Below are 61,078 nucleotides of genomic sequence, written 5' to 3' on the forward strand. Positions count from 1 at the left end.
GGTACAAATGCAGGCGTCCCTCAACCTGCAGAAGGACGATATGAGGGCTAATAGTGAGCAAATGAGGGCTGATAGTGAGCGATTGGAGGGCCAAATGGGGGTAATGAGGGATGAAGCGAGGGCTCAGAGTGAGCAATTGGGGGTAATGAGGGACGAAGCGAGGGGTACCGGTGAGGGATTAGACAAGAAATTAGAGGGGTTAGACAATGGGATAGAAGGGGTGAAACATGGCTTAATGGGGGTGGAAAATAGAATGGCTGCCCAGGAGAATCAGATAGAGGGAGTGAAAAGTGGGTTAGAGGGGTTAGAAAACAGTATGGAAGGCAAATTGAGGGACATGAGGGACCAAGCGGAAAGGGAAGTTTAAAAAATGGGGCAGCAGATAGAGGGGGTCAGAATGGGGGTAGAAACTAAATTGGATGCTCACAGGGAGGAAATGGAGCAGATGAGGGTGGCATCTGGGCAGGAGATGCAAGTGATGGGAGAAGAGATCAGAAGAGGTGTGAGTGAGGAGGTCGGAGGAGTGCGCGAGGAGGTGAGGCACTGTAAGGAGCGCATGGAGAAGGAGGTGAGAAAGGGGACTGTAAAATTGCAAGGTGGTATAGAGGAGTTGACGCTGGGAGTAGAACAACTGACAGTGGGACAAAAGGAGTTGGGGGACCAGGTAAAGAAGAACACAGCGGTAATAGAGGGTTTAAAATCGACACAGAAGGAGATGAAAAAGGACGTAGGGGTAATTAAAAAAGAGTGTCAGACGGTACATGAGGACCTGACGAGGAAAATGAACAAGGTGGTAGAGGTGATGGAGGTTAAAGAGCGGGAGGTGCGGGAGCACATAGAAAAAAATAAGGTGGAGTTAGAGGAAGAACTTAAGGGGGCGCACGAGGAGATGAAGGAGGTGAAGCAGAAATTAGAAGAAGTGGAAGAAGGGGTGAGCGAAATTAAGAAGCAACGGAGAGAGGATAAGAAAGAGATAAAGGAGGAAGTAAAAGAATTGGTCCAAAGTCTGTGTTCGGATCGTGATGATGTGCTCATTAACCGGATGAGGGATTCGCAGGTTGTTACATTTATGGGAATGTATGTGAATTACTATTCAGGTCTTTGCTTATCAATGTGTAGTCGATTAAGGGTTGTTGTGGTTGGAGGGTCAGGAGCCCTTCTGGAAAAAGAGACCGGAAACGGAAGAAGAAAGACACGAGGTCGAGAGAAGCGACGAGGATTCTTCTTCTTCCTCGCCCCGCTCCGACGAGAGGTGGGATCGATATTGAGCCGTGTGGACAAGCGGCGTTCCCAAGCCCGTCTGGCGAGAGGAGTTACCGGGACGGGTACCTACCCGGTGGACCCGTCAAGCTGCCGTGGGGCCGTGCACCGCCGACCCAGCGTCTGGCACCGTTCGCGGCACCGTCTACAAAGACGCGTACGGGTCGCACGTTGGGGCCTAACACGCGTTGCAAGCGGCGTGTGGCTTTTGCCTGCTTTACAGTACCCGCTTCGCGTGGCCAGGAGGGGGCTGCATCCGTTGTTCCCGGTACGATACATGCCCAGTGGAAAAACGTCCACCCGGGGTTCGTTCAACCGCCCGAGTGCGGCGAAGCCGACCATCATCTTGGTCAGGAGGGGCCCAGAGACATTGTGAGGGACAGAGACCAAAGGGGGTCGTGAGTACAAAAGGGGACACACGTATGTAAGATGGCCATCTTAATCATCTAGGGGATTGATTGTTGAGTGTGAATTGTGGATGGTGGATTGCTCGGGGAATATATCCTTGATTGTATCATTGAAATTGTATGGTATCATTACCCTTGAAATATATCATTGAAAATCAGTTTTCTCTTGGGTGGAATTCATAGGGATTGCGTTGCGAAAGCGCATATATATAATACCACTTTCTGGCGAAGTTCCTCTCCCGGTCCGGGGGTCACCGAGACCAAGTAGTCACCGAGGGTACCACGTAACAGAATTGGGGGCTCGTCCAAATTACGATTTGCGGATTCGCAATTGGGTCTACGTCCGGGATCTAAAATTGTATAAAATAATAAAATAATATTTTGATTAATTAAAATTTATTAATTAAGTATTAATTGGTAAATTTTTGGGGAAATTGGGGGTAAAGTATTGGGTGAAGGTTAACAGGGGTTAACGATAGGCACCATGGCGTTTGTGGCACAGAACTTTGCGGTAACCCCGAGTGAGGCACAGTTCCGAGCGTTACTAAAGTCGGACCTCTTGAAATTGGCCAAACATTTTAACTTGGAGGTCCGAACTAATTTGAGGAAGGCAGAGTTGCAGGCCACGGTGATACAATCTATGGGGGGATTAGGAACATGGGACGAGTTAGCCTGGGAGTGGCTACCCGAAGAATCAGAAGACGTTGAGCTCCGGAAACTGGAGTTGCAATTACGGAGCCAGGAACGGATCAAAGAAGAAGAAAGGAAAGCAGAAGAGAGGAGAGAAGAGAAACAAGCACAGGAAAGGAGAGTGGAACGAGAACTCCAGGAAAGGTTAAAAGAAGAAGAAAGGAAAGCAGAAAAGGAAAGAGCAGAAGAAGAAAGGAAAGCAGAAAAGGAAAGAGCAGAAGAAGAAAGGAAAGCAGAAAAGGAAAGAGCAGAAGAAGAAAGGAAAGCAGAGGAGAGGAGAGAAGAGAAACAAGCAGAGGAGAGGAGAGCTGCAAGGGAACTCGAAGCAGAGGAGAGAAAAGCAGAAAGGGAATTAAAGGAACGTGACATGGAGCTTCGGCAGGAAATTAAATTCAAGGAGCTGGAGTTAATGAGAGAACGGGGAGAGGCACCACCCTTGCTGACGGGGTCGACACCTAACCAGAAAACCTGGGATGTGGGCAGACATGTGAGGCTGGTTCCACCGTTCAGTGAAAAGGAAGTCGCGAAATTTTTTCCACAATTTGAGAAAGTGGCTCGACAATTAAACTGGCCGGAGGAGGCCTGGACCATACTAGTGCAAAGTGTGCTGGTGGGAAAAGCTCAAGAGATTTATTCGGCGCTACCAATGGACCAATGTGCAGATTATGAGGTACTGAAGAAGCACATCCTCAAAGCCTATGAGTTGGTTCCGGAAGCTTACAGGCAAAAATTCAGGAATGCCAATAAGAGGGAGAGTGAGACCCATGTGGAGTTTGCCAGAGTGAAAGAAAACATGTTTGATCGGTGGTGTGAGTCAAAAGGAGTCGGGAAAGACTTCGAAACATTGCGTGACTTGATCCTGGTGGAGGAATTTCAGCAGTGTGTCCACGAGGACATCAAAGTGTACCTGCAGGAAAAGAAAGTACCAAAGTTGTGGGACGCAGGCACCATGGCAGATGAGTATGCCTTAACCCACCGAATAGGGGTCCACAAACCTAACTCCTCGCCTAGACTTCAGCAGGGGAGTTATGGAACACCCGGTGCGGAGAACGACCTTACATGGCGGCGGCCTCGAGATGATTATGGGGACAACTATGATACCCCAACTGTTAGAAATCAGAGGGATACGGGCCCAAGACAAACTTATTTTCCGGGGGGCCCGAGGCAGGCCACGAGTTTTTCCTCCGGGCCTACTTGCGCTTTTTGCAAGAAACCTGGACATGTGATGTCCCAATGTTATGCCCTGAAAAAGGAAAATCAGGAGCGGAGTTCGACTAGTACGACTCCAAATGCAATGGCCATTGTGAGAAATCGCCATCAAAAGGGTTACCAACCATTTATTTCAGAGGGGTTTGTGTCACTGGATGGAGCCTCGACTAACCGGAGACCGGTTAGGATATTGAGGGACACAGGAGCACATCAATCTTTAATGCTTGAAGGCATTTTGCCATGGTCCGAGGAGACGGCAACGGGGGATAGTGTTCGTTTACAGGGGATCGGGGGCGGTGTTAGTGCTCCACTTCATGTCATCCATTTGGAGTCCGATTTGGTGTCAGGACCGGTCACCGTCGGTTTACAAGCCACACTTCCTGTAGAGGGTGTATCTGTGGTTATCGGGAATGATTTGGCCGGGGGTCAAGTTTATGGTAACCTGAGGGTTGGTAAAGAGCCCAGCAGGGAAAATAACACCACACCAGCTCGGGATGGCGACAAAAGTACCAAGTTATTTGTAGGGGGACTGAACTTCAAAACAGAGGAAGAAGTTCTGACCTCTGTCTTCAACAGATATGGGCCGCTGGTGGAAGTGCGGTTGGTAAGAGACAGGGAAACGCAACAGTCAAGAGGGTTCGGCTTTGTCACGTTTGCAAGCACAAAAGACGCCAGAGAGGCAGAGAAGAATTGGAATGGCAAGGATTTGGAGGGTCGGACCATAACAGTAGGGAAGGCATTTCGTAGGCGTCGAGAGGTCTACAGGAGAGTACAACTGGGCGGTAGTTTTGGTGGTGGCCGCAATCAATATTATTATGGAGGCTCCCTGAGTTACGGCAGCTCCCGAAGGAAGGATTGTCAAAGTAGTGGCCGAGAAGGAGACCGCTATTCATGGGACTACAGTGACAAGCGGTCCCACCATAATTATTAGGGAAGTTCTGAAAAGCTGAAGCACTGAATGCGGCGGAGCCGCCGAGCCAAGATTCCTACACGGATTAACCGTGAACGCCACGTTCCTAAAGGCGTCCATGTAGTGAACTTTCCTGCACGGACTAACCGTGAACTCCACGTTCCTAAAGGCATCCATGTAGTGAATACTCGGCTTGGCCTCCCGGAAAAAGTGCTATCGAGTTGCTTAACTTTGGATCTTTGATCAACCCCTTAACCTTCATTCACAAGAAACTGACAGTCAAAGTCAGAGGGTCATGAGATGGAGTTTGGCTTGGCAGGAGTCCAACGGGAAATTGAACATGTAAAGGGCAGGGACAATGTCGTTGCTGGTGCTTTGTCCAGAGTGAATTACCTTTGAAAATCTCTGGGGGTTTTGTGAAATTTTGTTGCCTTATTTCTGAGTTGTGATAATTGTTGCCCAGGGGAACTGATGATTTGGGGGTTGAGTTATCTGGTTTGTTTATCCAAGTTGGCCGGCAAAGAAAGTTTTCGCTGGGTTCAAACTTTCTTTCTTGAAGGGGGGGAGTGTTACATTTATGGGAATGTATGTGAATTACTATTCAGGTCTTTGCTTATCAATGTGTAGTCGATTAAGGGTTGTTGTGGTTGGAGGGTCAGGAGCCCTTCTGGAAAAAGAGACCGGAAACGGAAGAAGAAAGACACGAGGTCGAGAGAAGCGACGAGGATTCTTCTTCTTCCTCGCCCCGCTCCGACGAGAGGTGGGATCGATATTGAGCCGTGTGGACAAGCGGCGTTCCCAAGCCCGTCTGGCGAGAGGAGTTACCGGGACGGGTACCTACCCGGTGGACCCGTCAAGCTGCCGTGGGGCCGTGCACCGACCCAGCGTCTGGCACCGTTCGCGGCACCGTCTACAAAGACGCGTACGGGTCGCACGTTGGGGCCTAACACGCGTTGCAAGCGGCGTGTGGCTTTTGCCTGCTTTACAGTACCCGCTTCGCGTGGCCAGGAGGGGGCTGCATCCGTTGTTCCCGGTACGATACATGCCCAGTGGAAAAACGTCCACCCGGGGTTCGTTCAACCGCCCGAGTGCGGCGAAGCCGACCATCATCTTGGTCAGGAGGGGCCCAGAGACATTGTGAGGGACAGAGACCAAAGGGGGTCGTGAGTACAAAAGGGGACACACGTATGTAAGATGGCCATCTTAATCATCTAGGGGATTGATTGTTGAGTGTGAATTGTGGATGGTGGATTGCTCGGGGAATATATCCTTGATTGTATCATTGAAATTGTATGGTATCATTACCCTTGAAATATATCATTGAAAATCAGTTTTCTCTTGGGTGGAATTCATAGGGATTGCGTTGCGAAAGCGCATATATATAATACCACTTTCTGGCGAAGTTCCTCTCCCGGTCCGGGGGTCACCGAGACCAAGTAGTCACCGAGGGGACCACGTAACAAGGTGATGGAGGAGAAGCGAAGAGAAAGAGGACCCGGTGTAAGTGGTGACCAATATGGTCGTGCGTATGATGCGCCAGGTGATTTAATAAGCTTGGGGGTCGAGATGGACCCGGGTGTTCGGGAGAGGCCGTTGGTGAAGTGTGCGACAGGTCTGGTGTGTGAAAAAGGAGGTGTGCGAGAAAGTCCGACTCTGGGGTGCATGAGGAAAGAGTGCGCTGTCGAGAGTAAGGGTGAGTGCGCTGTCAAGAGTGGAGGTGAGAGTAGTAAGAGTGACACGGAGCGTGAGTTGGTTGTGACAGGTGAGCGAGGATGTACACCTGGAATGGAAGGATGCACACCTGGAATGGTAGAGCGTGTGTGGGAATGCACACTTGAGTTGGTCGTGAGGCACGTGGTTGGGTGTGCGAGTGAAAGCACACCTGTGATTGTCACAGAGGAGGTGACCGAGGAAGGGGCGCGAAGAGGTGTGTTGGTGAGGTGTGCGACCAACGAATGTGTGCCAAAGTGTTCGGTGGTCAGGTGTGTGACCAAGGCTGTGAGTGGAATGAGTGTACCTGGGTGTGTTAGAGAAGGTACGACGAGGAGCATGGGAACAGCTGGATGTATGGGCAAGAAAGGGGTAGCGTATGCGTGTGAGCATGCAGGTGAGGCATCGACGGTAACCGGGTTAGCGGTTAGAGCGACTTTTAGCCGAATCGGGCCCTCGGTGCGTGCAGGGCTTCGCGTGCCGCGAGAACCAGCGGGGATCCGAGCCACGGTGGGTTCGAAAGGACCGCCGTACGCGATCCACGCTGGGCCTCGCTTTGAACGGCCGCGTCCGTGCTCCACTAGGCGGAGCGGGCAGCCCGATAGGAAGGGTCGTCATGGCGACCACTTTTTGTTGAGACGTGCCGGCAGGTCGAGATCGGGACATTGGATGGCTCCCCGCCGGGGTGGTGCGTGGGATCTCGGCCCGGGTAAGCCCCCGTCCCTGCACCGAGTGCCGGACGCAGCCAGCCGCTGGCACAAAACAACCCGCATTCATTGCTCGGCTGTACGAAGCCAAGCTTTAGACGTGAATTGGCGCACCGAGAGGCATTAGTAAGTAGACTGTAATGACGAGGATAGTGTTTTGGCCCCGAAATTAGAAAAACAAAATTTGATGATTGGCAAAGGATTGGCAGTAATGATTGGCAGATGATGGGTAGTGATTGGCAAATTTTTGATTTGTTGAAATTTGATGTGCAAAATTGGTAGTGGGAGATGCCCGATGTGGTGGGATGGCAACTCTGTCATCCCTCACCAACAGGGGGCAAAGGAGCTATAGATGATGGGGTGTATGGCAGTGAAAACTAGCCTGGGTGGGTTAGGATATTGTGTGTAGGGATCTAGCGAAGATGACATTAGGTAACGTTAAGGTTTAGATAGTGACTGATACCTGTAGAGGGGACGCAGGTAGATTAGAGTGGATGATAATGACGAGGGAGCACAATAGTTTAAAGGGACGACTGGGAAGCGCAAGTTTCAGAGGGGAGTAGTTAGATGAGATGATGCTGTGTGAGAACTGGACGGGTGTGTGGAGCAGTGTATGAGTAGTGAGTGTTGTGGATCAGCGCGAATGCGCTTGGGGGAGAGAAGGGTGCAGGCGGCACCAAGTATGAGAGCACAGGTGTGCAAGTACAGGTGTGTGCAATACAAGGAGTATTGGAATGAGTGGTGTGGAGAGAGTTGGAGTAAGTGGTACGGAGTGGTGTGCATGGTGCGAAGGTGTGGATGGGGGAAGAGTGGACCCCTTTCACGAGTACCCGGGGCGGGTAGTGTAAGTGTTAGGTAGAGGGTATAGGTAAATTGTGGTTGGATATTGGCATTTGTGGTGCGGTTGCAGAATGGTATTGTGGATGGGTGCATTAGTGTTGTGGAAATGGCTGGGCGTGTAGCCTGTTAGTGTGTGTAGTTGGTTTGGGCACTCCACCACTGTGAGGATGTCGGCCAGGTGAGGCCGCAGGTGGGCTCTGGGAGCCGTTAGTGTCAGTGGGTGCCTGAGGATCCCGGGTGTGGATCGGGCAGCCCGTGCCAGAGAGGGCACTGAGGGGGTGAGAGTGCGAGAGGGCCTTCCCCAGTTAGTTAGGTTAGGGTGAGGAGCAGGTAAGCTCGGGTGGCAACTACAGTGGTGGAGGTGTGCAGGTGGGTAGACCTGCTGGGAGAGCTACACGTCACAGCCCAGAAATTGTGCGAGGGCACCGGGAGATGAATCGGGGGAGTGAGACCCCAAGTTGAGAAGCACCACAGTTTGGTCAATGGGAATTGGTTTTTAGAACCCATAGTGTAAGTTGGCCAATGGATTGGCAGGGAAAGACCCCGGGTAATGTAAAGTTGTTAAAGTCATTTAGGAAATAGTTAGGATTGATGAACCTTTCGCACCATACGCAGCCACTTACCTGAGGTGATGATGATGAGTCCACACCTGTGTTCCTTTGTTCTGTGTTGCAGGAAGGGAGAATTGCTGTGTGGATTTGTGAGACGCATCACGACGTGGATGAGACATTGGGGTGATTCCATCTCTCCCTCCTTAGGAGGGACTGATGATGAATTGGTGATGGCAAATTTTGATGTTGAGTTGGAAATGGCAAATTTGATTGGTTAGGAGGGAGAGAAGACGAATTTGGTTTATGGGAGGAACGGGGAAGACAGTAGGGACGTTTGTTGATGTGTAAAGTAGATGTTTATGGGTAGTGTTGTGTTTTGTGGATACAGTAAGGGGTAAGGGAGGGGCAATGTAGGTTACCTGGTGGGGGGGGGGGGGGCGTACGGTAGGAACGTACCTGTCTCACCTGGTTCCCATGTGCCCCTAGTGTGCATTACCTAATATTGCGTGCACTTTTGCGCCCTTACCACCTTACTCACTTGTTTTCTTTTGTCTCCCACCTCCGAGGATCTGGCTTTGGGGCAGAGAGAGAGGAGAGAGAGGTGCTGGCTCCGCAGTTGTGGGCCTGCACTTTCGCTGCTTGCTGCCTGGATCGATACACCATATGGACCGCAATTTTTGTGGCCGCCCACAATGGACCGCAGTTCTGTTGCGCGCAAGCACCACCCGTTGATGGACCTCTGGGTCAACGTGGCACCTATGCCATACAGGTGAACCACTTTTAGTTGGCCCCCCTGACGGCCACAATTTAGAAATGGACGCGGTTGGCGCCTTTCTTTATTTTTAAAGAAGCCAGAAGGCCAAGTGCACTCCAGGAAGGCAAGACCAGCGGCAGAACATCGGCCGGCTGCGACACCACCGGTGACCATGGACAATTAATTGTGCATTTTTATGAACACTTTATTGGTGCACCGGATGGTGCTGACTGTGTGTATGGGGTGGTGCTTTTGGTGCTTGGATGGGGTGCTCTGCACAGTATTAAAGGCCGTAGGGCCACAGGGCACTCGTGGGTTGGTGTATCGATGCTGGCATGCGTGCTCTCTCTCTATGCATAACATCTGCATGTGTTCCTCAAAGAACAGGTCCTGGATCGTAGTGTAAATATCAGTGTAGTCTTGTATAAATGATGCTCCCTACCGGCTGTATGTTTAGTTTGAGGATTCTTTCCGCGATTCGGTTATCCTGTGGGTGTGTTTCTGTGAGGAGAAGGGTGCAACGTCGCAGGGGGACATATTTACTCATTTGTGAACATCTGTAAAACTGTCGCACTCAGGGTTGAGTTAATAGTAGAGGGAACTACATCTGAGTGCCACACTAAAGTAAGTAAAAATTTATCAGGTCGGGACGCCCCGAGGTAGAGAAGGGTGCAATGTTGCGGATATGAGATTGGCACCAACCAAATCCGCTTGTAAATATTCCCCTATTTCCTCTATACTTCCCAACTATCCCCAATCCCCCATTCCCTAGTCCCATTTTCTGTAAACAACACTCTGTAGACCCGACCTTCCCCTATTTCCCCCATTAAATGTCGCATCCAGGTCCACCGCATCTCACGTAGACAACTATAGGACATCTTGCTAGTTATTCTTAGTCTATGTCAGTTAAGGACTCGTTTCCATTAATTCTGACTCTTCGTTGCACCAGAATGTGATTCCAACGAGCCGCCATCGGACATGTGCTCGACGGGGTTACCAAGTAGGGGCTCGCTGTCAGCTCCTCGTCAGGGGCGGAGCCCGGTAACCCCCACACCCAATAGAAGCGGCGGACCGATCCCATCTGGGGCGGAGCCAACGAGCCGAGGGCGTGTCACTCCCCGCTGAGCATGCGCAGGAAGAGGGAGGTGACGTCAGATGCGCCCTCAGCTTGGAGAGAGAAGGACGCCACCTCCTAGCGCTGAGAGATACCTCCCGCATCTCTGGACCGGACCGGGTCGATTCTGCCCCTGAGCCAAGGTGCACCTTGTGCTATCGACTGCCTGTCCTTCCCTGCCATCAATCCCTGTGTAAGTCAGTCTTGTTCCGTTTGTCTGTGGTCTGTCTGGGATAGATAAGATTGTGTCTAAGTGCCTATCTCTTCTGTGTCTTTACCTCATTGCCTTGTAATCTACGCCTTTTCTCCCCCACTAATTATATCCTCCTCCAGAGGTCTTGAGAACTGTACCCCTTGCGTTGTTTCATTTATCCCAGTCGTTGTGTCCTTTCCTTCATTGATTAAGCGTAGTGCGATTTGGCCAACGTTCGAGTGGAATCGGGTGAGTTGGGGGTAATCGGGTAAACTGTGCGAACACGGCGGCCATTCCGCTCGGCCCATCATAACATCTTAAGCCGTGTCCGTAACAATATTATTGAAGTAGACCATGTGGGACATCAAAAAAGTGAGGGTGGACATCTGGGAGCCTGGTCGGATTTGAGAAAATGACGTCACAATATCAAGCTTTTGCGTTCATGAGGCGACCAAAAATTTGGGGTAGGGGAAACTAAAATGCTTATAACGCCACAACCATACATGATATAACTGCAAACTACCATTCCAAATATTTGTTTTTATTCACTCTACATGTGACAATATGTAATTATCTGATTATTATGCAAATTTGCTGTCCAGAGGTCAAAAGGTCATGGAAATCGGGGGTTGCTTAAAATCTGACCCACCGGAAGAAAAATGTGAGTTACAGGCTGCCTGTACTACTTGAGAATGTTTTCTGGCTGTCAGAGGTTGCCAAGACATATCTCTATCACATGATATGCATTGTATAAGAATTAACCCTTTTGTAACGTAAACATCAACTTTGATAAATGGTGCTATTTCAGAAAAGCTGATTTTCCTTTGCAGCGGAAGACACATGCCACAAAATAAAGTAATCGAACATTTTCATCAGTATGAATATGATCTATCACCAACTACTTATTTCTTTAAGCCTAAATATCACTTAATTTACTAATTTCTTACAATATTCCCATGTCGTTAACCCACTAAGTCCTAAAACAACCACCTGTAGAGGAGGGGGGGGGGGGGGGTTCGGAACATCCTTAGTCCATTCAGCAAAAATAAACTGCTGAATTTGCTCAGTTTTAGTAATAGTCTAGGTTTTTATATCCAAATGAAGGTATACTGCTGACTGTAGTCACTATTCCAAATCATGCCAATTTGATAATGGGAGAAGGAATACATGTAGATGCCAGGAGTACATTTCCACGCAGCTGTAAGTGTCACATATGAGTTCTGTTCGGTTTTAGATGCAACCAGCTGTATTTTTACAGCAAACATTCTCGTCTCCCATACCTTGGCACTTGCAGAACTTGCAACAATGCAGGTCACTCTTTCGACATGCACATCTCTCTGTTGCACATTTCAAGCAAGTACAGTGCACAGCATATTCCTCGGGAATGGGTCTGATGACCTTATCTGGATGGAGAAGTTCATCTTCCTCTTCAAATCCGTATAGGAGAGGATTCAACTCAGTCGTATTTGCAGAGAGAATTGATGTCATCACATATGTAGCATAATATGCCCTTAGAATATGGGCCTTCATGGCATGGCTTGTAGGTGGCAACTTCTCGAGTGGGGTTTTGCTGTGGTGATAATTATGATCCCTGAGTTCATCCATTGTTGTGCAGGTAGTTCCATTCTTTAGGACTTTCACTAGATATGATTCTGCTCTCTCAACTTCATCGTCAGAAGGTCCATTTTGGCTACAACCAAATCCTTGAAGGTAGTCTACTGGGTTTGCTTTAAGGGCCGCTTGCTTTGTGCCAACCTTGCTGGTGTAATCACACCCAGTGAGCGTATGCACAGTGGGAAGGACTTTGCATAGGTCAGGCCCTTTATCTGACGCAAGAGAATGTATTGGAATATATTTGGTAGAGTTTCCATTGCCAGCTTTCAACCACAGTTCATAAAGGCCATTTTCATGCAGTACATCCCAGTAAAAGAGCAACAGCACAAATACATCAGTGTCTGGGGATAACACCACTAGTCGTTGTAATCCGTGCTCCACAGCATGTAAGGCGTGGGGTATAATTCGTGTATCTGCTTCCTCTATATCAATGCAGAGTTCTGGAATGTCCCTGCAATAGCCATCACAACAGGAAAGACATGGGACTTCGACAGATTCACTTGAAAAGCCACTCACAAATACCTTCAGGCTTGAAGGGGTCTCTCGCGCGTGCTTTATGGCTGTCTGGTGCAGTAAAATCTCAAGATTATGCTTGTTCCTGTTAGCTGGCCAGAACCGCTCCATCTGAACTGGTAAAGGTGTGTCTTCACTGACTGCATTCAGTTCAATCGGAGAGATGGTTTCTCGTCGCTTTCTTTCCGAGTTTTTGATTGAAATGTCAAAGTATGAATCAAAGATATAATCTATTCGATCAGCTCCCTTTGCAGATCTCTGTATGTAGTCTACAATGCCTCCACTAAATTCACCGAAGTTAGTAAATTCTTTGGCAGTCATCTTCCTTACATTAGCCATGACATCCGCTATATACCCAACCTGCATGTCTTTTGAATCATCTAGAACATCAATTGAATGTTTCTTTGCAATCTCATTCATCAGGTCACTTTTGGTGCTCTTTGACATAAGACCCTGGCTGTCAAAAAGCGAAGAAGATGACGTCAAGTCATATTCTAGAAGGTCTGTCATGGATCTCCCTCGGGCACGGGCAATTTCAATGACACGCTGCCTATGTTTATCTTCCCTCTGTGTTTGTGACTTTCCTGAAGCCTCTTGTCCTTTTGGGAGTGCGCGGATACTCTTGAAAGTTTTCAGATTTGTTCTGTGAATGGTCCGAAATATTTGAGCCGACTGTTCAACAAACCGTTCTTTACGTAGTTTCTCATAGACTGCGGTCCCAATTGCTTTTACCTGTAGCAGCTGATTCCGGATTTCGTCAGTCATTACTTCCTGTGTCATTATATTGTGAAGTATTTGCTGTGTGGCATCTTTCCTGAAAGGATTCTCCTTGTTTTCACTAACAGTTAGAATTGCTTGGACGTTTCTTTCCCCGGTTTCAGTCTCATATTTGCTGAAGGAGTTGTTTACATCTTGCTGGTACTGGGTTGTAACTCCACTTAGTTCTCTGAAAAGATTACTAATTGCCAGCATCTCATGGTAGATTATGTCCCACATTGCAACGTATTTCTTCTTCTTTGTGCTGCCTATTATCCCCGGGGTGCCTTTCTTGGACCTATTTATCGTTTGCTCCAGCGCCATGTCTGCTCCAGTTGCTCTAAAAGTCCCAGGTGTCCTCTTTATGGCAAATTTGCCCTCTTGGAATGCTATGTGGATCTCAGGTGCTGTTTGTGGGAGTTTGCGCATGTCCTCAAGATAGAAGGAACCCCACCTGATGTAGTTGGTTGAGTCAAAAGCCATGAAAATTGGAAGCAATGCTTGCACAGTCTGAAGATGTAAATCCCAATTTCCTTCCCTGTCACTTCTGATGAGGTTTTCCAAATGAGTCGCAAGTGTGATAAATGTGTCCCTATATTTGAAGGTTTCACTGCATTTTCCTGCTTCGTTTCTGAAGTCATCAAAAGCACAAAGTAGCTGCTGAGTTGACGTTTTTGATCCTTCCAGAATGCTCACACTCTCATCAAATGACTTGTTAGCAACTGCTGCTTTGAATGCCACTACATTTTCTAGGTGCTCACTGTATTTTGTTGCATTGCCTTCCTGTTCAAAGAATTCCTTCCATTGCAGCCGACATAATGCTTCTTTTAGGAGCTGCATCCCCTTGAGTGACCTTGAGTAGTTTCTGGCTTCTAGTACCGAGTCAACAACATTGACACCAAACACACAACTTTCTACTAGAATATTCTCAGCCCCGCTTTCTTTCAGATATTTTCCTAAACAGCCTAGTACAACCTTCGCCATATGAAATGAACCAAGACATATGATGATGTTGCTGAACTCATCTGGGCGAATAAGTTGTATTTCCCGCGCTATATGATAAACGCCTTCGTCGCACGTGACTGGGAGTACCAACTGATCAATGTTGCGCAGAACACCCTGGAGGTTTTTCATTGCGGTATAAACAGTGTCATACTGGGTAACAGGGTATGGTAGTATGGGTAGAAAAGCAATTCGTTTCCGACTGATTTCATCTGGAGAGCAAACCGAGTTTGTTGCACTCCAGGATGGCATTGTCTGGTTCTGAGGCCGGATTTTAACTGTGTACAACGGGTCAGCATCAAGATCTAGTCTGGCAAGTAACCATGCAACATCCTTTGCCCTTACAGCATCCAGTAAATCATTATTCACAGGAATTGGATCAGTGGCAACTTGGTAATTGGCTGGTAGATCTGGCTTTTTTGCAGGTTTGTAAAATTTCTGCAGTTCCTGGCACTTAAGATCTACCTTGAATGCCTTCTCACCATGTTGAATGGTTGTTTCTGAAACTTTTGGTTTGGCAGGTTGGAGTTCTCCATCCTCCTGGAACAACACGGTCACAGTATCATGGCTGCCTCCGATCCCTGATAACGTTGCTTCTTCGTGATCGAAGTTATCGAAGGCAGCCATGGTAAACTGTGATGGCACAAAATCACTGGGGAATGGAACTCCATCTTCGCAAGATTCAACAATGAATGAGGCCATAGCAGTGTGATTACGCATCACTTCATGATAGCTTGTGCACAACCCAAAGCGATTAAAGCTTGTGATTTGGGTAGCACTTTTACAAGTTTCATACACTGCCTGGCTATTCAGCATATGAAGCGGTGTTCTCCTTCTTCCATTGTGCAAGTTGTAAAACATGATTTGGAACAGTGCCAGCATTTGTCTGCATTTCGATGACGACACATCAGACTCTGCTTCGCTTGTCTCCTCTGCATTATCCCCCACACCTACTACCTTACATGAAGAAGCAAATGACTCAGCATCAAAATTATACAAAATGGAAAAGAAACTTAACAGCGGTTCAGGAATCTTTATACTCTCCCAAGCAGTTTTCAAGTCATTCATATCGCAAAACCGATCCTGAAGATCAAAGTCATACTCTAAAAGACACTATCTTATGCTTTCTGCACACTGACGGATAGGGTCATTAGCGTGAATTGTCTCAGCCATATGCTGGACATTGACATCTTTGCCAAAAAACATCACAGACTTATTGGCCTCTTTAGGCACAGAGAATCTAATTCTATCTCCAAAGTGATTAAGTAAGAGTACATTTACTTCCTTGTTAGTTACTCTTTTACATGACGTAATTTCACGGTTCACACTCTCTTACAAAGCTTTGTTCATAACCAAAGCGTTGATTTATCCCAATCTCTATGTCCTTCACTACTTGTTCCCATGCTTGTTGCTTGTGAGTCGCAGGTTTTTCTGTTTGTCCTTTCTCAAATATACGCTCATAGCTCAGCAAATAACTTTTAATACACAAATTGTGGCAATATAAGTCGGCACCAAATACTGCACTAACACTTTGTATGTCACAAGTGTGAGTGTAAACATCATCCTGAAAGCTTACGGTTGCCTCCAAGAATTTACTGGCCCTGTCACACTCTGATATGCGGTATTTCTGATGCACCCCATGGTGCTTCTTGTATCCACAGATGACACATGATAACTCCCTCATGTCTGGTACATTGGAAGGTCCAGGTCTCGGCGAGATGCTTGAGCGAGAGCGGCGTGATGATGCCTCACGACTGACTTCTTCACTGCCACTAGAAGTGGAGGCGGAAGCTTTACTCATATTTTCCAACGATTTTTTGTGAGTGTAAGCTTTGTAACACAGATTGTCCATATGATAGACAAATTCTTCATCTTCAAGGGTGCGAAGTCTTTTGGCAACATGGTCATTTCGTTCTGCAGCAGCCTCACGTATTCGTTTCCGCCCATGTTCAGTGCTTGTGGGGTTTTTTTCTTTCGAAGATTGGCAAATGATGCATTTATCAAGATCAAGGTATTCACTGTCTCCAGCTCCACCAACCAAGCTGACACCAGTGTTCTGCATCTCATCTGAAACAAACCAGAAGGGCATTCCATGAACATGGGTGATGGCAGCATTATTGTAAGTCATAACACACCTGAAAGGCATACATAATCTGACATCTTGGCAGGATAAATCAACTTTCAGCCCTCTGAAAGCTGTCTGGTGATAAACATGCTATTGGGATAATGAAGATCGGACAGACGTTTAGTTAGTCTTGCGTTGGACAGGCGGCGTTACTGCTCGACCATTTGCGAGCCTGTTTACATTCCTGTGCTTGATGGGGTACGCATGTGTGCACTGGTGTGTAGTGAAGGCTGATTATACTACTGATTTTGTTTAAGCCTTTCTGTAGATAAAAACACCGACCACAAGTAGTCTGTGCGTTAAAACATGAGAACTGTCTGTCAAATTGAAGATTGTAATGTTGATTCAATTTTTTCTTTCACTTTCACCCATGAGGAAATGCACTTATACAGTGCTGCCACCAAGCTGTCAATACTAGAATCGGTGGTAGTGCCCTCTAACAGAACCACGTGGAACTACTCTATTGTGGGAATCCAAAGAAGCCTCAAATGACTGGAGATAATGAGAACTGACTAGAAATAGAGGACTCAACCTCTGCCCATTTTAAAACAACTGAAATAAAAGGGTTAAATGGTTCATTGTTGTCAGAAATAGCAAGAAGTCATTTCCTCTGGGTCTTCTGCTCATATGTATAGTAATAATCTAAAAGAGGTTTACAAAACAATCACCAACCTGTATGGTATGAATAATGTACACTTAGACGATGGAAAAACTGGAATTTCTGACATGTCTGAAATAGCACCATTTATCAAAGTTGATGTTTACGTTACAAAAGGGTTAATTCTTATACAATGCATATCATGTGATAGAGATATGTCTTGGCAACCTCTGACAGCCAGCAAACATTCTCAAGTAGTACAGGCAGCCTGTAACTCACATTTTTCTTCCGGTGGGTCAGATTTTAAGCAACCCCCGATTTCCATGACCTTTTGACCTCTGGACAGAAAATTTGCATAATAATCAGATAATTACATATTGTCACATGTAGAGTGAATAAAAACAAATATTTTGAATGGTAGTTTGCAGTTATATCATGTATGGTTGTGGCGTTATAAGCATTTTAGTTTCCCCTACCCCAAATTTTTGGTCGCCTCATGAACGCAAAAGCTTGATATTGTGACGTCATTTTCTCAAATCCGACCAGGCTCCCAGATGTCCACCCTCACTTTTTTGATGTCCCACATGGTCTACTTCAATAATATGAAGAGAAACTTAGGGCACATAAAAGTCACACAGAAACCACCCCAGCCCATGGACTACTGGTAATTCCCTGTTTGTCGTTAAAGGCGGCAAAAAGGGTTGGCGTCAGGAAGGGCATCCGGCCGTAAAACATTGCTTCAAAAAGGGGACCAAAAAAACAACAACAACCACGGTTCCCGAAAAAGGCCAACCCCCCGCTTTGCGGGGAAAAATGGCCTCTAAAGGTGGTTATTTATATTGTTTTACCCAATTGACCTGAAATTTTGATCATTTCCATATTGGGTCACTAAATTGGTTCACCAACCAAAAGCTAAAAGCCGATTCTTTTTTGGGGATTTTTTTTGATCTGAAAGTCGGGGTTCCATAACACCATTAATTTTCTTCCAATTGACCTGAAATTTTAAGAATTTGCAGGTCAAAAAATTGGTTCACCAATCAAACGCTACAAGCTGATAATTTTTTGCATAAAATCATCGATTTTCATTTGTATTTATTTTTAAACTGTTTTCGTTATTTTACGCATACAGAAGAAGAAGACGTCTAAATACAAACGGACGCAGATGGGCTTTGCTTTTTCAGACGCTTTCTAGTTTTGAAAGTATTGAGGGTATACACCTGAGGAGAGGGTATTGCATTTGAGTCTGTTTGTTTGTTAGTTTGTCTGTATGTCAGTCACCTACAGGTCACAATTTTCAACCGATCTTCACGAAACTTCACCAAGTTGTAGAGGTCGTCACAATTGAGAAGCCGATTGGTTTTGAGGTCAAAGGTCACCTGGAGGTCAAATTTCTAAAATCGCCATTTTTAATCCGATTGACTTGAAAATTGAACAGCATTTCCACATTGTCACTAAATTGGGAAATCAACTATTTTGAGGTCAAAAGGTCAAAGGTCAACTCAAGGTAAAATTTCGAAAATCATCAATTTTAATCTGAAAACCCGTCAATTTTAATCCGATTGACTTGGAAATTGAACAGCATGAGTGCCTCACTAAATTGGGAAACCAACTATTTTTGAGGTCAAAAGGTGAAAGGTCAACGCAAGGTCAAACTTCTAAAATCATCAATTTTCATTTAAAAATCATCACTTCATCCTATTGACTTGAAAATTTAACAGCATGTGCATAGTGCCTCATTGAATTGGGAAACCAACTTTTTGAGGTCAAAAGGTGAAAGGTCAACTCTAGGTCATACTTCTAAAATCAATTTTCATCCTGTTGACCCGAGCTTTGATCAAGATCGTCAATTTTGATCTTGATGAAATGGACAATTTGCTGGATCAATTGCAACCTTTTATTCGGGAGGGTGGATTTTGCAAGTATCGTGCGTGCTTTGCATGATGTCTTCTTGTCTTTGATTGTTTGTCTGCACAGAATAAATATGATTTTCTCTGCACCCGTTGGTCCGATTCACAGGAATTTTTTTTACCATAGGTGCAATTCCGCCTGTAGAATTTTTAATTGTAAAGATGACGTCGTATGTTACGTGGTATGGGCGCCATCTTGGAAAAACCGAAAACTTTGCACCTCTATATCTCCGAAAGCGCTGCATATAAAAAAGTGAGGCATGGCTCATTGTAAAGATCTCTTCATGGGGAATAAAATATGTTAACGATGATGTCATGGGTCCCTCCATTATGTCGTCATAATTCGACAAGTACAAAACTTCATCTGGTCACGATGAAATTTCTTGTGCGTCATCTGGGGATAAATTCAGAGAGAAAATGACGTCATCGGTCACGTGGTTCGGCCGCCATATTTGTTTTAACACAAAAGCATTAAAAACCACTCAAAACACGTCCTGGCGAGGGCCTGCAATCTGATTACCTTCAGTGATCTTGAAAAGGTCTGTGAAAAGCTCAACCTCATTACCAGCCTGAACATGGATGAACTGTACGATGAGTGCACTACAGCAAGCATTTTTGTGGAGAAACTCCAGGAGGGCGATCAATGGAAGACCACAGACATGGCTGCCAACTGGATGGCTGTATTTAAGGCAGCTGATCTCCCAAATATGCTGTCAGTCATTTCCTACCGACTGAGCATAGCAGCCTCAACAGGGTTTGTGGAGAGAATATTCTCCAGCATGGCCAACAAATGGAGTGACGTCCGGAACAGATGCTCTGTCATCTGTGGAGCTCATGAAGTGAGCGACTGGTCTCACTCAACTTCGACCTGTCCTGTGCTGAGTTCCACACTTTAATTTTGAAGGACAAGCCATTGCTTCAGGCTGCAAGGAGCGACAAAAAGTACACATGGAAGAGAAAGTAATGAGAGAGATGGGAGGAGGGGGGGGGGGGGCAGGGGTGTTCAGAGCACTGAGGTGCTGTACTGTAAATATTTATACCGGTATGTAAATATTTTAGGCCTGTTCAATCGGCTTAATTAAAGTTCTTTAAATTGCACACCAAATGGGTAGTTGGTCTAATGGCTGTGTCTTGTGCTGTGTCTACTTTTGTTTAGTTCAACTGATTGAAATAAAAATCTGTAAATTAAAATAGTAAGTTGTTTTGTCAGTCAATTAATTGAGATTGATATTGATATTGATATATTGCGATTGATATTGATTGATATATTGATTATTTTCATTGATCTGCCAACAATGTGGGACAGCACGGCCTACATAGCCATTGTATGAGTCTTATACGTCAGTAAAATGAAATTTTTTTGATCTGCAGCTTAAGCAGTGGATCTGAACCTATGAAGTTTCTTTAATATCCACAGAACAACTAGTCCTACTCATCTGCTCACACTTTACGTAGCGAGATATGTCCATAAAAGCATGAAAAATGGCTTAAAAGTGGCAACAATTTCAAAATGTTCTCGTGGTGGGCCGGGGCGGTGGGGTGTCCCTTATTTTTCCACATTGAAGGTGGCAACCCCACGTCGAGCACTCAGTTCCGTCGGAGTGCTTGTTTGAGCGTCTTGGGAAGAAAGTGATGCAACCAGCAGCTGCAGGCTGGATACGGAACAACAACAACCTAGCATACTAACGATCAGGGTTTCTCCCTAGGCCCAGGGAATCAAAACCAAGCTGGAGTGCATTGATTAATAATGGGGAGGTTGCGAAATCCATCCATATCGAGGCGTTTCAATTGATGACGCAGGAGTCATGTGACCAGTTGCCACACTCTAAGCGGTGTATAAGCATTTGCGAAATTGCGACAAAGAGGACAATGATCGTGTAGTTTTGTCTGATAGAATGACGATATCGTCACAAGATCGACGCACATACCACAGGATGTCAACGATAACCACAGAATTTATTTTTTTTAATTCCCGTAACGCAACACCGCCCCAAACTGAAAAGCAGCCGTACCACATTTGACATTTTGCTTGTTCATTCCAGTGATTAAGTACGCTGGGTATTTAGTGCTTTCACTCGTTGTTCATTTTCGCCCTGCAATGGGTACTTCACTGAAATCAGCAACAATATCAAGATAAATATCAACCTGCGCTGCTTGGCACAACGCAGAGTTTTCTGCTTCCGGTTTCGAGATTATCCCCAGGAACATGCACGCTTTGTGGAAAATTAATTTCTCCATCAGGATCTGGACATAGAGCACTGAACACACCTGAATCCAGAACCAGAAGGATACTTTCATTTAATAATCCTGAAATAAAAAAAATGCTGAAGATCGGTAAAGCGCCCCTTGAGGCACCACCTGCTCGCCGGGGCACGGCTTGGGCTCATTTCCTCTTCTTCTTTTTCTTCGAAGTACACTCGTTATTCTTCGTTCATTTGAAGTACTTTCTGCGTTTTCTATCCAAAGTCCAAACAGTCAGTAAGTCGAGCGGGTTTGTAGATCTCGGACGTGCATCATGGCGTGCGCGATGGTGCTCGACCCGAGGCAGGACTTCCAGGCCTGGCTCTCGACTCAAGGCGTCAGCTCCCGTGTGGCCCAGGTCGTGGAGCGGGAGTTGGGGATTGGAGATTACGAGGCGCTGCTGGCGTGCGCAGAGAGCGCTCAGGTTCGCTCCGAGCTCTTCCTGCTGGCCCGGGAGCGCCTTCCCTTCGCCACGTACGCCGTGCTGAGACGCGCCATCGAGAGTTTGGCCTCCAGGCGTCAGGATGGTGGCGAGGCATCTCGCGGGGTCGACGCCCTCGGTCTCCAGCCGTTCCTGAGCGGTCTGCTGGATTCCATGGTGGTGCTTTTAACCACCGTCAGTCAGGAGCTGTCGCTTTCCGCGCAGAGACTCAGTTCCTTGGAGCCGGTGATTTACGGGGAGACACCAGTGGAGGCGGGAGGGTCCACGCAGGGATACGCGGTCTCGGAGCTAGGTGAGGACGTCGTGGTGGTATTATGGTGGGACTGGCGTGGACATGTGTCGATTAGTGTATTTGGGTCCCAGTAACATGGATTAACATGCTCACTGATGACCATTTCTAGTTTAATACCAACGGTCATGTACATTGTTGGTGATGCATTACGTGCAGATGCAGCCGAGAGGCTTGACACGTCTGGCAGTGATTCCAAAGAATTGCAGGTCGAGGTGCAAAATGGCTCAAGCCAGTCCTGGGCAACTGGATATGTCAAAGCTGAGGCTTTTTCAAAAGGTAAGGACCAAAAGCTGCTCATAATGCCTGATTCCGTCAAAAAATATTTAACCAACTCCTAGTCCAAAGACCTATAACTAACTCTTAATCAAAGGACCTTCAACTAACTCTTCGTCAAATGACCTACAACTAACTCTTAGTGAAAGGACCAATAACTAACTCTTAGTCAAAGGACCTATAACGAACTTTTGATCAAAGGACATATATTAACTAACTCCTAGTGAAAGGGCTTTTAACGAACGAACTAGTCAAAAGACCTATGACTAACTCCCAGTGAAAGGACCTTTAACAAACTCTTCATCAAAGGACATATAACTAACTCTTAGTCAAATGACCTACAACTAACTCTTAGTGAAAGGACCTATAACGAACTCTTCATCAAACGACCTATAATTAACTCCTAGTGAAAGCACCTTCAACGAACTTTTGATCAAAGGACATGTAACTAACTCCTAGTGAAAGGGCTTTTAACGAACGAACTAGTCAAAAGACCTATAACTAACTCCCAGTGAAAGGACCTTTTATTAACTCCTCGTGAAAGGACCTTTAACGAACTCTTAATCAAAGGACCTATAACTAACTCGTAGTGAAAGAACCTTCAACGAACTCTTAATCAAAGGACCTATAACTAACTCGTAGTGAAAGAACCTTTAACGAACTCTTAATCAAAGGACATATAACTAACTCGGAGTGAAAGGACCTTTTGACTAACTCTTAATCAAAGGACCTATAACTAACTCCTAGGAAAGGATCTTTAACTAACTCTGAGTCAAAAGACTTGGATAACTTACTGCTAGTCAAAAGGCCTTTTCTGTTTTGAGTTTACTAACCAGGCCTACTGTATGTGCTCCTTCATATAACCATTCGTTTCGCACCATGAAGCGCATAGGAGCTGCCGAGGCAGTTTCATTGGCTAAGGAGTACAATCCTGGACGAGTCGCCAATCCGACGCAGAATACTAGAATGGATTATTAGCCCAGTCATCTGGTACTCATTTTGCCGACCTCACAAGCAGGACAGGCTGAGTCAACCCACCTGGTGTTGTTTCAACGACATGGCAGGGGCTCAAATTCAAGACCCTAATATCTTAAGCGAGCCAACTTGACCGTTAGGCCAACACCAGGCCTTCTCCTTCATTTCTATTTTATATATTTATATATAATTATATATATATATATTGTTACGGATCTCAGAGACGGCACTCCCCTTAGCAAGGGGGGGGGGGGGGGGGGGTTAATCCCCTTGGCCTGTTAAGCTGGCCGTCTCTGGTCCTGGTACTTGTAACGCTCTTCTGCGGGGTGGAATTGATCAGGGTTATTGGTCAAGGTGTTCTCCCGAATACCTTTACCAATCCCTCCGCAAAACAGGGAGACAAGTACCGCTCGAACCATGGACAAGATTCTATTTGCCGAGCGGTTTAGCAATCCGCGGCTCGAGCCGTTATCAAGAGACTAAACCCGATTCCGAGCGTTGGCCAAATCGTGCCACAGGTACTCAATTGAAAGAAGGGACTAAAGCGATCGGACGAGAAAGAAGAAACCAAAGGTAAGAAATAACAGACATTTATTAATTATGTACAAAAAACCAAAAGAAGAGAAATGAAAGTAATATACAGGACGAAGAAGAAGAAGATACACAGGGCAAGCCTTAAAACAGTCTTATATTATACCCCAGACAACAAACAGGACAGACAACAGACTTACGCGACAAGGGAATAGCAGGCAGGAATCACTGGACGAAGGAGAAGGGTCCGTGCAGGTGAGAGGGTAGGACGGTCCGGGCCGGTGCGCAGCGTCGAAGGTCGCTCCAGTCCACGCTACGGGCTCGAGGCGAACAGCCCACGGCAGCTCCACGTATTTGGTTTCACACGGTAGGGGCTTTGTCAGTTGACGATTGTATTGTCGTCGCCGTCACGGACCCACTCGCCGGATCACCTCTCTCTCTCGTGCCTTCTCACCGACTCCTTAAGCAGTTCCTTGCAGCCGCTTTTATTGCTCGTCTTCGAATCAAGCCGCCGGCTCTGATGACCCACCTACCGGTTGGCTCACCGCGGTGCTGGTTGGCCGGTAAGGGCTTGCTGACTCCACCTCCGATGATGAGCTGATGTGCCACACCCTGTTCTGGTGGCTCCTCCCCCTTCCCTCTCGGCGTGACCGCATGGCCAATGGCGGCTGGTGGGGAGTTAGCAAACCACTCGCACCGCTTTTGAAGGGAACTTTGAAGAGCGGAGATGATTGGGGAAATTGAAAGGGCCTATCTTGTTTGATTAATGCAACGCAGATTCAACGACTGGGAACAGGTCCTTAACTGAAACACATAATAATGAGATAACTACGAAGAGGTCCTATGGTTCGCTACGTGTGGTTCATGGACTAACTAGGGTGCGATCTTTAACAAGCCAATTGATGGGAATATTTACAGGGGGACATTTATAAGGGATACATTTACTAAAATTTACTCGTGAAGGTTCTAAAAACCGTAACACAGCACCCGTTTTTCCTCTAGGGTCGTCTCGACTCGAACTAACTTTACTTAATGTGCCACTCAGGTGTAATAGCCCTCTACTATTAACCTTACCCTCGAGTGCGACAGTTTTAAAACAACTACGTATGTCCCGCCTGCTACGTTGCATCCTACCTAACAGACTCACACCCACAGGATAACCGAATTACGGAATGGTTTTCAAACTATACATATATGGTGGGGAGCATTATTTACAAAACACTCATTTGTATTTGCACGGCAACCCAGGACCTGTCATTTTGGGAGACAAAAAAAAAAGATCTGAAAAAGAGGAAGAGCATGCACTGCACCGATACACCATACTCAAGTGCCCGGGGATGCACAATTGATATTGCAGTGCACCCCCGAGCACAAGAGCATTACAAAGCACCAAAGCAGCACCAATCAGCAGCAGAAAAACACCAAAGCACCATCCAGTGCTCATTTCACACGTTTCAAATAAAAACAAACAAACTGTTGACCGGTTCTTCTTTCTGCTCCTGCTCTGCTGGTCCGATGTTTCTTCCAGATGTTGTTCTCTCTTGTGGCTTGCTGCCTATTTACAATAATAAAAAGGCACAAAATACGTCCATTTTTATTTGGGGCCAACTATGGGTGGTCCACCTGTAGGGCAAAAGGGGCCACCTCACCGTGGTCCACAAGCCAACTCTTCTCTGGCCATCATGGCCGGTCCCAGCAGAGGGGCCAGGCCCCAACACATGGGGTCCATAAGGGTGTGGTGCTTAGCCACAGAAGCGTGTGGTCCATATGGTGGTGCTAGGCCGCAAGTCGTGCGGTCCATAAGGTGGTGTATCGATACAGGCAGGCTGTGCAGCGGCGGCTCGGGCACACAAGTGCGGCTCCTGCACGCTTTCCCCTCAGTGCCCAGAGAGCACGGTCCATAGGTGGGGAAGGAGGACAAAGCGAAGTTAGCGGGGTGCAAGGGCGCAAGGGTACACATCAAAACAAGGCAATGCAGAGGTGAGGTGCGCATGGGAGCGAGCGGAGAAAGCCCGTCCCTATCGTACGTCACCCCCCCCCCCCCTGTCACCTAATCTACCCTTGCCCCTTACCCCATATTTACACCAATTTACAATTCGTCTTTACGTCCTGTCTTCCCCATATCTCCCCTAATACCAAATTGGTTACCAATCCCTCTAATCCAAATTTGCCACCAAGCCCAATTTCTCATCACCTTCGAGACTTCCCGTCCCAACGGTCCAAGCCAGAACCATCCGATGTGGGGTATCGCCCAAACAATCGGATCTCTCTCGGTTCGGCGTAGATTAGGTGCTCCAGAAACACCGTTCCAGTAACACCCTTTACCTTTTCCCTTCACTCAATGCAAAGCCCCCGTCCAGTCGGCCTGCAGACGGATGTTAGACCCAGGCGGTAAGCAGTGCAGGAGCGATTTCCCATCAACGGCCTTTGCATTAGTCTCATGAGGTATTTTGCCAGTCCCAAGCTCATGCCAGTCCCATATACACGTATACAATATACATATACATATATATTATATATATATACACAGTACGAATGCTCCCGGCAATCTCAAACCGAACACCGATGGGAAACAGTGCAGGTAAAAGGAGCACCGGGAGTCTACATTAATATTGCATCTTAAGACACGGCATGAGGATGAAGCTTAGAGTAACTCCCGCCGTTTACCCGCGCTTCCGTGAATCTCTTCACTTTGACATTCAGAGCACTGGGCAGAAATCACATCGCGTCCACACTCGCTCACCGGCCATCGCGATGCTCTGTTTCGGAATCCCCTTGTCCGCACCGGTTCTCAGGCGACTGTCGGTCGCCGGCCGAGGCACACCTGAGCCTCGCACCATCGCACCTTTGCCCGTCGACTGCACGCACGAGCGGGGAACCGCCGCGAGCAACGAGTTCACGATGCAACGCGCCGGCACGAGAACGCCCACGCGAGCGGAAGGGGGCGCGGGACGCGGCGGGTCCGGGCGGACCGCGCGCGCGCCGCAGCCGGAGCGCTCCACGGGGAGGCAACGGCTCACGTTCGCAACAGAGTACCTCGCGCTCCGGGACCGCCGCCGGACCGATCCAGCCCAGGACGCCCGACGCCGACGCGCCGCGAGAGGGCGCAGGCCCGCCGGCCGAAGGACGGGGCCGGGGACCCGGAAACCGGCACCGGAGAGTTTCCCGAGGCGCACGTTCGACCCCTGACGAGACGCGCGCGGTGACGGTCCGAGCGCCGACCGCGGCCCCGCCGGCAGCACCAAGAACCATCGCCCCGCCGCGACCACGGTTGCCCACGGAGGATGACGGGACGGGGAGGCTCGTGGGAGCCGGCGGGGACGCGCGACCGACAACGACGACGAGCGCAGTGTCCCGAAACGCCGACGAAACTCCCATCAACTGCACTCTCTCCTCATAAGGAGGAAGAGATGGAACAACCAGCACAATGTCACCCCCACGTCATGATGCGTCTTACCATTCCAAAACATTTGCAACAAAAACCCAAAACAACCATGGTGTGGAGTCGTATCATCCCAGGTGAGTGGCTGCAGATGGTGCGAAGGGATTTCCATCCTAACTATCCTCTAAATGACTTTAACGTTCTCTACACTACCCGGGGTCTTTCCCTGCAAAACCATTGGCCACCTTACCGCCCGCGCGGGGTGCGGTTCTAAAAACCAATTCCCACTGACCATCTGTGGCGCTCACCAATTTGGGGTCTCACTCCCCCCGATTCAACTCCCTGTGCCTTCGCACAATTTCCGGGCTGGGTCGTATGGCTCACCAGCAGGTCTACTCACCTGCACCCCTCCGCCACTGTAGTTGCCTCCAAGCTTACCTGCTCCTTACCTTAACCTATCTACCTGGGGAAGGCCCTCTGGCGCTCTCCCCACTCGGTGCCCTCTCTGGCACTGGGCTACCCGGGTTTGTCCTCCGGATCCTCGGGCCCCACTGAACAACTCTACTGACCCCCCGAGCCCACCTGCGGCCTCACCTGGCCGACATCCTGACAGTGGCGGAGTGCCCATTCAACTACACTCACTAACAGGCCACACACCCAGCCATTGCCACTTCACTAATGCACCCATCCAAACACCATTCTACCACACGCACCACAGATGCCAATATCCAACCACAATTTACCTATACCCTCTACCTACTCTTAAACTACCCTCCCCGGGTACTCGTGAAAGGGGTCCATCTTCCCCATCCACTCCTTTCGCACCAACCACTCCACTCCACATATTCCACACTACTCACTCCACACCATCCATTCCATACTCCATATATTCCATACCAGCTATTTCACACAACCATTCTCCATACACTCCATGCTCCATGCTCCATTCACTCCAGACCATCTATTCCATTCAACCATTCTCCATACACCTGTGCCCACACACCTGGTGTCACCTGTACACCTGGTGGCACGTGCAGTCGTGCACCCGTCTTCCCTCCAGAACCATTCGCTCAATACAACTCGCAATCGCACTTTTCACCATACGCTGCTCAAGCACCTCCTTCACACACACTGCACCATTCACGAGCATTGCCTCTCAATTCCTCATTTCAATATGCTCACCAGCAAGAACTTCCATACGCAATGCCTCATTCAATAAACCACACCACAAACACACTGCATCGTCTAAGCTGACTACCCCCCTTCTGAAACTCACGCTTCCCAGTCGCCCCTTATACTACTGCGCTCCCTCATCATTATCATCCACTAATCTGCTATCTCCCCTACTACAGGTACATGTCGCTACTTAACTCTACAGTTACCTATGGTCATCTCTAGGTCCCTATACATTTATCCTAACCCGCCCTCGGCGAACTTACACTGCCAAACTCCATAAGTCTATAGCTCATGTGCCTGGGGTGGGAGGGATGGCAGAGTTGCCATCCTTTCCCATCGGGCATCTCCCACTATCAATTCTGCCCATCCAATTTTTTTTTTGCCAATCAAATTGCCCATCAAATTTGCCAATCATTACTGCCAATCCTATTCACTATTCCCAATTGCGAATCAAAACACTATCATCACAATTAAACCTGAGCCTCTCGGTACGTCATGCCAATTTCAAAGCTCGGCTTTGCATACGGGTGGTTTGGTCGCCTGCAGGTTGGGTCCGTCCGGCATTCGGTTCAGGGGAGGAGGTTTGGTTGGGCCAAGGTTTAAAGCACCATCCCTACGCAGGGCCTTGCGCTCCCAAGCGCGATGGGGCAACCCTGCCCGGTTGGGACACCGCCACCACAAGGGGGCGCCGTTCCAATCCCTCCTACCTTCCCTCGAACCGGACCAGTCGCCTTGCCCGGCAAAGCCCGGACTTGACCGTGTGGGGCCCGGCCCGGATCGTGCACGACGCTCCGAACAGGAGCCACGCGGCACCGATTCCCGCCGGCTCCCGCAATACACACAGCCCGGCACGGACCGAGAGCTCGCGTCGGTTAAACGTCGGTCTAACCGCTATCCCGTTTAATGTCGATGCTCCCCTTACATGCTTACACCACTCGTTCCGTTCGTTGCTCATACATCCCATACTCTCCGTCAATTCCACCACCGCACTCTCTGCTACACACCACTCGCTGTCCGCACACTCCATAACACACCTTGGTGCACACTCGTCGTTCGCACACTTCTCGCGTGCACTCTCCCCCGTTACGTACTCCGTAACCACCACGGGCGTGCACTCTTCCGTTACATCCCTGTAACACTCCCCATCACGCGCTCCACCACCAACTCAGGTGTGCCTCCTCGCACACACTCAACCATTCCAAGTGTGCATTCTCGCACCCGCTCCTCATCCATCTCACTCTCCGTATCACTCTCATCACACATACACTCCGACGTGCATTCTCGCTCGCACTCGGTTTTACTCCCACACTGTAACACACTCGCTCTTCGACGCACAATTTTTCCTCACACGCGTGCCATTTTCTCTCACACAGCGCACCACGGACCTCCCACAAACGCCCGCGGTACGCTGGGATCCCAAGCGCGCGATTCTCCCGCAAAACCTCCAAGCACCATATACCACCTTAGTCACCTTTGGGATCCTCTTCTCCACACGCACCTGCAAATCTTTATAAGGATTAGCAAGTACGGCATCAGGATGTGAATTCAGACTTTGTACATTATCCATTTCTTCCTGCCGCAAGTGCTTTTCTAAGTCCCCGGTCTCTCCAATTTCAATTCCCACTACTATTAATTTGTTAATTTCTTTCTCCTCGACGACTGCTGGCTTTATTAAAATTTCCTCTTCTACCTCAGCGGTCGCCGGCTTCCCCATACCCCGGGTCGCGATTTCTATGCCCGTCCAGTTACCTGCGCTCTGCTCCGCCTCGCTCAACCCGCGCTTCTCAGACCGCGTTACCTCGTCGCGTACCCCTGCGACCTCTTCGCTCAACCTGCGGTTAACCTCCCTCTCAACTTCCCTTACCCCATATGTGGCCTTGTCCCTCGCTAACCCCTCATTTACTTCCCCTATTTGGTTACCCACGTCCTCCAATTGGCCCCCCAATTTACCTTCCAGCCCTTCCAACCTGTTGTCTAACCCCTCCAATTTGCTGTCTAACCTCCCAATTTGGTCACTGGTACCCCTTGCTTCGTCCGTCATTGCTCCAATTTGGCCTCCCATTGTTCCAATTTGGCCTCCCATTGCTCCAATTTGGCCTCCCAATCGCTCAATTTGGCTTCCCATACTCATTCTCAACATCGTGGTGAATTGCGTCACGAAGTCCTCCACATCAAAGCCCGCTGGTACAGCGGGCGCGGCTCTCGCCGCCACGTGCGAGGCGCCATTTTGTGCTCCCGCGACCTCGTGCGAGGCGCCGCCATCTTGTGCGCCTGCAACCCTCGCTACCGCACCCTCATTGCTCTCCTCCCTGGGGTCCTGGATTGCCTCTAACCCCTCTTCTACCTCCCCTACCGGCATCCGATCGCCTTGACCATCCATGGCACGACTTTAATTTGGGATATTAATAAAAATTTCGCCCGCTCCAAATTTTGACCAAATCTTTAGATGTTCTTTTAAAAATTTGGTTCGGGTCCAAATCCCACTCCTCGACACCAATTGTTACGGATCTCAGAGACGGAACTCCCCTTAGCAAGGGGGGGTTAATCCCCTTGGCCTGTTAAGCTGGCCGTCTCTGGTCCTGGTACTTGTAACGCTCTTCTGCGGGGTGGAATTGATCAGGGTTATTGGTCAAGGTGTTCTCCCGAATACCTTTACCAATCCCTCCGCAAAACAGGGAGACAAGTACCGCTCGAACCACGGACAAGATTCTATTTGCCGAGCGGTTTAGCAATCCGCGGCTCGAGCCGTTATCAAGAGACTAAACCCGATTCCGAGCGTTGGCCAAATTGTGCCACAGGTACTCAATTGAAAGAAGGGACTAAAGCGATCGGACGAGAAAGAAGAAACCAAAGGTAAGAAATAACAGACATTTATTAAATATGTACAAAAAACCAAAAGAAGAGAAACGAAAGTAATATACAGGACGAAGAAGGAGAAGATACACAGGGCAAGCCTTAAAACAGTCTTCTATTATATCCCAGACAACAAACAGGACAGACAACAGACTTACACGACAAGGGAATAGCAGGCAGGAATCACTGGACGAAGGAGGGTCCGTGCAGGTGAGAGGGTAGGACGGTCCGGGCCGGTGCGCAGCGTCGAAGGTCGCTCCAGTCCACGCTACGGGCTCGAGGCGAACAGCCCACGGCAGCTCCACGTATTTGGTTTCACACGGTAGGGGCTTTGTCAGTTGACGATTGTATTGTCGTCGCCATCACGGACCCACTCGCCGGATCACCTCTCTCTCTCGTGCCTTCTCACCGACTCCTTAAGCAGTTCCTTGCAGCCGCTTTTATTGCTCGTCTTCGAATCAAGCCGCTGGCTGTGATGACCCGCCTACCGGTTGGCTCACCGCGGTGCTGGTTGGCCGGTAAGGGCTTGCTGACTCCACCTCCGATGACGAGCTGACGTGCCACACCCTGTTCTGGTGGCTCCTCCCCCTTCCCTCTTGGTCTGAGCGCATGGCCAATGGCGGCTGGTGGGGAGTTAGCAAACCACTCGCACCGCTTTTGATGGGAACTTTGAAGAGCGGAGATGATTGGGGAAATTGAAAGGGCCTATCTTATTTGATTAATGCAACGCAGATTCAACTACTGGGAACAGGTCCTTAACTGAAACACATAATAATGAGATAACTACGAAGAGGTCCTATGGTTCGCTACGTGTGGTTCATGGACTAACTAGGGTGCGATCTTTAACAAGCCAATTGATGGGAATATTTACAGGGGGACATTTATAAGGGATACATTTACTAAAATTTACTAGTGAAGGTTCTAAAAACCATAACTATATACATTTGTGAAATTGTGAAAATGATGGGACAACCACTGACGCTCCTGACATTTAAAATGCCATTATGTGTAGATGCAAATGTTATGCAATCTAAATAAATATAGCTGTTTATATTCCTACACACACGTGTGTGTGTGTGTATATATATATATATATATATATATATATATATATATATATATATATATATATATATATATATATATATATATATATATATTCCATTGCTCCAAGAGGTATTATTACCTTCGCAAAAGCGGAAGGTTATGTTTTGATCGCTGTGTATTTATTTGTATGTCTGTGTGTGTGTGTGTGTGTGTGTATGTTATTCGCATAACTCAAAAAGTATTCAACCGAATTGCATGAAATTTGGTGGGATGATTGGTTATTATACGGGACACATTTGATTAGATTTTGGGAGCAATCGGGTCAAAGGTCAGGGGGGTCACGACCTTGCAAAATGTGCGTTTTTTGTCATAACTCGGTCAATTCTTATCCGATTTGCATGAAATCAGCACCAAACTGTTCACTGTTCTGTTCCCTACACTCCCATGCCAAGTACAGAACAGTAGCTGCGGCGAAGGTATGCGCTCTACCGAGTGCCCGTTCTAGTTTACGATATATAATTTTTTGTGCTCCTTTATTGTAAAGTTATACCATTCAAATCGCAGCATGAAAGCTCCAAGTCCTACTTCTTCCTCTTTCCTTCAGGAAAAATGTTTCTTGTTTTTTTTTAAAGATGGGAACCCTTATTATTAACTGGACACTAAGTTTTGTTCAAAGTCATTTGATCATATTCCTCTGTGCACGCAAAGCGAAAAGCGAGGTTAATCAATTGGTTCATGTCCTTACATCCATCTGTCTGTCTTATCAGTTTCCAGAGGCGGGAGAAAAGAGTAATGAAAGGGTGAAGGTGAGCAGAGAGTCTTGATTTTGGCAGTTTAACCATAAGAGGGTTGCTGACAGATCTTGTGCGTCCTGCAGGAATATTTAGGGGACAGAGCACAGACAGAGCAGGGGACGCTAGGCCGGAGAGGAGTCTGTAGAAGACAGAAAGACCACCAACCTGCCTGCGGTGAGTGAGTGAAAGGCCCTCGGAATCGGCTTCATCACGGGAGATTCCAATGATTCTGAAAGCTTTGGTTTCTACAGCGTGAAGCCGAGCTAAGTTTGAGGCAGGAGCACCGGCCCAGAGGGGAGAACAGTATTCCATTGAGCTGCGGATGAAAGCTTTGTATGTGGTGAGCTCAGAAGTGCCCAGAAAGGACTTCGCACGACGGAGGATGCCCAGATGGCGGCTGACTTTGGAGGCCAGCTTGAAAATGTGCTTTTCCCAACTAAGACCCAAAAGCTTGAGTGACAGAACTTCTTGGAGAGGATTGTTGAGAAAGTAGATAGGAGGGCTTTGCAGACGGTCTTGCTTTTCCCGCCATCCATTGTTGAGACAGCAGAAGCAACATGTCCAGAGTGGAGTGACCTGGTCTGAATCCAAATTGATGATCAGAGATCAAGCCATTGGAGAAGAGGAAGAGGAAGGATTTGATGTCAGAGGCAATGACGGATTCCTTGACCTTGCTGATTATTGGGAGCAGGCTGATTGGTCTGTCGTTGCAAGGATCTGTTTTTGCACCTTTTTTGTGTAAGGCGGTAAAGTTGGTTGATTACCAACACCGTACATGCATTGGCTTGGCAAAGGGTTTTTACCGTACCTTTGTGCATGTGCTATCGGGACAAATTCTGTGCCAAGAAAGATAATATTTTTTACTCTGTCTGCCTGTGTGGCAGACAAACAAAATTCCAAACGCGAACCTTACCGTTTTTATAGGGCAAATTATAAAGGACACAAACGACAGGCACGTATAACTAATGTAACATGTTCTATAGGGTGATGTAATAGAAAATGGATAAAACGGCAGTAAAACCTGGAATTAATTTATTTGTATGTCTACTTTAAACCTGTTTAAATCTTTATTTAAAATGAATTATCCACTTGAACACTGGAGAACACATCGCCTTCATAATACTTACAAAACAATGCTATATATTGATTATATAGCATTAGAGTGTGGGGCATATGCCTGAAGAAGCTGCTACATGGCAATGTACTGTATGTGTATATATTGTTGCGGATCTCTCGAAGCCCGTCGACGTACAGAGGGGGGGTTAAACCCCTTTTCCCCCTCGGGTCTTCGAGTCCACGAGGCCGAGTCGCCACCCCCGTAGCGAGCGTGCGGAAGGGTATCGGGTCGACTCCACACGTACCTTCGGTACCCACGCTGCCACGAAAACGGGGACTGGACCTCGCACAAGCCATGCTAGTTGGATACGCCGAGCGGTTTGCGTATCACCTGACTCGTGCCGTTACTTTTATTGAACCTGATTTGAGCGGTTTTATTCCTGCGATGCTAGGCCAATAGTGATATGATGGGAACGATCAAATAGAAGGAAGAACAGGTTTTATTTACAACTATACAAGGCGAAGAGACACAGAGCAAGCTTAATCAGTCGTAACTAAAGACCCAGACAAGGGCCCACTCACTCACGCAGGGGAAAAGAAGGAAGGACAGTTCGCGCTCCAAACGCGCCTTGGCGCCGTTCACTCCCGGACAGCTCGCCGGGCGTGGCCCTCAGATGTTCACGGCACGTATGCTGGGAGCGCAGGCAGGGAGATCGCGCGTCTGTGGCCCGGAATGGATCGTCCTCACAAGCGCGTTATTCACAGGCAGCAGCCGAGCACATTGCACGGGGAGAGTTCGTGTACAGAGAGGCTATAACAAGCAAGGGGCTTCACTCGTCCTGTGACAAAAGCTCTGACTGGGAGACTCTCACCAATTCTGACCGATTCTGACTGAGGGGCTGGGCGACTCTGCTGCGGGGGGCTCGGGGCCAGGTCTTATATGGCCCCTCCCCAGCCTTACCCGAATGTTCCAAGCCCCTCCTCTCACTGCCGTTGTGAGCCACTCCCCTTGAGCTCCGATTGGCTGCTCGCCACCTACCGGCCACTCCCCTGCAGCTCCTCCCTTCGGCCTTGCCAGACTTGTTCTAGGCCTAGCACGTGGCATTCCAGTCCAAAGAACACCTAACTCACTGGCCTGCTCAACGCAAACTAACACAGGAAAGGAGACTATGCTTACATTTACTAAGAAATAACTGAACTAAAGCGAGGCTACATGTTGTGGTGCATCTACCTACGAGGGGGGGTTATCCTTTATTCGCAAAACCGCAACAATGTATATGTATGTATATGTGTGTGTATATATATTGTTACGGATTTTGGGGGTCGGCGCTCCCCTTATCAAGGGGGGATTAATCCCCTTGTCCTTTAAGCTGGCCGCCCCGAGTCCTGGAGCTATGACGTCGCTTCCGGTCAGCGCTGAATAGGGTGGTAGGCCGAATTGTTCCTATTACCTAATTACCAGCGCCTTCCGGGAAGCGAGTAAATGAGCCCCGCCCGAGCCGCGGCGTTAGTGGACACGCCGAGCTTAGCGAGCCGTGACTCAGGCCGTTAACAATGACTAACCCGATTCTGAGCGGTTCCGAATCGTGCCACAGGTACTCAATTGAAAGAAAGGACGGATGCGATCGGATTAGGGAAAACCAAGAAAGAACAAGGTAATTTATTTACAAACCAAAAAGAAGAGGAAAGGAAAGAATGTACAGGAAGAAGAAGAAGCAGGACACAGGGCAGGCTTAACTACACAGTCTTAACTTACGACCCCAGACAAACATACGCACTCACACGGGGATTGTAGCTGGTAGGGTGGAAGGTCCAGGCAGATGGTCCAGGTGATGGGGTCCAGGCTCCGGTCCCGCGGGCGAAACCCGGCAGGCAGCTCCGCGTATGGTGGAACGCGAGCGTACCTTACATATGGCGGGGGGTGGGGGGGTGAGGCTGGTGTCCTTCAGCGTACGTAATAATTGTATGGCTGTGCCAAACGCACCCTCTCCAAGGTTCTCTTACAGCGTCAGCGAGTGAGTCCTTTCGCAATGTGCGCTCCTGGATCAGTCCCGTTACAGGGGGTTCTTCTGCGCAGTACCATAGAAAGCAGTCCTTCAATAAAGCGCCTTTCCCAATAGTCTCTTTTCATGAGCGCCGCTGAATAAGTCCTTTACGATCAGACGTCTCCGCGCAGTCCTTTGCGCAAGAAGTCCCCGAAAGAAGTTCGTAAAAGGGCTTTGCGCTCACGCTTTTATAACGCGAGCCAAGATCACTCCGCGCTCCACAAAGGCCACGCCCGTCGGTGATCTTCCCTCAGCCCTGGTTGGCTGGTGGGGGCTTACCGGCCACGCCTTTGACGGCTAGTTGACAGGCCACACCTTGTTCTTGGCGTTCCGCCCCATTTTCCTCGAGCCGACCGCATGGTCAATGGCGGCGCCTGAGCGAACGCTGCTGGCAAGGCACGTAATGGCGGCGCTTGGAGAGGGAGGTCGCAAAATGGACGGAATGGATTGGGACCTACTCTTATTTAATTGATGCAACGCAGATTCAACTATTGGAAACGCGGCCTTAACTAAAACACATAATAATGAAATAACTGAGTTCCTATGGTGGCCTACGTGTTGCTTGTGGACTAACTAAGGGTGCTACCTTTAACCTTTACTGTCATATTTACAAGAGTTATTTATTTACAACAAGTGTGGGTTCTAAAACCGCAACTATATATATACACATATATATATATATATATATATATATATATATATATATATATATACACACACACACACACACAGCCTGGTGTTGACTTCGCGGTTAGGGTGCCAGCTTGGGATCCTAGGGTCCTGGGTTCGAATCCTGGTTGTTAATTCGCTGAATTAACACCAGGGGGGTTGACTCAGCCTGTCATCCTTCCAAGGTCGGCAAATTGAGTACCAGTTCACTGGTAATTCCCTGTGTGTTGCAAGAGGCGACTAACAGGGTTGGTGGCAGGAAGGGCATCCGGACATAAAACATTGCTTCAAAAAGGGGACCACGGTGCCCTAAAAAGGCCAACCCCTGCTCTGCGGGGAAAAATGGCCTCTAAAGGTGGTTGTTTGTTTGTTTTTTTGTATCAATAAAGCTCCATCTCATAAACTGTGACTCAATGTCTTATTACAGTATATGAGGAGGTGTATAAGACTGCTTCAGTAGTGCTAACCGGATTTTTAAAAACTATTTGAATGAATGAATTTAAAAGTCATTAATTTAAAAGTCATTATTTTATTAAAATTGAAGTTTATACCTGGACACTAAGTGGGGTATTATGTTCTATGAACTCTCTCGTCAGCTTTCCAACAAAGCAAATAGATTACTAACTTTCCGAAGATACCATTTTTATTATTCTGTGACAGCAGGAGCCTTTTACAATAAATTATGGACACACACACACACCAGCAGTTGGAAAACGAAGCATCATACAAATACTTCAGAGTAGAAGAGGGCCACCAAATATGTCAAACAAATGCGCAAAACAATCGCCAAAGAACACATACATAGAACGAAGCTGATCCTGAAAACATACCTCTCCTCAAACAAAATCAAATGCATAAACCAGCTCGCAGTACCAGTGTTCCAATATAGCTGCGGAATAATAAACGGGGCCCCAATCAGAAATCGACAAGTTAGACATCAAAACAAGAAAATTCCTTACCATCCACAAAATGTTTTCCATAAACCAGTACATCCCGAGATTGTACCTGCCGAGACTAGAGGGAGGGAGCGGTCTGATGGGACTCAACCAGGTGCACAGAGCGATGAGTGTAGGACTACCTGAGTATGTGAAATGCTCAACAGACTATCGGATCCAATTTGTAAACAAACATGAACACAACAAACCTGAAAAAGTATCCCAAACTCACCTCGCAAAGAATTTCCAAAAACAGGTGCGAATAGAAGATGCCACACAGGAAAATGAAACGGCAACAAATACAGCCCCAACAATTGCAAAAAAGACAAAATAAGTATATAAAAAGAAATCGATAAATATACACCAACAACTGGGAGAATGACGAAAGAGCAGGAAAATACAAAAAATAACTGAATAGACAAAGGGGATAGACAAAGAAGGATCATTGGAATGACGAAGAGGAGGTCAGCTCAACTGGGACGGTGAATGAATCGTAATAAATGCCCAAGATCAAGGACACCACCCCAATGGATTTAAAAAGATGGCCGGACTGAGCCAAATGGACAAGTGTCGATTCTGCAAGACAGAAACAAAGTACTAGTCACCTGCTCTCGGGATGCAGAAAACTATTATCAGAACAACTTTACACACAACGGCACAACAAAGTATACAAAGTGATTAATTGGCATATCTACAAAACTTTAAACATCCCAAACTCATGGAAACACGAACCAAGGGCAATCATTGAAAATGAGGACGTCATGCTGACGTACGACCTGATGATTCCATCGAGCGTGAACATGGAAAACAAAGCATTGCATCCGGACATTGTACTGGGGAACAAAAAAGAAAAGACAGCATTGGTGATTGAGATATCAGTACACAGCCATTTTTGCCTACACAACGCAGAAATCAAGAAAATGAACAAATACCAGGACCTCAAATATACACACACATATATATACATGTACACACACTTATGGCGCTTTTCCACCGCGGTACCATACCGTACCGTACTGTAACCAAAATCCGTTTTTTCGTTTTTCCACTGCCAAGCGAACCTAAGTACCTAAGTACCCGTGCTAAATTTGGTTCCTGCTATGGATAGGTACCAAGCGAGCTGAACCCAGACCTATGGGTGGAGCTAGCACGACTGCAGACTGTTGATTGGTCAATCGCAATCGTCACAGAACCACATCGTTATGTTCCGACCCAACCGCCATTTTGTAATACCACAATTCCGGAGAGAGGATAGGTAAAGCATAAGTTATAAGAATCAGAAAAAAATACATGGAAAACCTGGATAACTCCGCCTACTTTCACGGTTCTGTTGTGCGATGGAAAAACGACACATGGAATTACCGAACCGTACTGTACAGTGCCGTACCCTTCTGTGCAATGGAAAAGCGCCAAGACATATACTACTGTGTTCAAAAAGTATCCGACCTTTATTTTTTGTGCGTAAAAAAAGAAGAAGCTAGGGAGGCGTTGATTGGTGCACGTATGTAGGCGATCCTAATGCGCACGCGTGAATTTTTTCCCACCTGCAGAAGCTGTCATTCGACGGCAGACCGCCGATGAGTGAGGACATGTAAGTGAGCGCCGTCGGATTTTCGTTTTTGACAAAATGACGGAAAAACTTGAACAACGCTACTGCATCAAATTTTGTGTAAAGGTTGGCGATTCCCAAGTGGAAACGATCCGCAAGATTCAACACCGTTCATTCCATTATGAAGGAGGATTTGGGCTTCAGGAGAATCTCAGCGAAGTTCGTACCAAAGCTGCTAACGATTGAGCAGAAGCAATTCCGTTTGGAGATCGCACAGGACATGCTGGAGACTGTGAACAGCGATCCCAGCTTCCTCAACACAGTGATCACTGGCGATGAGTCCTGGGTTTATGGGTACGACCCAGAAACCACGTTGCAGTCATCACAATGGAAGCATCCAACATCCCCGAGGCCAAAAAAAGCAAGGCAGGTCCGCAGCAATGTCAGTCATGCTGACCGTCTTCTTCGACTCCAGAGAAGACATCATGCGGAATGCGACGGACCAGCTGCGCGCCATCCCAAAAGAGGCGTTCCGGCGCTGCTTCCGACAGTGGCAGAACCGTTGGGAGAAGTGTGTGGCAGCCCAAGGGGACTACTTTGAACGAGATTATTATAAAAAAATTTTTATCTGGGTGCGAGTATCTTTTATGAACAAAGGTCGGATACTTTTTGAACACACGACGTACACATACACATACACATGTACAGTCGTGACCAAAAATATTGGCACCCTTGCATTTTTTTTTTTTAACTCACAATTTTCTCAAAAATAAGTTGAAATTGACAAAAGTATTTGGTCTCCACAATTCTTTATTTCACTGTTAATATTAGAGCCTTTGTTTTTGATTCAGAACTTGATATTTACTTTTAAATCAGAAAATAAAAATAAATGGCATTGACAAAATGATTGACACCCTAGAATTAATATTTGGTAGCACGGCCTTTGGACAAAATAACTACAGTCAAGCGCTTCCTATAGACCGATCCGATAAGGACGATCATGCTCCCTTTGCCGATAGGCAGCACTCTTGCGTCCGCCATTACTGGGAGGCGTCCCGATCCAAACTTAACTCCAACTGGCTGCGCCAGCACAACTATCATCGCGATTGTACATGAAAAGTGTCCGTGATAATCTTTCTCAAGTGTTTCTCTATACGTGTGGAGTGGCCGTGGACACCTGGCACCTGAAGGCACATGATACAAGCCCCGTTTTCGGCGATATTGCCAGGCGCCGAAGGCTCACGGCCATGCCGCCCTGAAGGCACTTGGCACCTGGGGGTACCCGGTTTCCACTTCCACCTGCACCAAACATATTTTGTTAGCAACCGCGTACCCTATGCTATGCCATGCCGAGCCCCCTTCCGCCTTAGCCCCGAGTTCCTCGACTACTACGATAACGACTCCTCTGACCGACCCGACGATGCCCGTCCCTTCATCGACTCCTCCATACGGCCAGGTCTTGGCGGCCGTACCACAGCCGCCCCGCATGGATTCTTCCCTCAGAGTCCATCCATTCAGCCGCCACACCGGCTCCTCACCGGTCGTATAGCTCGGTGGACCAGTCGTATCGTCCACGATTCCATCTTCTAAGATGAATCTAACAAACAAATATATTTTGTGTCGATATTCTTTCGGCAAAGTGAACTGAGACCGGTAACTGCAAGTAATCTGAATGCTGGAGAGCAAGCCGAATGAAGCGGTCGCCTCCCAACTATGGCGGCGTCTATAGAGGGCGCCCGTCCATTGAACCCTCCGTCGGACCAGTCTATTGCCATGAATGAGTTTCCTACACCTACCTACTGGCAGTTTGTCCCACTCTTCTTGTGCAAACTGCTCCAGTTCTCCCAGATTTGAAGGGTGCCTTCTCCCAACTGCTGTTTTCAGTTCTCTCCACAGGTGTTCAATGCGATTTAGATCTGGACTCATTGCTTGCCACTTCAGAACAGCACAGCATTTTGTCTTGAACCATTACTGGGTGCTTTTTGAAGTGTTTGGGGTCATTGTCCTGCTGCAAGATCCATGACCTTCGATGGAGACCCAGCTTTCTGACTAGGTTGAACATTGTGCTCCAAAATGCCTTGGTAATCTCCCGATTTCATGGTGCCATGCACACATTCAAGGCACCCAGTGCCAGAGAGGCAGCACAGCAACCCCAAAACATCACTGAACGTCCTCCATGTTTGGCTGTAGGGAAGGTGTTCTTTTCTTTGAAGGCTTAATTTTGTTTTCTGTAAACATTGAGATTATGTGCTTTACCAAAAACCTCTAATTTGGTCTCATCTGTCCACAGGACATTCTCCCAGAAGGATTTTGGCTTGTTCAGGTGTGTTTTGACAAAAACTCCTCTGTCTCAGCAGTGGGGTCCTCCTGGGTCTCCTACCATAGAAGCCCCTTTCATTGAGTTGGCAACAGGTGGTGCAAGTTGAAACTGTCGTACCTTGTGTCTGAAGTTCAGCTTGAATCCGTTTGGCAGTTCAGTTGATCGAGGTGCTTTCTTCACCATTCAAATAATCCTTCATTGCAATCTTCAATCAGGTTTTCTCTTGTGGCCATGTCCAGGGAGGTTGGCTACAGTGCCATGGGCCTCAAACTTCCTGATAATAATGCGTACGGTGGACACAGGAACATCAAGGTCTCTGGAGATGGACTTGTAGCCTTGAGATTGTCCATGCTTGGCTACATTATTGTGTCTGACCTCCTCAGACAATTCTCTGGTTTTCTTTCTTTTCTCCATGCTCATTGCGGTACACACAGTGACACAAAACAGCAGAATTACTCCTTTTCGGTTCATGAGTTATCAAACAGAGTGACCACTATAGTAGTAGTCGTCGTCGTCGTCGTCGTCGTTCTGTAGCACAACTACCCGATGATATCATCCGATATTGATGACACTTGGGTGGGAGGTTGATATCATGATCTAGTTGTGTCCTGCCTAGAGTGGGCATATTGCGCCCATTGTGGGCAGAGCGACGCCCGAAAAAGATGTCTCTTTAGGGGGTAATTGAGTTCAAGCTACATCTTCTCCGAGGGAGTTGGTGGAATCTGACAGGGGTTTCGGTATTTGGTTAGGCCAATGTCATGTGTCGAGCCCCACGGAGCTCGATTTTTCATTTTCGCCCCAAGGTGAAGGTCACAAGGTCATGAAATTTAGAAAAGTCGATTTTTGATGGTTTTATTACATTGTTCACTTCCTGATAGGGTGAAATGTCGAACATGATCTTATATTATCACATACATCATGAAATACAAGTTTTCCAACAAATTTCAGAATCTTCTACATTTGACCTTTGAAGGTCACAAAGGTCAAAGTTTCAAAGTTGGCAGAATCGAACCGAATTTTCGGTATTGTGTAGCTAACTAACCTCATAACTGATTATACATTATTTTCTATCTCGTTTCAAGGTCAGTAACCTTCGTTTTGACATTTCCGGGCCTGGCCTGTCAGGGCCTGTTTCGGTTATAGTCCGTCCTTTGTCATTGAATACTGCTCGCTCGTGAACCATCGTCCTCTCCTGACTTGTCTCCATTGAAACTGGTTGAATGAGTGATTTTTATATTGCAGGCACCTGCAACTCACCGCAGGTGAGTTAAATTCCAAAGTAAAGAAGAATCACCTGCTTGAAATCTAATTATTTCTAACAACTTCCAAAAGATGGCAATAATATTGTCCAGGCCATTTTAGGATTTCTGTGGAATAACGAAAGATTTAGTATTTTTTTTCATCTTTTTTTGTTTTCTTCCACTGCAAACAAAATAAATACATATGTGGATCCCAAAATATTTTTAAATTTCAACAATTTTCTGGAAGAAATGATGCATTTTTTGAAAAAAGTACAAGGGTGCCAATATTTTTGGCCATGACTGTGTATACACACACACACACATATATACACATACACATACACACACATATATATATATATATATATATATATATATATATATATATATATATATACATACATATACACACATATACACACATATATATATACACACATATACACACATATACACACACACACACACTTTCTCTTTTTGTGATAGATACTTATGAATCCAATTTAAGCTGAGTTAGTTGTTTTCCTTGATATTGCAATATTATAAAAGACTTGTGCTCATGTTAGTGTTGGGTATGGGAGTGCGTCGTATCCCTCCAGACGTGCCTGGTGATGCTGAGAACAAAGAGGTACGAGGTGAGGGCCACCTTCCTGTGGAGGGATTGGACAGTGAGCACAAAGGAGCAACGTCATGGATGCCGGTAAAGATGGAGCAGAGCCTTGAGAGATGCTGTGAGTATAACCCACTTCCATGGTGTTAGAATTGTCTCTTTGCTAGCAAGTTGTACTTTATTATGGAGATGTCAAGATAGTTCAAATTGATAGCATTTGCTTGTGGCTGTTAAAAGATCGCACGGCAACTTTTGAAAAGAGCAAGCCATTGTGTGCCGGTACTCTGACCCATTTCTAGTTTATTGCTCTGGTTGAGAGGGCTGCTTCAGCACCATCCAGTGGCAGAGTAGTGTCCTGCCGAGGGTAAACAACTACAAAAATTCGGTTGTGAGCATTCCGATGGCCATCATTGGACCTAGCAATTACTTTTACTTTAAAATGCAATTACCTTGACTTGCATGCAGTTTATTAGCTTTACAGTTAGCGTATGTACATGTTTTGCAGCGGTTGATGTGCCCGATATGCCCGAGGAAGCTTTGCCGCTAGATCAGGTGGATGGCAGTAGAGGCTGTGACCCCATTGATGGATATTGGACTGCAACAGGTCAGCATTGCATATGTACACTTGCATAGTTGTTGCAATAATTGTGTTGGACAACATATTTGTCATGGATTCTCTTGCTGGCTCTACCAGTTGCATTATTTGCCAAAGCTACAGGGTGATCTGTCGAGGCTATTATATGACACTGGGATGGGTGTTGCTGTTTTGGCAGTTGAAGACATTGGGGTGTGCAGTGAAGTCGGCCTTGGCACACTGGCCGTGAATAGGCCTGAAGCGGCTGAGGTAACTTGGTGTTTCACGATGCCTGGCCAAACTCGGCCGTCTCAGCGAGATGCAAATTGGAACAACGGATCAGAACTGCATTCTGCAGCAAGAAACATGCAAGGGAGTGCACCATGGGGTTCAGGAACTGGTGGTGCAAGGTGTGAAGGGTCAGTTGACGGTGGTGGGATGCTGGCTGGGCGTCCACAACCCCACGCTCGATCCCGAACGAGAATACGACACCGACAGACCGTCGCATCAGGTGACAAGCCCTTTGCCTGCTGGGAGTGTGGTATGCGTCTTGCTACCAAATACAACCTTCGGGTACACCTACGCCGGCACACGGGCGAGCGACCTTTCACCTGCGACCATTGTGGGAAACGTTTTTCCCGATCCTACTGCCTGGCACGGCATCGCCGTACGCACATCCGGCCACACGGCACCCCATGTTCTGTGGGAGACGGTCGCTGGACCGAGGGTCCGGGCTGAAGGCAATGGTGTCTGACCCTCTGTTCATTTGGCCGCTTGTGTCCACATGTGCTGCGGCCGGCGATATAAAAATCACACCATTAACCCATGAAGGGAGGGAGATTTATTTAATAGTTTTCACATTTGATCGGAACAACTTTTGGCCACAGCTGTGCCCTGTCCTTTTCCAGGAATGGATCCTGCCGCAGCCATCGAGTTCAAGAACCCCGTCGATGGGAGAAACGTTTATACGAATGAACCGAGGGAAGACTCTCACAGCGGATGCAAAAGCCGGCCCTTCCAGTGCCGGGTGTGCGGGAATTCGTTCAGCAAGCGCTACGGGCTGAATGTACACCTTCGTACACACACCGGCGAGAGGCCGTACAGCTGCCGACACTGTGGCAGGAAGTTCAGTGTTTCGCATAATCTGGCGAGGCACATGAAAATGCACAGTGTGACTATTGGGCTGCCTGGCTGCCAGGGTGCCATGTAAACCCCTCTCATATCCCCATCACCAGTGAACCTTTGTTGTATCCCCCTCAACTAGTAGGAAGTCTTGTGTTTGAAAAAAAAGGGGTCAGGTGATTTGTAAATGTTAAAATTGGTCTGAAAACCGTTTCTAAACTTTCTTGAGGCATATAATCTGAATTGTCATGTTCCCAATGCAGAAATGTATTTTTTTTTCTTCCCCCTACGTCGGCACACGGTCCAATTTAATCAAAATGGCTGCCTGACACAAAAATGTACAAATGTTGGGCTGTTAAGTGGCAAAGCTAGTAAAAATGGTCGAGCGACACAAATTGGTATGTTGTATGACGTTTTCATTGGCATGGTGGGTTTGGATTTTATGCCCATTTTCCAAATAGGTCCAAAATCAGGTAAAATCCCTATTTATTTTATTATTATTATTAGTGGATGAAACAGTGACGATAGTCTGTCATGATGGACAATGGGTTGACGTGTTTGTTAAATCACTAAAATTAGTTTCATAAACTTCACCTTACATTGATTGCGTGGCCGTTCCCGTCCATTTTTTTTTTTTTTTTTAAATGACCGCCTGACACATATGGAATTTCATGCCATGAGTTGGTTGTCTAACTACATGATCATTTCAAATAGAACAGTGGCATCAATCTATGAAGGACTGACTATACCAATACCAGCAAATTCTAAGGATAATTCTGAGTATGGTTCAGGTGGCCTTTTCCAGAATGGTGACATTTTCGAATTATTCCCAGGCTCTTTTCCGATTATTCATCATCTGCCAAATTGGGAACCTGAACAACAATATGCCATAAAACATGATTTAACAAATGAACTTGTCCATTGTATGTTGTACTCGTGGCATTGCTGTGGTGAAAGGGTGTGCTCGTATATGGTGAACTGATTGCAGAACATGGACTTGCTTGGATACGTCGATAGTAACTTGATCGGTGTGGACGGAGCAGCCATTTAGTCACATCTACAGGGAGACAGAGCTTCCAGAGGAATGTTCCTTCGTGTTTGTGGAGACCTTCGAAGACCAGAAGAAAACATTCGCCACAGCCCTGAAGGAAAAGTAGAGCCATTGATGACCTTGGTGATGAGTCGTGACGAAGCTGATACAACGATCGCGCATCGTCTGAAGACTCTGATACCGATGTACGACTCTTGCTGTTACACTGGAGCCCATGTTTTCTTGCACACGCATTTTAAGTTTGCAGGATAAGAGGTATGACGTGGCTTGGCTGAACAGTTACATTGGACATGAGAAGGCAGCAGGATTGTTGGGCTGGCATGCTTTTATTGGCTGTGATGCCCATGGGAAATCTGCTGGATGGGAGGACATGGTGGAATCTTTATCTGGCATTAGACACTGTGGGTGATGATTTAGGCAAACAACAATGCTGTCAACCACAGCAGGCCAAACACTTTCGAAATTTGTGTTCAAGCTTGCAATTCATTGTATTCCTACAATTCAGGCAGCTCGTTGGCATCTGTTCATCAATAAAATGGCTGAGGGGGAGAAACTTCCACCGACACCCAACGCCTTCAGGCAGCATCTGCCAAGAGCCTTAGTGCAGGCCGACACACGGCAATGCTCGTTAAGAGTGGACAATTCTGTTGGGAATGAGAGCACAACCCAATGACCACAGGTGCTGCGCCATCTGCTATCATGGCACCACCGAGTGCAACCGTCAAGGGACATGTGACACTCAGGTTCTTGCTGCAAAGAGAACGTTGCATGCATCAGGGGACAACTGCTTGACAATGCCGATCCAGAAGGTGTTTCAGGTATCAAATCTGACGAGGAAAACCTTGAAGAGTATCCCTAAGGAACATTGTGATCACACTTTATTGATGGAAGCTAAAAGTGATATTTTATTTTGACTGATGAAATGCTCAACTCCGTAAGGATCAATACAGTGATAGCTCTAACTGTTAACACATTATTGTATGAAATCGATAACTTCAAGCTTCATCCACGTCACCAGGAGCAGAGCACTTGCTGACAAGTTCATATCATTGAACATGTACACGTGTGTGGCAGCCGTTTTTAGACGTCTTGCCATTTATTAGTGGTGAGAATTGGGATACATTTTGGGACAAGGGTCACCTAATCCACAGGATGAGCTTTTAAAGCTAATTTCACTCCAATATGCAAAATTCCCTTTTTGCCAAATATAACAATCTCTCAATTCAAAGCGGATTAAAAAAAAAAAAAAAAAAACCTTTAGAGGCCATTTTTCCCCGCAAGCAGGGGTGGTTGGCCTTTTTCGGGGATCGTGGTTGTTGTTGTTTTTTGGTCCCCCTTTTTGAAGCAATGTTTTATGGCCGGATGCCCTTCCTGCCGCCAACCCTTTTTGTCGCCTTTTTACAACAAACAGGGAATTACCAGTGAACTGGTACTCAATTTGCCGACCTCGGAAGGATGACGGGCTGAGTCAACCCCCCCTGGCGTTAATTCAGCGATCGACTGGGATTCGAACCCAGGATCCTAGGATCCTAAGCTGGCACCCTAGCCGCTAGCCCAACACCAGGCTAGTCAATTCAAAGCGGATATTAACAGAATATCTGGTCCATTATATCAACGCAATTTTTGGGTTTGGACACCTAATCCATGTTTGCGAGATGTTTACACACATTTCAAGGTGTGACAATCAAATTAAGATTTTTCTTTCGATTTTATGCCTATTCAGAAAATGTTCACCTGGACCGCATTTGGTGTATTTTTTTAACAGACTTGTGTGTCGCTCGCACATCCTTACCAACATCGAGCTATTTTGATTGGACTAATTCAGAAGTAGCAACGTGTAAGTTGTATTCGCAGAGACGATTGCAGAAGTGTTCTCGGATCACTTTTGACATTTTTGAAATCGGCTGATTACACAAGGACTCCTACTCGATCAAGGAATGTAAGTTTCAGGTTGTTTTAAAGTGTTTCAATTGTGATTTGATGTCTGTAATTTGATCTTGAAAAATACGTGGTTTTTCACTTTTTCCTTATAAAATCAGAATTGTTGCTTTTATTAAATTTGGTGGAAAGGCCAGCTTTGGGTGTCAGTAAAGGTTGGCAAGACACAGGTCCCCTTCGGAATTGTTTATTTTCAAACGAAACCAAATGACAAATTTTTAAATTGATAATCTGAATTTGTTTTCTCCTTGGATTTTACTTTTTAAATTCCCAGTAAATAGTAGTTTAAAAGTTAACCAATTTGATCGCCGGTGTCGGCATTAAGGAAAGCAAAGGCAACATTCTCCCCAGTTATCGGTTTGAACGCTAACCAAGTGTAAAGTCAGAGCTTGACCCATATTGAACCATAAAATGACCGATGGAAACTTTTCCATTCTGGACAGGTGGGTACCTCATAAGACGATCCCATTGTGGCATCCTATCTTGCACCCATGGAGGCACCGGAAAGCTATTGATGCGAGTTGGCAGGAAGCTGGGATGCAGCGTTTGCTTCCTTTCCACCGTAGGTCAGGTGGTGACTTTGCCGTCCTCCCAACACCTCATATCCGATCTCTCCCTTCCACCCCTCCATTTTCCTCTTTTCTTTCCTTCCCCACACCGACTGGTCACGTGTACTACAACCTGGCAACCTGGCAACTCCCCATACCTCGTTACCATTCCCATATTTAGCTTTTTCTCAACGCCTTTGTCTTGTCTGTGGAACTACATCTCTAAATTATATTATTTTCCTGCAGTCTTCTAAGATGGTGACCTACCATTATGTGGTATGACTTTTCTTCCCACTCACCTCAATCCCAGCCCACATATTAGGCACATCGGTTACGTGTACATGCTTGTCCTTTGTTGTGCTTCTCCATTTATCAACCCATTTCTCCCTCACCTGTTCGTGTGTCGACCTCTTATCCTCTGTCACAGTTCTTCCACAACCCTCAAGCTTTATTTAACAAGGACCTCATTCTCCAGGACTCATTTTAATACGACCTTGTCGGTGGGGCAGGGCCAAAAACAAGGGATTGTGGAAGTTTCGAATTACCATATTAGTAATATAAACTGCATGATATTCGATCGCCGATTTCGCAGATTGTTGCGAGGACATGGAGGCATCCGAAAGGAATCGTGTCCAAGACGGACAATGAGCAGCAGTGTGGTTTAACAAAAAAAAGCAAACAAAAAATAAATTCGACATCAGTAGTAAAGATGATTTTTATTTGTAAATGCGTGTACACACCAAAAAGAGCAGCATGAGATTACAAAAAGGGTCATCCATTTATGGTGTTACGTGCTGGAAACACGAAACGTGAATACGTTTATTTGCAACTTAGTGAGGCACTAAATAAAAATGCCATCTGCACCTGCTGTACAAATCGCTTTCTCGTGGCATGAAATGAACATGGAATAGCGAAAAGAAGAAAACCCTCCATACTTTTGAAAGAGTAATAATTATAAATGTTTAATGTACAAAATCAAAATTTTGTAACAAGACGAAGAATGTGCAAATATTTCCTTTTAAGTTCGAGAAGCAAAACGATTGAGTGGATCTCAGAAATAAACTCTGTGCGGTTATCGGAAAAGGAGAGTTGTAGCGAAATGCTGTGCAAAGCCTGAACAAGTGTCCACCAACATCCTGGTACAAAACCTTGGGTGAAAAGGTGATGGAGCCGTCGTAAAATTGCCTCATTCACAGGATGAAAAAGGCCACAGAGGAAAGGAAATGACAATACGAGATGTTGGAGGAGTTTTTTTGTTGGGAACAACCACCTGGCTATTGTGATTCAGATGCGGATCGAGTCCTTCCTTACGTGCCGAACTAAGCCAAGTAAATCAAGACGATTAAATCATTTCTCACCGGCATGGTATGCAACGCTCTTACCTGGTTACCAAATATTAAGATAAATAAAACAAAACGAATCTGTTTATATAACTTCACATACAACCATTACCACCAAATTCTGCATTCACGTTGCACAGAAATAGACACTGTTGCAGCTCGGATTGAAAAGGAAGAAAGCATTTACATTGGTTTTGTTCGGCGGAAAGCTATCGCCGACACCCTTACCAAAATTCCAACCCTATAGGGGGGTGGGGGGGACAATGCATCAGCAGCAAGGCCATGCTCCTGACGGTGATGGAAACCAGCAGCCATGTGCTTCATACAAAATTGTGATCTTATTGGGCTTCTGCAGGAATGCATCACGAGCTCGGGTGAGGGAACCCATGGACAGCCCCAGTGGGCGAACCCATCGGCAGCCCCAGTGGGAAAACCCATCGGCAGCCCCAGTGGGAGAACCCATCGGCAGCCCCCGTGGGCGAACCCATCAGCAGCCCCAGTGGGAAAACCCATCGGCAGCCCCCGTGGGCGAACCCATTGGCAGCCCCAGTGGGAAAACCCATCGACAGCTCCCGTGGGCGAACCCATTGGCAGCCCCAGTGGGAAAACCCATCGGCAGCCCCCGTGGGCGAACCCATTGGCAGCCCCAGTGGGAGAACCCATCGGCAGCCCCCGTGGGCGAACCCATCAGCAGCCCCAGTGGGAAAACCCATCGGCAGCCCCCGTGGGCGAACCCATTGGCAGCCCCAGTGGGAAAACCCATCGACAGCTCCCGTTGAGCCAGCAATTGAAGTCAATGATTTGACGTGTGGAAAGAAGTGGACACCCCCATAAATTTTGCTGAGCAAACCCTATAGAATGTATACCAAGAAGCTTGGGTACAAAAATCACAGCTGTGTGACCTGTTACATGTGGCCTACAGAATGCCAAATTGGTCAAAGTAATTTTGCTCGAGTTCATTTATGAGGTTCAACCTGGAAAACCATTTCTTATACTGTTAAAACACAAGTGGGAAAGTTTTTAAAACCTTACCAGTTATTTATGAGGTGCAAGTGGAGTCGCGTATAGAAAATGTGTTGCTCAATGGGTTGGTGGGCAGATAAAAATCGGATAAATGAAAGACATTTATCTTAGGATGCCTGTCTCGCATCTCCCAGGCTGCTTCGTCTTGTAAGCAAAGAATGCAAAAAAGTTTATGGAGACATTCTTAACCTGATTGATGAACTGGCATGATAGCCTAAAGGTATGCACACACCTCAAATCTATGTGGTCCTGTGTTTGAATCTTGAATGGAAAAAAAAAATCATCCTGGTGTTTTGCATTCGGGGAGATTCATCAACGTGTGCACCGCACCATCCCTCTGGTGGACCTTAAACGAGGCGTCCCAACTGTTAGAATTAGTTGCTGGATGTTAAAACTCCCACAGTGTATTTTGTTTGGAATAGGTGGGTTATTGCAGGAATTTTCCAAATTCCAATTTTCTGCTCTAACCTCCAAGGGGCACTGCATCAGTGAGGGCAATGACAAAAACATTCTCAGCAATGATACAAGCAGCCACATGCTGCACACAAAATTATTAATCTGATTATTGTCTTGCAAGTTCATGTATAGATAATGGCAGGAACATGTGGAGAACAAATTATTTGCCTCTGCTTATGATCTCGTTTATCGGATTTGATTTTCATTGGGCGAGGCGTCACCACGCATACAAATGATGCGAGGAGGTATACTTACTGCACACGATCACATTTCCCAGAGGCCGATGGGTACTGCGGCGTGAATACTTAGCCTAGACACTTTCGCTTCCATTAAGAACAAGATGGTATTCATAGAATTCTTACCCTGCACAGTCAACTTGGTGTGAGCCAACTCTTGTTTTTTTTCAAGTGTTTTTTTTCTTTGATCCAATATGGCTGCCAGACCACGTGAGCGATTACATCATAAGTTTATATTCTCTAATGTAATTGTTGCATAGATCACGCTCCATACATTTCAAACTGATCAGACTAAGCGTTGTCCCTGTCGAATTATGACATCATAATTACAGCACCAATGACGTCATCGTTAACAACACATATTCCCCATGCGGAGTTCTTTACAATGAGCGACGTTTGTTTTTTCCATGGAGCAGTTTTGGAGATATAGAGGTGCAATTTTTTTCCAGTTTTTCCAAGATGGCGCCTGTACTACGTGATCTATGACATCATAATTATTAAAATATGCTACAGGAGGAGGCGCTCCTATGGTACAAATATTGTGTCCATCGGATTAACAGTTGCAGAAGAATTTTCTTTTTCGCACTGATCAGAACAAGCGTTGCACTTGTCGAATTATGACATCATAATGAAGGCACCGATGACATCATCATCAACATATCTTATCATGGGGGTACTTGATCAACATATCATGGGGAGTCCTCGACAATGAGCCATGTTTCAACTTTTTCCATTAACCATTTTGGGAGATATAAAGGTGTAACGTTTTTCCAATATGGTGTCCATACCACATGACCTATGACGTCTAATTATGAATAAAAAAAATTGTACAGGCAGAGGCACTCCTCTAGTAAAATTTTGTCAATCGGACCAATGGTTGCTGAGAAAATGAATTTTAAAAATGCAGACACGTACGCAACTGAATCCCTAACCCTGCTTTTCGCTTCGTGAGTGCAGGGTAAAAAGTTTAATGGCCTGTTCCTCTTTGTCACTTTCCTAGGTGCCACGGATGCAGTGCCACCTGCAGTTGTAGGCAAGAGCAGGAATTCGTAATGTGTTCAGGCGCTAGCTCACCTATTCTTCGCAAAGGACACCGTGGGATCATTAACATCCATCCAATAATGCTAGCAGACAGGACATCCATCTGAATAAGGGCAGATACATTGCTGCCTCACCAGGGCTGCACAACACCAGGGTAACAGTTTATAGCAGGGTCGATATTAGAACCCAGGCGAGACAGCTCGGAGGCAAGTGCGCATACCTCTGAGATGTCCTGCCAGTCCCATAATAGAAATGGAATAAATACTCCAAAAGCCAAACACTAGTGGTCAAACAATCCTGATTAAAATAGGGGTACAGACCCCTCTTTGGTTGTGGCTCCAAGCAGCTATAGGTCTAACAAAGCCTCATCACCAAAGGTTACATTACTCAGAGAAACTACTGGGTATTAAGGGACGCCTTAAGTGAAGTGGAAACTAGTGCCAATTAATTTTCATACAAACTTTGCAGTAGCGGGTTACATTAATAATGATGCATAGAATAATATTATTATTGTTATATATATTTGTACAAGCAAGATTCTCGTGTATGCAAAAAAAATTAAGCACTTTCGCAGAGCCCGGAGGAAGCCGACAATCTCTTTTCTCTTCCGGATCGAGTCCGCCATTATGTAAAAAAGCTCCTTTGCTGAAATCGGCAGAACTCTCCACCAACTGTCTTGCTCAAATGAAATTTGCAAACACTCACTGCATGTGAAGCATGGGGGATAAAATAATCCTCAGTCAGTGATATAACGGCCCACATGATGAATGGGCTTGCACAAAACTTGCTTTCAGGTATATGCAGAGTAAAGGGTATGGTTTAGAAATCCAAGAGAAAGTACTTACATCATGGTATCACCATGGAGATTACGGTCATATTACTGTGCAACTAGGTAACGGAACAATCCCTTGGATTCAAGGTTCGGGAAGAATCAACCCTAAGGTTGGGCTTTTGTGTCATTCATATCGATGGCTCCGGGATGACCATGCGATTCCTCAAGACTTGTCCGATCATTGGTACTAACCTGGCTACGAGGCTCCGCGAGATACAGTTCACCTACGTATGGAAGGCCAGTTGGACGGACGTGCGTGCGCCGATGTCGTGCCAAGCTGCAGGAGCGAGAAAAGCGTTTGCCGCAGGATTCACAAGAGAACGGTCGTTCCCCCGTGTGCCGTCTTTTGTGGCGAATGAGTACGTGAGAGTGAGTAAAACGCATGCCGCACTCTTCACAGTGAAAGCGACGTTCTCCATCACAGCACGCCCAGCCTGGCCCTCCACCACTGCTACTGTTAGCACCTGCCCTACGGCCCACCTTGGACACCGATGGCAATCCCCAATCAACTCCCATACTGGCCATTTCATCCGGTTGTGCCAGCAGAGACGAGGGTGACGGCCACTCTTCGGAACGGCACAGCGCACCGGAGTCAGATCCACTCTGTTCTTTGATTTGTCGGCACACTTTGCTGGCGACCTCTGACATCTCGCTTCCAGCGCCGGTCCAGGTGGTACCGTCTGCACAGCGCGACGCCATGAAGTGCTCAGAGGGGTCCTGGCTGGATGTGGCATGCATGTGCTGATGGGTCGTGCGCAGCGCTTTTATAGGAAACATATACGTGTTCAGCTCATTGCCTTTTTCCTCTGCTGCACAGCAACGTTCAAGAGGGAAAAAAAAGGAAATTTTCTTACAATAAAGCAAAATCCTCATGCAGCATTACCAGCCCACCGCAACATATCCAGTACGGTCACGATTGTTAAAAATAAAACTCTACCCACCTCTAGTGTTCTCAAAGCCTCTCTCACACTCCATCATCTCTGCCTTTGTGAGAACAGCTGGGAAAACAACTGTTACAGATATCATCCAGTCAATTTCACACTTGGTGTTAAAACTGACTTTGTAATTTGTATCGAGTTTAAATGTGAAAAACATGTACAGTACGTATATAAAAAATAACTATGGTGTAAAAATAAGGAATAAAATTTGCCTGTGATGCTAATCAGAGACAAGAGTAAATTAATCTCCGCAACTGGGAACCATCTTGAAAAATTTTCCTTGTCCACAATGACAAATCAGGATCGAGCTATGTTCACCTTTTCCTCTCCGGGTCCTGTCCTGGTTCTGTGGGGGATCACGAGCCGCTCCATGGGGTTGCTCGACCACATGAAGACTATCCTGGTCCACCGTAGGATCCAGCTGTACCACTTGTGTATCCTTGCCTGGAATAACAAGGAAGGGATCTCTAAACATTAGCAATCTCTTGTTAGGAACAAGCACTTTTGTTAAAAACAAGCATTTATTCAGTGACAACCTGAATGTTACTGGACCATAAAAACATGTCCATCTTATGCAACCATTACACCAAATAACAAGAGAATAGCAACATTTAACATTCTCTCTCATTGCGTAGTTTGCAATTTTAAAAATGCCACATATAAACTAGCAGAGTACCCGTCCTACGGGCGATCTTGTTCTCAGCATGCAACACGTTCTTCGAACACATACCTTTATTTGAGCGGTGTATAGGCAACTGACAGCTCCCTCAATCACTCCGGAAAAAAATATATATATATATATAAAAAAATATATATATATATATATATATATATATATATATAAAATATATATATATATATAAATAAAAAATATATATATATATATATATATAAAATATATATATATATATATATATATATATATATATATATATATATATATATATATATATATATATATATATAAAAAAAATATATATATATATATATATATATATATATATATATATAAATTGTTTTTTTAAATATATATATATATATATATATATATATAACCAGGTTATATATATATATAACCCGGCTTATGTGCATGAAGCAAAAACATGCTTACTAGTTACAATTAAAAACACCTCACTGCACTGGAAAACGTGGGGACAGGAATACTGTACTGTAGTGTGGTGTGGGACTTGCAATACCCTCTCCCACCTGGATGCAGTGCTACCACGGTACACATTTACATAGAGAATTTGCAGCCCCCTCCTTCCTCCCCTCCCCCCCCCCCCCCACCCACCCCCACTTCCAAGACCACCAGCAAAGCGAAAAATATCGAATCCATGAATGTGGGGGCATTGTTTGAATGGGGGTAAAAAAAAAAGTTTTTTTTTTTTTTTTTTTTTTTACTTCATGGTCTAGGCTCGTGGAAGAAGTGACACAGAACAAACTAGAACAGCACTCGGTAGAACGCAAACCTCCGCCAGGCTGAACATTCTATGTTTGGTATCCCACTGATAGGCTAGATCTGGATTCGGACCTGAACCTAAATCTAGTCGGCTTGTTATTGTCACCTAACCAACTCGTCCACCAAGTTTAGTCATAACTCATCTGCAACTTTTTAAAATATCATGTTATATATATCGCTTTTCACCCAATCTCTCAATGGTGAAGAATCACTGAAAAATTAAATAATTCTCATATCCGAATCCATATTCACATCTTCACCAAAATCGAATCGATTAGTCCTTGTCGCGCACTCAACCTGTCCAACAAGTTTTGTTCAAATCCATCCATAACTTTTTGAGATATCATGCTATGTATCAGTTTTAGTCCTATCTCTCAATGGTGAAGAATCACTTAAAAATTAAATAACTCGTATCCTAATCCATATTCAGATCTTCACCAAAATCGAATCGATTCTTCCTCGTCACACACCCAACCTCTCCACCAAGTTTCGTCCAAATCTGTCCATAACTTTTTGAGATATCCTGCTATGTATCGTTTTTGGCCCGATCGCCCAATGGTGAAGAATCACTTAAAAAATTCTACAAGCCGGATCCGGATCCAGATCTTCACCAAAATATAATCATTTCGTCCATGCCACATACACTACCTTTCTGCCAAATTTTGTCCGAATCTGTCCACAACTTTTTGAGATATCTTGTTCACACACAAACAGACAAACAAGCAGACAGGGGTGATAACCTCCATCCACCTTTGGTGGCGGAGGTAATCAGGACACAACATAAGAAAGGGAACAGCAGGAGAAGAGGGAAACGCCAACAGCAGTGCTGAGGGAGAAAATAGATGGAGACGGACAAATAAGGGATGCAGGTAGTGATGAGAGGTAAGGGAGAAAGCAAAGGGTGGACAAGATGGATACATAAGCAAAATGTTTGGGAGGGGTGGGAAGTGGTTTAACAGGTACAGAAAAGATCATGATTTTGGATGGGAATGGCTTGAGATGGTGGTGAACAGCTGTCTTGAAGACCTGAAGGGAAGAATGAGATTGAAGAGAGTATGGAAGGTGGTTCCACAGGTTGGAAAAAAGGAATAAATGAGTGGTGAGCACTGGTTCTGGATTGAGGCAGTTTCACTCGGAGGGGTTGTTGATGGACCGCGTGCGTCCTGCAGATAACTAAGGGGGACAAAGCATGGAGAGGGCAGAGGATGCAAATCTTGACAAGGCACCACCAGGTTTTAGAGGAGGAAGACAAGTTTCAAAGCTCATTCTTGAGATTGGATAGATGTTGTTTTCTGGCTCTCAAGAGAGTAGACACACTTGGTGCAAGCTTTGTGGAATGATCTGAGAATGTCTTCAGAGGAGAATGCAAGTTGTTTTAAAGCACCTGCCTCACCACAGGTTTCAGAGTACCACGAGCAGCAGGATTGGTAGGATAATTGAAAGTATGGGATGAATCTGTGGATAACAGAGAGCAGGTTTCTGTAGAAGAATTCCCAGGCTGAATTAATATCAGCGGCAGTGGATATAGGAGACCAGTCCTAATGTGTAAAATATATATATATATATTCTTTTTAACCGCAAATACGCAAGGCACGCATGTAGTTCTAGCAAGTCACATGTTATGAACCGCGTCAATGTTGAGGTCCGACTGTATATATAAATATATATATATTTTTAAATATTAATTCTCATCAGTTACAATGGTCTCTGGAACATATCTTCAAAATGGCTAGAATTAACAATCATAAATACCGTATTACATTTTATAACAATGATTTTGTGCATTACCTAAATTCAGATACACTGTACCTTCAAAAGCAGGCTCAGCCTTGATCCTCACTCCGCGCCAGGATGGAGAGGAACCGGTATTTGTTTGAGGAATCAGTTCTTCAGGGTCCTCTTCATTCTGAGCCCTCTCTGTCGGTGTTATAACTTGGTCTGCTGGTAAGGAGAGGGAGAGAGACAGAGACAAAGGACAAGGAACAAGAGCAAAATAAAGGGACAGCAGGAAGTGCGAGAGGGGGAATGTATCGCCACATTTAGCAGCATACTTCATGAAGTCTATGGAAATGAATGAGACCATTATTTAGAACTTGACTTTCTCACCCGATTCAGTAATTTCAAGCAATAATGTGCAGTGATTTGTGGGTATTTAAGGCCTGGTAAGTTGACGATATTAAAATTTGTATGCAGAGATAAATCGATACTCACCAACATCTACAGGTGAAGTCCTCAGACATTCTTCACTTCCTTCCAACACCCCAGCATACAATTCAAGAGAGCCGAGTCTCTGTGCAGAGAGTGAGAGTTCCTGACTCACACTGGTCAACAAAACCACCATCGAGTCGAGCAGGCCACTCAGAAATGGTTGAAGACCCGTGGCATTGAACCCGTGGGTTGCCTCTACACCGCCCTGACGACTGAATGCTACACCCTCAACGGCGCGTCTCAGTACGGCGTATGTGGCGAAGGAAAGGCGCTCCCGGGCCAACGCAAACAGCTCGGAGCGAACCTGAGCGCTCTCTGCACAAGCCAGCAGCGCCTCGTAATCTCCAATCCCCAACTCCCGCTCCACGGCCTGGGCCACACGGGAACTGACGCCCTGGGTCGTAAGCCAGGCTGGAAAGTCTCGCCGTGGATCGAGCACCAACCCGCATGCCATTTTTATCTTATATGCCTCTGAAAGAAAGCGATGGCAATAATCTCAACCTTTTTATTAAATCTCTACAGAACAGTCACATAGAACACCATACAATGCCTTCAGAAAGTATGCACACCCCATGACGTTTTCACACTTTTTAGTGTTACAGCCCAAATTTAAAATAGATTCAATTGAGATTTTTTTTGTCACTGATCTACACATAATGCCCCATTTATGTCAAAGTGGAATTTTTTTATTTTTTTTTATTTTTACAAATCTATTAAAAATGAAAAGCTGAAATGTCGAGTCATCCTAGAGATGTCTCTACAACTTGATTTGAGTCCACCTGTGGTCAATTCAATTGATTGCACATCATTTAGAAAGAAACACACCTGTCTATATATTAAGGTCCCACAGTTGACAGTGCATGTCACAGCAGAAAGTCTACCATGAACTCCAAGGAACTGTCCATAGAACTCCCAGATAAAATTGGGGGGAGGCATAGATCTGGGGAAGGGTATAAAACAATTTATAGGGTGTTGAAAGTTCCCAAGAGCACAGTGAGCTCCATCATTAGTGAATGCATAGAATACGGAACTACCCAGACTCTTTCTGGAGATGGCCGTCCAACCAAACTGAGCAACCAGACAAGAAGGACCTTGGTCAGGTACAGAGTTAATTGGCTGATATGGTAGAACCTGCAGGAAGGACAACAGTCTCTGCAGTACTTCACAAATCTAAGCTTTATGGGAGAGTGGCCAGATGGAAGCCACTCCTGAGAAAAGGGCACATGACAGCACACCTGGAGTTTGCAAAAAGGCACATGAGGCAAAATATTATCAGATCTGATGAGGCGAAAATTGAACTCTTTGGCCTGAATGCAAAGCCCTACCTCCGGCAGAAACCAAGCAAAGCTCATCACCCATCTAACACTATCCTAACTGTGAAGCATGGTGGTGGCAGCAGCATGCTATTGGGATGCTTTTCAGCATCAAGGACTGCGAGACTTGTGAGGATAGAGGGAACAATGAATGGAGCCAAATAAAGGCAAATCCTTAAAGATAATCTGCTTCATAGTGCAAAGGACCTCAGACTATGGTGAAGATTTATATTCCAACAGGAAATGACCCCAAGCATACAGCCAAAGCAACACTGGAATGACTTCAGAATAATAACGTGATTGCCTGGGCCACTCAAGGACTAAGCCCAGACCTGATCCCATTGAGAATCTGTGGAAAGACTTGAAGATTGATGTTCACCGACGCTCCCCATCCAATTTCACAGAGCTTGACCAAATCTGCAAGAAGAATGGGAGAAACTCCCCAAATCCAGATGTGCAAAGCTGATACAGACATAACCAAGAAGACTCAAAGCTGTAATCACTGTCAAAGGACTCGCATTGTGTCACTTTTCTTTGTTCCTTTATGCAGCTTTCTTTGGCTGGAAGAGCAAGGGGGTTAATTTATTGAAATCCTAGCCACAACTGATTCAAATCCAAAAACAGTCGGAAAATTTCTGTAAACGAAAATATTTTCGCGAATGAAATTCAGCCGGTGCAGACTCTGTCTGCTCACTGTCGGTCACTTGACCCAGGAAAATAGGGCTTACACTGGAACTGGTTGCTAGGCAATGATAACAAGAGCCTCTTCCACCTCTTATTTTATAACTTTTACCATATTTACATTAAAAATTACTATAGCTGTAAACTTTTAAATAAAAAACTAATTATAATCACTAATTATTGATGGATCCGAGTTATTTGGCTGTTTACAGATTGCAAGCACAATGGGCTTTTCAAACAGTCAAAGGAGACCCGACTTCATACATTAGAAAGGAAGCAATTACAAGTGATTCCTCTGTCTATTTCTCTGATCTATGATGTGCTTAAGTATTAATACGTTTTAAATACTAGTGAGGTACCCATGCTACACACAGGTTGGAGGCCAGAAGCAAACAGACAATGCAGAAACAGCAAATGCTAAAGCATGAAACCAGTAAATTCCACATTCCTGTAGCACCTTCAGTCGCACGTCAGACATGGACAGCAAGTTCGTGAAGGACTTCCATGAAAAACGTACCCGTTGGCAAACAAACGGATACGTTTGTTCCATACCCAGCCAATGGCGAATCTGCATATGGCGATCCGCGAATTCATGTTTATAAAGTAGAAACTGTCATGGCATTTCGTATATACGATCTAGGCTCCAGTCCGTCAGTCTGTGGTGGACGTGATAAGCATAGAATGCCTTAAGAATGTTGGGATTCCTGCAAATTTCTTTCAGTTAGGTGTTAAACAGCAGTAGCAACTGTTTTAAAAAGTAATCATATGCATTTGTGGTTTATAACGTTTTTACGACGTAGCCCGTAGGGCAAAGCAGTCTAGAACAGTGTTTGTTTGTCTGTCCGTCCGTATGTATGTATTTATGTATGCATGTATGTATGTATGTATATGTATGTATGTCCCATCAAACATATACCAATCAGAGCTGAGGATCTGGTCACATGACAGGGTGATATGATTACGTCTGATGTCATTACGGCGATACGGCGGCTGACTCTCCACACTCCGGCATTTTGATTCCAATTTT

The 61,078-nt window shown here is 46.2% G+C and overlaps 2 protein-coding genes across 11 annotated transcripts; one reads left to right on the forward strand and one right to left on the reverse strand.

Moving 5' to 3' along the window:
• Positions 1 to 21,196: 21,196 nt before the first annotated feature.
• On the forward strand, positions 21,197 to 48,146 carry LOC137426797 (uncharacterized). 5 transcript variants are annotated; one of them, XM_068115709.2, is made up of 6 exons: positions 21,197 to 21,835; positions 21,992 to 22,111; positions 43,263 to 43,412; positions 43,797 to 43,895; positions 44,065 to 44,376; positions 44,774 to 48,146. In XM_068115709.2, the coding sequence occupies exons 1-6, from the start codon at positions 21,376 to 21,378 to the stop codon at positions 45,073 to 45,075; spliced, it is 1,443 nt and encodes a 480-aa protein (XP_067971810.1). In that variant the 5' UTR covers positions 21,197 to 21,375; the 3' UTR covers positions 45,076 to 48,146. The 5 variants fall into 5 exon arrangements, with proteins under 5 accessions (XP_067971810.1, XP_067971811.1, XP_078635142.1 ...); XM_068115710.2 differs by having other exon boundaries at positions 21,225 to 21,835; positions 43,281 to 43,412; XM_078779016.1 differs by having other exon boundaries at positions 21,225 to 21,835; positions 21,992 to 22,110; positions 43,259 to 43,412.
• Positions 48,147 to 49,221: 1,075 nt separating this feature from the next.
• On the reverse strand, positions 49,222 to 58,998 carry LOC137426795 (uncharacterized). 6 transcript variants are annotated; one of them, XM_078779015.1, is made up of 6 exons: positions 58,883 to 58,998; positions 58,061 to 58,528; positions 57,659 to 57,787; positions 54,709 to 54,834; positions 54,394 to 54,462; positions 49,222 to 54,261 (listed from the first exon to the last, which is right to left on the reverse strand). In XM_078779015.1, the coding sequence occupies exons 2-6, from the start codon at positions 58,509 to 58,511 to the stop codon at positions 53,558 to 53,560; spliced, it is 1,479 nt and encodes a 492-aa protein (XP_078635141.1). In that variant the 5' UTR covers positions 58,512 to 58,528; positions 58,883 to 58,998; the 3' UTR covers positions 49,222 to 53,557. The 6 variants fall into 6 exon arrangements, 5 of the variants coding, with proteins under 5 accessions (XP_078635141.1, XP_067971804.1, XP_067971805.1 ...); XM_068115702.2 differs by having other exon boundaries at positions 51,766 to 54,261; positions 57,659 to 57,790; positions 58,883 to 58,960; XR_010984404.2 differs by lacking the exon at positions 58,883 to 58,998 and having other exon boundaries at positions 53,213 to 53,324; positions 53,466 to 54,261; positions 57,659 to 57,790; positions 58,061 to 58,652.
• Positions 58,999 to 61,078: the final 2,080 nt, after the last annotated feature.

The sequence above is a fragment of the Myxine glutinosa genome, chromosome 5 (assembly GCF_964187855.1).
Source record: "Myxine glutinosa chromosome 5, kmMyxGlut1.1, whole genome shotgun sequence".
NCBI lineage: Eukaryota > Metazoa > Chordata > Myxini > Myxiniformes > Myxinidae > Myxine > Myxine glutinosa.

What these genes read in the sequence shown, in the direction of transcription:
- LOC137426797 (XM_078779016.1), top strand. Translation starts at nt 21,376, where the DNA reads ATGGCGTGCGCGATGGTGCTCGACCCGAGGCAGGACTTCCAGGCCTGG. An exon ending in AAGCTGAGGCTTTTTCAAAA is followed by an intron (nt 22,111 to 43,258) that starts GGTAAGGACCAA and finishes GTGTTGGGTATG; the next exon opens with GGAGTGCGTCGTATCCCTCC. An exon ending in GCAGAGCCTTGAGAGATGCT is followed by an intron (nt 43,413 to 43,796) that starts GTGAGTATAACC and finishes CATGTTTTGCAG; the next exon opens with CGGTTGATGTGCCCGATATG.
- LOC137426795 (XM_068115702.2), bottom strand. Translation starts at nt 58,511, where the DNA reads ATGGCATGCGGGTTGGTGCTCGATCCACGGCGAGACTTTCCAGCCTGG. An exon ending in GACTTCACCTGTAGATGTTG is followed by an intron (nt 57,791 to 58,060) that starts GTGAGTATCGAT and finishes TCTCCTTACCAG; the next exon opens with CAGACCAAGTTATAACACCG. An exon ending in AGGCTTTGAGAACACTAGAG is followed by an intron (nt 54,262 to 54,393) that starts GTGGGTAGAGTT and finishes GTTGCTGTGCAG; the next exon opens with CAGAGGAAAAAGGCAATGAG.